This window comes from Amblyomma maculatum, chromosome 4, assembly GCF_055883805.1.
Source record: "Amblyomma maculatum isolate TAMU_Amacu chromosome 4, ASM5588380v1, whole genome shotgun sequence".
In the NCBI taxonomy this organism is placed as follows: Eukaryota; Metazoa; Arthropoda; class Arachnida; order Ixodida; family Ixodidae; genus Amblyomma; species Amblyomma maculatum.
In genome coordinates, this window is record NC_139347.1 from 162,527,924 (window position 1) to 162,600,012 (window position 72,089).

The 72,089-nt window shown below is 42.4% G+C and overlaps 2 protein-coding genes and 1 long non-coding RNA gene across 3 annotated transcripts; all 3 read right to left on the reverse strand.

Moving 5' to 3' along the window:
- Positions 1-5,569: 5,569 nt before the first annotated feature.
- LOC146193386 (uncharacterized) lies at positions 5,570-15,676 on the reverse strand. The gene is made up of 6 exons (XM_084600090.1): positions 15,509-15,676; positions 13,851-13,985; positions 10,871-11,014; positions 8,492-8,594; positions 6,039-6,094; positions 5,570-5,798 (listed from the first exon to the last, which is right to left on the reverse strand). Exons 2-6 carry the CDS (start codon positions 13,858-13,860, stop codon positions 5,785-5,787), a joined length of 327 nt encoding a protein of 108 aa, XP_084456216.1. The 5' UTR covers positions 13,861-13,985; positions 15,509-15,676; the 3' UTR covers positions 5,570-5,784.
- A 467-nt stretch (positions 15,677-16,143) lies between these two features.
- LOC146193387 (uncharacterized) lies at positions 16,144-17,988 on the reverse strand. The gene is made up of 3 exons (XR_014706449.1): positions 17,902-17,988; positions 16,658-16,741; positions 16,144-16,227 (listed from the first exon to the last, which is right to left on the reverse strand). It is a non-coding gene; the product is annotated as an uncharacterized LOC146193387 (long non-coding RNA).
- A 616-nt stretch (positions 17,989-18,604) lies between these two features.
- Positions 18,605-58,406, reverse strand: LOC146193388 (MAM domain-containing protein 2-like). Its single transcript, XM_084600536.1, has 14 exons — positions 58,278-58,406; positions 55,376-55,514; positions 47,034-47,142; positions 44,276-44,357; positions 39,129-39,254; positions 37,333-37,480; positions 33,388-33,499; positions 30,683-30,779; positions 30,448-30,498; positions 28,837-28,917; positions 24,932-25,137; positions 19,851-19,944; positions 19,177-19,260; positions 18,605-18,744 (listed from the first exon to the last, which is right to left on the reverse strand). Exons 1-14 carry the CDS (start codon positions 58,384-58,386, stop codon positions 18,605-18,607), a joined length of 1,578 nt encoding a protein of 525 aa, XP_084456662.1. The 5' UTR covers positions 58,387-58,406.
- Positions 58,407-72,089: the final 13,683 nt, after the last annotated feature.

Genomic DNA, 72,089 nt, shown 5'->3' on the forward strand with positions numbered 1-72,089 from the left:
CTCACTCATATATTTCGCCAATCCCTTTCAACAGGAGAGATACCATTTGAGTGGAAAATTGGAAAAGTTATTCCAATTTTCAAATCTGGTGACCGAACTAATGTTGCTAACTATCGCCCAATATCGCTGACATGTATATCTTGCAAACTTCTCGAGCACATTACTGCATCTAACACGGCACCACATTTAGAAGGCAACGGTTTCTTTTATTCACAACAACACGGGTTCAGAAAAGGGTTATCATGTGAGACACAACTACTCGAGTTTACTAATGAGCTGCTTCACGGTATGGACGAAAATCTTCAAATCGACTGCATATTCCTCGACAATGCTAAAGCCTTCGACCGCGTTCCACACTGTCGTTTAATCGCGAAACTCTCAACCTTGCACCTTGATTCATTAACAATTTCTTGGATAAGAAACTTTTTATCATTTCGTAAACAATTCACTTCTGTTGATAACAATTCGTCCCCTTTAATAGATGTAACATCAGGCGTACCGCAAGGTAGTGTAATAGGCCCTTTACTGTTTCTGATTTTCATCAATGACTTACCGTTAAGAATCACCTCAACACTCAGAATGTTTGCTGACGATTGCGTGATTTATCGCAAAATCCGCTCTGCTAATGACCACATCGTCCTTCAAGAAGATCTACACCGCATTCATAACTGGTGCGCATCATGGAAAATGTCCCTTAACACTGATAAATGCCAATTAATGACATTTAGCCGTAAACAGACTATTCACCGTTTCACTTACTTGCTTAATCACAGTCCAGTCACCCTTGCGTCCTCATACAAGTACCTTGGCGTGCACTTTTTACCAAATCTCTCATGGAAGACCCACATAGAAAACATTACTGCCAAAGCTAACCGTACATTAGGTTATTTAAACCGTAACCTCAGAGGTGCACCTTCTTCCACGCGGCAGTTGGCATATCAAACATTTGTTCGCCCACAACTTGAATAAGCGTCTTCCATTTGGTCACCCCACCAACATTACTTAATTCATTCCCTAGAGCGCGTACAAAATCGCGCCGCTCGTTTCATTTCTCGCAACTATTGCCGACATTCCAGCATAACTAACATTAAGGCGTCGTTATCCCTTCCATCCTTAAAATCTCGCAGAACAATAGCACTTATCTGTCTCTTCCATAAAATTGTTTATAGCCATCATTCCTTCACACTACCTCTCACAAAACCGGCCCGCACATCTCACCGATTGCATAATCACCTCAGTTTTAAACGCCTTTCGGGAAGAACCACTGCATTCAACTCATCAGCCCTGCCCCGTGCCATCATTTATTGGAATAGTCTTCCTGATAACATTGTTCACATTTCAGATTATGTTATTTTCAAAGAAAAAATAAGCAACATTTTGTTCTGAAGTGTGCTGTTACTGAAGTGTGTTCTATAGTGTGCTTTTCAAATTTTGTTCTCTTTTCTTGTGTTTGCCATTGTATAATGTTAACGTTTTGAACATAACGATGTTAAAATAACCATCTCCTACATGCTTCTGTTTCGCACCCCAGTTATGTAACCCCCCCCCCCCCTCTCATATAATACTCCAATCGGAGCCCGTGAGCTATTTGAATAAATAAATAAATAAAATAAAGACTGCAGTGTGGTGCCGACCTTCTCGCGGTGCTTTTGACCTGCTTTGCAGTGGCATCTTGGTCAATGCCCATTAAAATCATTGCTATAAACCAACCGTCTACGTAACACTGGTGGAGGTGCGGAGTTGAACACCATGTCATTGACATGTTCGTAATTTAATTCCTTGAGAGCTTTCTCACGTTTCGCCTGCTTGCACAGTTTCTGTAAAATGTACGCCACATTGCCAAATACTTCTACTGAAAATTTTCCAATTGATGCCAGGAACCGGCAGCCTTTGCTTTATGTCTTGGTGAGACAATAGCAGCATATATCATGCAAGAGGCCCGAAACAATTTTCCGCATCCGACGAGTCAGTAGGTTTGTTGAGCTCTTAGGTTTGGCATGCCATTTCACACAACTTAAAGTACAGATCCTGTATTTCAGCAGCGATATAACTGTTAATCAAGCTGAACATTGTACTAATAGGCACAAAATAAATGTTAGTGATTTGGCCTGAGAGACACTAATATCAATGCATATATTCACGTTCTTTCAGATTTACTACAGGAAAACATGTATGATACGCTTAGATCGTGTATATGGTTTAACATCCAGAAGAGATACAGGCTGTAAGCAGGCACATATTAGAGCAGCCTTTTTTACAATGGAACCAATCTGCATCTTGGCTATGAATGTTCAATTGAGTGCTAGGTAGATTTTCATCGTGAAATGAATGAATAGCAGTTTTTAAAATGAGTCGATGTTTTTGTTTAGTCCGAGTTTACAGCATATTTGTGTTAATAAACCAAATGTAATACTGAGGATCAAAGGCGGGACCTTCTGCTGTCATTTTGCTTGATATGCCGTACCCAAAATCTCGCGAGGTTTTGGGTATGGGGTGTACATATAAACTCAAAGCAAGTTTGTCCCCTGCGGAATAATATCCGGCCAAGACGACTTGCACATTATTTCGTTGATATGTGTGTTTAAAAGAAAGTACAGGATATTCTTTCTGAAGGAGCCGCGAGTGTGTTGTGAGCGCTGTAATGTATAATTTAGGTAAATCTGGTAAATCTGTCATGGTCCGTTTGTCTACCTATGTATAGTTTCTTGCCTTGGAAATATTGTTTTTATTTTTTTCACTTTTTTGTAAAGTACATGTCAGCTGATGTATCCTACGTGTCGTATGTCTTCCACGTTGCTTTTATGCACCAAATGGTGACAGAATTGTATCAGTGGTGTTTTTATGTGAAGCAAAATAAATGTTAATTTCACAAAGCACTGGCCGTCTTTTCCACAATACTGTTGCTACGCAAAGGCCATGACGCCGCTGCGTTGATAGCCAGTCAGCCGGAATCATAAGCTGATTTTATTTTACAATGCTGAAAAGAAATAGAAAAGCAATACATCATCTAATAGAACACAAAAATAATGCGCCGACAAGACGTAGCAGGACGGCAAGCTTGCTTGCTTTGAAACTGCACGTCAGGACGCAGCGCACACCGACATTCAAACCGTGCGCCTTTAACCGAAAACTGATATTACGTCAAAATCCGGCCGCTTGGCGCGTTGCAGTCATTTGAACTGTTGGGTCCTATAGAAGTGTCCGTACTTTACCCAGTCCTTTTTCTATGTACCTGGATTTAAAATTACTCGCCTCATAGCCACAAAACGTAGCATTGCTTCGTCCGAGTTCTTCCCAGCAGCTCGTCTGCGACGAAGTCCCGGTCTGCGTTATTCTGAGCAAACCTGGAAAACGACTATCCATGACCAATTTCTCCAAAAGAATAACGGACGCCATTCTCGTTCTCTGCAGCCTTCAGAGCCTCAATTCATCAGACAACAAAGGCGCTCCAGCGTTCCTTAATTACGGGTTACAAGTGAAGGTCTTGCTGAACTATTTTCTAAACAAGGAATGCTTATTCGACACGTGATCGCCAAGAAACTGAAACATCAGTTCTTTCACGCAAAGGTTCCATTGGAGCGACCACATTGCCCCGGAGTTTGTGGAAAAGATACCCTGCAATTATTGCAATGATTCGTACATACATTGGCGAATCCAATTAATTTAAACAAACAATAAGAGATCACCAGAATGACGTGAGCGAAGGTTGCGAGTCTTACAACGCCATTGCTGAGCACGCTCAAATGAGACAACACACCACTCATTTGAACCATGCCACAACCTTGGACACGGAGAAATCTTTATTTTCGCGCTTGCTTCAGGAATCGCTTTATATGCAGACCACGAAGAATATTATTAAAAAACCGAAGGGAAATCTCTTCGATACCTGCGCACACTTATTCTCCCTGTCTTGTGCGCATATAAGAATCGACCCATTTCATCAATTTTCAATATGGTCAAGAGACCCGTTGTGCACTCAATAGTTTGTTTTAAAAGCATTTTTCATCGTTTGGCGAGTGTAAATTTTCTTAGCCAACCTTGGTTACTCCCCGCCAGGCAAACTTCAGAATTAATATTGGTTGTAACATCTTAAGTAACAGTAGTAGCAGTGGAAAAAACAGAGACAAAATAGGAAAACGCAGACAACAGGACTGACATTGATAGCGCCAGCCTTGTTCTTTGCGTCTTCCTTTTCTGTCTCTATATTTGCTCTGCTTCTACTTTTACTTGAGAAGAATCACCGACTACCCCACACAAAGATTTTGATCGGTAGCGGCATTGTTTTGACAATGAAATTTGCGAAACTGTGTGTACAGATTCTTTTTTTAGGACGGTTTAGGGTTTTTAAATTTATTTCTCTTTCTATTTTATCAATTAGTTGTTCCTGTCTTTTCTTTTCGAAATAACTCGGCTGTTAAAGATAATATGCGGCTGCGAACCGAGCCGTTTCTCTAAATTTTCACCATATTTTAAGTGACATCATGTTCAAGCTCTATACAATATTCGTAAAATTTGATCTCACGCATACGAAAGCATTTATGAGGTCCATATTTAGGAGCCGTATTCCCATTAGAAATAATAATCGCCTGAGTAACGTTACCCTTCCAAAATTCTCTACTCGTTCTACGCTAGAATTTACCTATCTTTATCATACATAGAAGCGGTCTGATGTCGTCATTTCATCACATCTACTATGGTGAGTACTTGTATTGATGCAAGGTTCGTATAGAAAGTGTGTGCAAGTTAGTCATGTCGGCGTCATTAGCAGCTATATCAAAGAAGTGTACTTCTATTACTTTAGTCCTAATCTCCGTTTTGACTCTAACTATATACTCCAAAAATGGACGACCATAGGAGTACACGCTACGATTTAAAGTAATCCCACCGCCTTAGATGCAAAAGACAAATAAATTAATCAACAAAAGTTATACCGCAAGAAACTTACATCATTCCACGTTCTTACCATTGGCAGGTGCCTATACCAAAGACAGTGATAATTTCCGGTGCCTGTTGTAAAGTTTTAATTGAGACAGGTGGTTTTACTATCAAATTTGGTGCCATGAAATAATGGCACCGTTATTCACGCAGCAGATGAGTTATAATCAAAACCATATAATTTTCATATTTCGCATAATGCCCAATCATCAGCAGGGTGGAGGCTATTATACATTATTGCTCCTGAACATGCTTTCATAGATTGATACCATCCAAGATAGCTATTCCTTTGATAGCATCGTTTTTTGCAGCGAAGTTTGGCAGATCCGTTACATTGTTTCCGTCTCATGCGGCCATATGGCTGCGAACTGGCAAGGCAAGATGAACAGGATACATATCGGACTCTGTTTTTTGATACACCAATCGTGTTTAGTTTTCAACGTTACGGCCTTACGGCAGTCATGTCAGCTGAAGGCATAACCGATGCAAAAATTTGGTGGATTTTGTTTAGTCGGGTATGTGCGGAGCATAAAGTGAAAGAATAAATATTTTAGCCACTTAACAGTCTATAATTCTTCTATATTCATCTTTCAGAGCTCAGTACTTGAATAATCGAATTTTATTTACAATAAATTGGACCTTAGTTTTCATGCTGTTGCAAACAGGGGCCCAGGTGTAGGTCCATCAATGGAATGCACTTTCTCAAGTATTGACAAACATTTGACTCTGTCTGAATCAATGTGTTTTGAAAATAAATTAGACCTGCTTGGAGATTCATTCTTTCCTCTTGAAAGGCTACAGTAAAAGCATTTATTCAGCTGTAGCGAGGTGAAGCAAAGGAGTTGAACTTCACTTGGAAAGTCCTAAAAGAAAAAGAGGCGAGACGATTATAATAAATACGCAGATAAAACTGTGTACCTAACTTTGAATAGGCAGGAGAATATATTAGCATACATATTCCAGCTTATGGTTTAATAACCGCTTCATATATAAAATTCCAGCATCCAGAAACTCATGTTAAAATAGAAGAGCATAGAACTTCACTATATAAGAAACATATATCCTACAAATTATGCGAGGAAATCAAAACTATTTGTACTCACTTATCTCTTCGGTTGAAGCGTCATATATAGGATTCAGTAACGCCGCCGGTGAGTACCTGAAGAAAGTTGAAACGGTTTTAAATAGGGACAAAAACGCTTTGATGAACACTTAGAAATAACTACAGTAATGACATCATAATTTAATAAAAGAGAAATAAAGCCATAATATATATATATATATATATATATATATATATATATATATATATATATATATATATATATATATATATATAGACAGAATAAATCCATATTTGTATTTTTTTTTCTTCCCGTTACCGTTAGTTTAGCAAGGTGCAAGACGCATGCACCATAACCAAAACTGTAAACTTGAACAACAAAACTGAAATACCAACATGGGGGAAGAATACAAAACAGGTGTTTTACCACTTTTAGAGAACAGCCTTCTTTCTTTCGAAGCGCAGCTAACCTGGGCTAATACTGCGCTTCCTTCAGCTATGATCTTCTGATAGTTTGGTCGTGAACAAATTGTCTCGCAGTCGCTGAATTTGTTCACTAAAGTGAACGCCTCTCAGCCGGCGTATTGAGATCAAAACCACTGGGGCGTTCACGTACGGTAAGCGAAAAACAAAATAGCTGCTGTTTAGCTTGTGGTTAAACCTTGAGTCACGCGAAAGCAATCTGCATGGCTTCACTTAAGTTCGGCTTCGAAGTAAAGATATGGCTTTTGCGTATCGTAGTTTACTTTATGGTTTCAGCTTTATTTATGCCATAGGGGAATCACTCAACGTATGAGCACCACTTGCCTCTCGTAATTGAACATTCTCAGTCGGGCGTAGAAGACTTCTAGTTGTGTGCTATCGTCTCTACGTCGAACTCTGAGGCACATCGCCGTTACAGCTTTCAAAAGAACCTTTGGTTCTAGCAACTGGCTGTTGTCGTTAGCCTCTACCAGCTACTGAGTTATCTGTCTTCTTTTTTTTTTCTTGTTCCTGTTCTTCTTCTTCACCTTTTCCTTTCCCTTCTTCTTATTCTTTGTCCTTCACCTTTTTCTTCTTCTTTTCCTTCATATTCTATTCCTTCTCCTTTCCTTCTTTTCTTCTTCTTCTTTCCTTCTTCGTTTTTTTCTTCTTCTTTCTTTACCCTTCGGACAGGCACGGCGAAATAGCGAGACTGTGGCCAATGCTACAAAAAAGAGCAGTGTGGTATGTATCCACAGCTCTTTATTTTTTCTGATATAAGTTCCTGCCTATATGAGACGCAGGGAATATAAGGGCTAAGGTAGTACACGTCCATTACGTTTTGCTTCATTCCGAAGCCTAGATTATTGTTTCTTCCTTCCATCGCGGTTAACACATGGTTAGCTTTGACCGTTGCGATAATGCTAACTAATCGCCGCCCATGTTTATTGATACAGGGATTCGAATTGAACGAGCTGCGTATGAAGGCCGCCTTCTGCGGAAAATTCCGCGTTGGTGTTGCCCACGTTCGGAGGAAATCACGAGCATGCCACTGGTATGTGGTAGTTGGTGGATGACCTCGGTTTTCTTTAATAGGTCGGTGTAATGTGTGACCAGGAGACTACATAGGATGGCCAACTTGGCATGAGTAGGTAGAAAGCTAGGATTTGTAGGAGGTGGTCTTTAAACGCGGGGCCTTCGGATCCCTGGTCAAGTGAGCATATAACTAATTTTAACTAATCCGTTTCATTAACAAGGCATCTTCATATGACTTGGGTAAAGAGCGCGACTTTATATCTCTGCCGGGAAGTTTTCAACATAATTAGGTGCCGTAAGATTCGTATACTGTACTAGGGGCACAAATAAGAGATTATTGATTAGATTTGTTGTAATGTGCGTGTACGCGAGCTAGTATTCGCAAAAGGACTCGCAGAAAAATAAACTAAACAACTCTTTTTGCACACCCCCAAACACGGAGCTAAAGTATCCCCAAAATTAGTCGTTTTCAAAAGAGGTTAGCCCTTACCCAGCTGGATTCCGGGTTTTCGTCAAACCACGAGATGGTGTTTCGCTAGTTTACTTCGTCGTGGGGTCCACAAAAACTGTAAAGTCAATGGTAGGGAAGAGGTCTCTGCCTTCTACTTCCAGATGCGGTTTCTCTGTCTTTTGTTTTTATCGACTTTTAGTGTGACTTAGGATGTGCATTGTGCGTTTTCCTTTATAAGCGCCAAGAGATGGCATTAGAAGCTTAGTTAGAAGTCAGTGATCATCCCGTGTCCTTCTTGTTCTTGTCCACCGTGGTTCGCGCTGTTTTGCACTTATGAATGTTTACCAGCTAGCCCAAATGAACATTCTGCTTAACTATTATGAATGCGGGAGGAGATGTATTGCGCTCTGTTTGCTGAATTTAAGAGGTTTATGTATTCTAGCAGTAGCGTTTCCCCTCGGCAAGTTTTCATTTCAAATTTTTCCAGTTTTCTTCACGTACGGGTCCAGAATGGTAATGAAAAAATGGCCACAATGTTTACTCACTTAGCCGCTCTTCGCCGCTTGACTAAGACTATCGCGAACAGGATTACGAGCACGAGGACGACCAAAACGATAACGATGCCTGTCGCAGTATATCTAGTAGATGCTGTGAAAACAAAAAAGAGGAAGCGAATAAGAATTTCACAGTAATTCAGAACACCTACTGTCAATCCGGGAGCAGTGTATACAGAAAATAAATTGAGCAAAGTCAATATAAAGCGAGATATAAATTTGCCTTGAATAAAATATTCTGAAACAAATAGCATCAACTTGGTAATGGTCGAACCTTGATATGCGCAAAACAAACTGCGATATAAGCAGCAATGGGGGACGATGTCGTTGAAAATAAAGCAAAAGTGCCTGAAATATACCACAACTTGCTAACTGTTTTCATGTTTGAACTCCTGAACAAAAAAGAGGAGTTATTTACTTTTTTACCAATAGAAGTTTGACTTATATGGACCGGTTAACTTTATTACGTAACTTGTATCAAAGTTCGAGGACAATATTCGCAGCGAGCGGTGGCTTATATAAGAAGTATTGTTGCGTTATGTAATAATGCATATATTAGGATATCTATTCACAACAAATAATATGAAAACTTGTTTCAGGTTGATACTATTTACACAAGTCCTAATGAAGGCTAACTATACTTTTCAAATTCTCATGGTTATCAAAGCGTGAAAAGGGAACCTGAGCATGAGTGTTAATATTCTCGAAGGCAAATGATGTCGCGGTCCAGGTCTCTGACTAAAATGTGCGTGATGTGCTTTCCACGCATCTCAAACGCACATGCTGTATCAGAACTGTTGCAAAACCTACAAGTGAGCTTCTCTTTACGACACATATTCCTGCACAATAGCCGAAAGAACTTTGTGGTAATAGTTGGTAGCAGCGCTGACACATCGCTTGGCGGGCAGAGTAATTACCGCACCCCTCGCTCATTCGTCGCAGCATACCTCGCGTGCACATTGTCACCCCGCTATATACCCTATCCCTCGGATCGATTCGGTTCCCCTATTCTAAGACTCCTCATTTCTATATATACTTACTCAACTCCAAGGTGGCAGTGCCCCCCTTTTTCCCGAGTTCAGAATGCCCGAAAATCTGCTCTCGCACAATAGCCTGTGCCACGGGGGCTGAATCCGGAGCTGCATGGATTGCAGTAGATGCATACACTGCACATAACTATTGTCCCTGAGTCTGAGTCTGCCGCCATTGTGCATGAATGTCTGCCTCACAGGGAAGCTGGCTTGTAGGTTTTGCAACTGGTCTATAGCAAGAAAAATTTAGACTGAATTTTGTTCAGGTATCTGCAGGTGACCCCAGCAGAAGAACCATGTACATACGTTGAAACACGGCAAAAACGGCATTACAATGGGAACAACATAAATGATTACACTTGGCGTTTCAGGAGTGTTAAGGGAGGAAAACTAAAATTATAAGGAGGGAAATTGTAAGACGCAATCAGCTGCAAATAATTTTGACCGCGTAAGTCGTGAAATGCAAGTAATCATTTTGTGTAGAAGGAGAGTTTTACTATCAGAGTGTGCTTTTAATAGACATTTTTCTTCAGACTTAAATTATATGAAAGTCTTGTTGTGAACTCTATTCAAAGTCTATCAAGATTTTAAAATCAACGCGTATCACTGATCGACTTGAGCGCCTCGTTTTTCGTACACTTGGAACAGTGCGTATCGAATAAGGTGTACTACAAAGCATGCAATCAACGCTAACTTTTCTTATCTAGCTGGTCGTTGTCGCATATGTTTTTATAAAAATGTTAGGTGTTGCACACCAAATACACGTTAGCTCTATTAAAGAAACCTACCATAAATTCCAACAAAATGTGAGTAACTGCTCGTGCTCACAGTAGGCATTATTGAGACAGTGGAAAGTGTAATTTTCTTGACGCTTACAGTGAGAACAGTGTTAATATAATAAAGAAGGCTGTTTGCACAAAGGCCCCAAAGTCTCTTGGCGAGTTTCCTATTTATAATCAGAGAAAGATATACATAGAGAACAGTACTTTTCAAATAGAGTAACCGAAAGGACAACTTTATGAATTTTTGTTTAACTTTGGATTGTATAAACAAAACAGAAGTGTATACGCGTGTGTTTTGTTGATACTTTCCAGTACGTTAATGAGTGAAGAACAGAAAGGTCGCAGTTGATGTCTAGTGGCAGGCACTATTGTCCGAAAAGTTCAAATATACTTATATTTAAGCAGGTAGTGCAGAGTATATCGCGGAAAAGCGCACATTTTTTTTTTTCTGAGCCACATAAAATTACATTCTTCCTGCAATTCGTGCTTCATATAATGGCACATTTTCGCGAAATTTATAAAACTAAATATTAGCTACATAAGTGACGAAACCTTACCCATTGCAACCTTCTCGTGTTTCCCTTTATCCTGCATCTCGCAGCGACGGCCTTTGTTGCCCAGTTTGCAGTCGCAGGAGGGGTAAGATGCTACGGACGTCCAGTTGCAAATGGCATCGTTGAGACACAAGAAGCTTGGACACACTACAAAAGAGGAGACCGTAAAAGGAAGTTTATTTCTAATTTGGTGGTCTTTGCCTAACCGTATACGCTCGGCGTGAATTGCGAAGTGAAAAACTACTGCGTAAAATCAGATGTTTCTATGTGTAGTTTCTAACTAATTTAAATGGGAACCGTGATTGCAAATCCCAACATATTTTCAACAGCATATTTGTTTTTTAAGGAAAGCCTTTACAGAATTGAGAACGTGGCATACGTTTCGGTTATAGACCTAATATATAAACTGGTGCATTGAGATATGCCGATACTCGACTAGTTGTACCGTTATACGCTTCATAAACTTGTTTTATCAAGAATAATAACATTAGTATTAGTATAACTTGAGGCAGTATTCTTACTTCTACTGGCGTCTTAATTACGGAACGATAAAAGTGTGGATGCAGCATAAGATTAGTCGTCACTAACAAATCAACAATATCTGAGCATCCTGTAGTACGCACAAAGGAGACAAGAAACTATTAATTGTGCTCAAAAGTTTGCTTATCAAACCAAAGGAATGTAGGACTGCTTAGAACCTCATACCATACGTCTTGAAATAAAGGAATGCAAAATGGTAACCTATGCTTAAAATGCATTATTCCCACAGCCGATAGATATTTCAGCGTCACTGAATGCCACACCGCTTTCGGGGATTGTCACAACTGCAAAGGACCTTACGCGCCTCCATCTAACGCAGAGGCCAACAGCACTTTAGAAATAAATGGGCTTATCATTGCAAGCATGAGAACCCGGCATGAAGAATAACATGCTATGAAGCTTTGCTGGAAAAACTAGCTGCAGATCAGATAGATAAGTCAGGCTATATCTCTTGGTTATAACAATAGTTCACAGTTGCTTTACCTTGTCGCATTAGTCGCTCCTATTTGATACTGATTTCGCATACCTTTCTTGCACTATACCTTTCTTTAAAGCTCGGTGCCTTTAGTGTCATCTTGTGGCTTGCGTCATTACAAGAAGTACTTTGCTTTGGGCTAGTTGGTTCATGGTTGAAGTGGATTATGAAGACGGCGCGAAAGCGACGAGGACAAGGAAGGAACACCAAACGGCTGAAGGAACACCAAACGGAACACCAAAATAACAGGAACGCCTGTCCTGTTACTTTGGTGTTCCTTCCTTGTCCTCGTCGTTTTCGCGCTGTCTTCATAATCCACTTCAGTCATTACAAACTATGGGCTATGGGCCTGCATACTTGGCATATTCTCTAAACTATATGCTCTTTAAAATCGCAATAATATTGCATTTCTTCTTAATCAGGATCACGTAGCACAATAAACTATGTCTGAACGTTGCGGTTGTCTCAGATACGTTATTTGAAAATTTGAAACTTACTGCGCATTTTAAATGTTTTGCAGCAAGCTGTCGTCTCGCATTTTCGAACAATCCTTATACTAAGGACTTCGTTTTTCACACTCGATATTTGAGACAAGCGTATCTCCGTGTCAAACGATTCAAAGTGTAACATTATTTCGAAGCGAAAGCTTTACTACCCGTGTCAGACCGCAGCTTCGCGTGCCTCCGCATAGCCTAGTTTTGCGCATACGCCTGACGTCACAGCCAAGGCAAGCTGCGCAGCCCCCTCGCCAAGCTCTGCCAGCGTTGCCTAGCGACGCTGGAGAGGTGTGCGACTCCTCCTCATTAAAAAAAAAGAAAAGCCTTCACCGGGAATCGAACCTCCACCCCTCTGATCCCCAGCCTAGCGCTTTAACTAAATGCGACACGCCCGTTTTTTTTTTCTTCATTTCCTGTTAGCAATTAGGGAGTACTTCATTGAAAGTATCAGCAGCCTGTAACTTTTTCGCCCTATTTGAAAATTGCCCAATGTCAGTATATTTCTCTTTTCATCCAAATATCAATCTCCAGACTTATTTTTTCAATATACAGTAGTCGTAAATCACAATTTTATATGATCGGCAAAACATTCCACACAGCATATTTTCAACTTAAAGCAGCAGACATACTAGTCTAGAACAAATTCACTTGCGATCACTTCGGTAAGTGTGGAGGGGAATGTGTCCTATGTCGGCTTCGATTTAATCAGCGCTTTGAGAAGAATCCAGAGAATTCAATCACCTCAATTAAAAGTTTTGTTGTTTTGTATCCCGGTGCTATGCCTGCAGTCACCCGAATTTCCATCTGGCTTGCCAACATGTCCGTCGGACGACAACCCTTGCACTTGCAAGAGGTCGAAATAAGCCAGCCGTGTTTTCTAAGAACGTTGGTTCGACATTGAGCCAGTAATTACAAATGTGGTGGCGTGCTTTACCATTTCACCCCAGCACAGGTGGCAATACGCAAACAATACGCCATAAAAAGCGCAGCACTAGAAGCTGGCAGTATAACACGCGAACTGGAAGGCTGCGGAGACATCTGAGTCATCTAGCAGCAGCAAGCACAACTGGCCTGTTTGCCCTGGTTTGGACTTCATTTGAAGGTCATTATTTTTTTCTTTCTCTAAAATGTGTCTTCTAGGAAATAGTGCCATTGGGTATTTATTTGAGAAAGAAATCCTATGCTAAGAAATTAATCATTAGCAGTTGCGTCTGGATAGACGTTCTTGCTTTTCTCGCTCTGTCGCGCTGTCTTTTCGTATGACCGTGCCGGCAAAATACGTTGGCATACAGTGTGCGAAGAACAGACGTTGAAGACAAATTCTCAATTCTCGAAATTCTGCGGAATTTCAACACATTGTGCATGTGGATAGTCTCACTCATCTTTATAACCATTTGCCCTTCAGTCGTTCAGCCTTCGACTAAAGTACGACTGTTATATTCGCACAGCAATTATGGAACAGATTACTTACCGTTGCACATGGCCTCATCTGAGCCATCGGAGCAGTCTTCGCGTCCATCGCAGAGCAAAGAACGAGGAAGACAGGCACTCGGGGAGCGACTGGCACAGAAGAATTCGTTTTCCTCGCAGGCAAACGAGTTGTTATCTGAAATGTGAGCACAAGTCAGCTTTATTGCCTTGACAAAATTTGAAAGTAATGTGAAGGATGAAACTCGGTAATGACTCGCTAAACTTTCCCAGGTACAGAATGTAAGGAGCGTTTGAAAAACTACGGGCAGTTTTATTGTAAATTGTGAACAGCAAATTAAGAAAATATAGATTGTATATTGGTTCCACCATGATGTATAATTTTTGAGATGTGGTATTCATGATTGTTACGAAACCATACAAAGTTTTCTGTTTCAAGCACCTTTTTTGATCCCATTAAGGGGGACAAATACATTCATCTCAATGGCATTCATCTAACCATACTGGGCACTTTACCGCCTTTTGTTATATTTCGCTCCCTAGAAGGTATTTGTGCTGGCACATGGCATCCATTTATAGTTCTTTCATTTCTATACGCACTACAAAACAGATTAAAACTAGACCTAAGTTTTTTCTATTCTTGAACAGAAACAGAAACTTAATGTTGACCTTTTTTTTTGTTATTGGTAACCGTGCCACATCTACAAAATCCTTACTACGTAAGCGGGGTCAAATAAGCTAAACCAACCATTGCTCGTCGCAACAATGTCACTAAGGATTGTTGCACATAAAAATAACACGTGAATATTCTTTTTATCTTAACGTGGGAGCAAATTCCTAAAACATAACACCTATTTTCAAAAGTTACTAGCTACATTGGTACGTTATTGTAGTACGTAACATCTCTCTTTTCGAACCTTGGGAAAGACAACCATAGCTTGAGAAAAGCTGCCGCTGCTCGATCAAGGGCAATGCAGCTTTTTATAAACTCTGCCAGCAGTGTTCCGTCGACATGGACACTATAGACATAAATAAGAGACCATTGCAGGGCCAGTGGTGATGTCTTAGAAGGTTTGCGATAAGTTTCTTTTAAACATCTTATTTTTAATAAGTAGCAAACGTGCCTTCATATTGCTGTCTTAATTTTCTTGAGGTTGTCAGCTTCTCTTCTTAACGTTGACACGAAAATGGGGAATAATTCCTGAAACCAGCATAAATTTTCTTGGACAAGCGCAAACAATTCGCAAAACAATCCCTCAGGCGATTAAAATATGGATGAAATAAGGATGCTGTATTGGAGCTTGTGGGAAGGTGTTTGAACCTTGGGTCCAGTTAACGATAGAAACTCCTCTAGAAGATTATATTTAGGCGTCATTTTACACAAAATCTATTGGGAAAAGTAATTTCCCTCTTTATATTAAATGTCTCTCTATCCAACCTTAACCAAAGTCTAATTTGCGTCTAGTAAATGCCGGAAACGACTATCTACATACCATTTTCTGTCGTTGTCTTGCTAATACCCATCAGAGCCTATGCCGATATTATCATGAGAGAGCATTGTTCCCATGTGACTATATTTTAAATGTTTTGCTGTAGTGTTAAGCATGTGCTTTTTTCAAATCAGTATTAAAAAAGTGCTGACGAATATAGGTATTTTAATCCTAATTATATATTCTCGGCCAGCTGCAGAGTGTCTAGTACCGCAGGTTTCGTCCAATCCATCGGGACAATCAGGTACGCCATCACAGAGCAGCACTGCCGGTATGCAGGTTCTGCCATCCTGGCATTCGAAGTAGCCTCGATTGCACTGGGGTGTAGGCAATGTGGATGGGGCGCCTTTGCTCGCTTCCGAGGTTAGTCGAGTCGTTGTCGAAGCTTCTTCTGAAATATTATATAAATTGTTAAATATAAGTCATCAAGGAGAAACCAGCCATGCATAGCTTATTCTTATTCGCATTAGTTTAAGCATTTGGATTTCTCGAAGGCATATTTAGCAGCTTATATCTTATTATTAATTTAGCAACTACGCAATAAAATGGCGGCTGGAACAGACATATTCTAATGTGTTATTAATTTACAGTAGCTGTCTAGGGTGGCCTAAAATATACTGCATCATTTTGATAACTCTCCTGGGTCTTCACTCTTCCACTGGTGCTCACTATTTCAAGGTTCCGCTTACCCACAGAAAAGCTATCATATCAAGTGTATAGAAAGGATTCTTTTTAGCCTGTGCGTTTACTGCAGACTTCCTGCCTTTAACCGATTATGAAAAACTGTACATCACAAATCTTCAAGGCAATAATAGAAGTATCGCTGGAATTGCAAAGCTGGCTTGCCTGTCGTCGAAGTCATCGGAGATTTCTGTGCCTTAGTTCCTTCAGAACCTGTCGGAGTTGTTGAGGGTGAAGTCGTCGTGGTGGCTGCGCGGAGATTTTCTAAGATAAATGTCCAAAGAATGTTAATGTGGTAATGTGGCAATGTTGTTCCTTGAAGCAGCTTTGCAATATGTTTCCCATATTATCACGAACAGTTTACTTGTGAGAGAGAAAGAGGAACACACAGCGTGAGAAAATGATACGACTGGGCACAACACGACCGTTGAAAATTTCTTCTTGACTCAGAGGCCAATGCCGTTTCTTTATGACCCTCATTTGCGACCAACTTTACCAGAAAGTTCGATGAAAAAAGACAAGAAAAATATACGTTTGAGAGATTCTCGTAATATGATCCTTTGTCTAGTTTTTTTCTCTTATAGTCAACTGGCTTCATTACCCGCAACAACAAAAAATACGCGGGACTGATAAGAAAGGCACGGTTTGAAGTATGGCTGGAATTGCAAAGCCGGCTTACCTATTGTCGAAGTTATCGGCGTTTTATGTGTTTTAGGTTCCTCAGAAACTGTCACAGTTTTGGAAGGTGCGGATGTGGTGATTGCTGCGCATAAAATGCCTAACATAAATAACCAAGCAATCTTCGAACGGTAATGCGCCACTGTGATTTCATGAGCAGAATTGCAATATAAATGCCTTGTACACCCCCTCTATCGAACCACTGTGTCAACCGCAATGCGAACTGGTTATTCAGAAAGAGAGGATATTCTTGTAAACGTAGAGGGGCAACATAGAAGAGCACGCTTTTTCGTTTAAATTAAATTCACGCCTTCTGTAGTGTAGATAAGAAAACATTAACTATCAAGTGAAAACTCACGGGCGTGTACTAATAGTCTGCACATACCAAGGCTTCCAGTTTCAATTATCCAACTTCGTGAAAATATTTAGAAAGAAATAGCGTGTTCTATTTACGTTTGTCCACACTGGTACGTCAGAATACTTACTAGGTATTTTATGTCGCTAGTAAAAGTTGTAAATACGTTAGTGGATTCAGTTGAAGGGATGACACTTATAATTAACAGCACGCAGGTACAAAGACAGTACAGGAGCATCCATATATGCCCGTGCTGCCCGTATTGCCTGTGCGTTTACTGCAGACTTCCTGCCTTTAACCGATTATGAAAAACTGTACATCACAAATCTTCAAGGCAATAATAGAAGTATCGCTGGAATTGCAAAGCTGGCTTGCCTGTCGTCGAAGTCATCGGAGATTTCTGTGCCTTAGTTCCTTCAGAACCTGTCGGAGTTGTTGAGGGTGAAGTCGTCGTGGTGGCTGCGCGGAGATTTTCTAAGATAAATGTCCAAAGAATGTTAATGTGGTAATGTGGCAATGTGGTTCCTTGAAGCAGCTTTGCAATATGTTTCCCATATTATCACGAACAGTTTACTTGTGAGAGAGAAAGAGGAACACACAGCGTGAGAAAATGATACGGCTGGGCACAACACGACCGTTGAAAATTTCTTCTTGACTCGGAGGCCAATGCCGCTTCTTTAGGCCCCTCATTTGCGACCAACTTTATCAGAAAGTTTGATGGAGAAAGACAATAAAAATATACGTTTGAGAGATTCTCGTAATATGATCCTTTGTCTAGATTTTTTCTCTTATAGTCAACTGGCTTCATTACCCGCAACATCAAAAAATTACGCGGGACTGATAAGAAAGGCATGGTTTGAAGTATGGCTGGAATTGCAAAGCCGGCTTACCTATTGTCGAAGTTATCGGCGTTTTATGTGTTTTAGGTTCCTCAGAAACTGTCACAGTTTTGGAAGGTGCGGATGTGGTGATTGCTGCGCATAAAATGCCTAACATAAATAACCAAGCAATCTTCGAACTGTAATGCGCCACTGTGATTTCATGAGCAGAATTGCAATATAAATGCCCTGTACACCCCCTCTATCGAACCACTGTGTCAACCGCAATGCGAACTGGTTATTCAGAAAGAGAGGATATGCGAACTGGTTATTCAGAAAGAGAGGATATTCTTGTAAACGTAGAGGGGCAACATAGAAGAGCACGCTTTTTCGTTCAAATTAAATTCACGCTTTCTGTAGTGTAGATAAGAAAACTTTAACTATCAAGTGAAAGCTCACGGGCGTGTACTAATAGTCTGCACATACCAAGGCTTCCAGTTTCAATTATTCAACTTCGTGAAAATATTTAGAAAGAAATAGCGTGTTCTATTTACGTTTGTCCACACTGTTACGTCAGAATACTTACTAGGTATTTTATGTCGCTAGTAAAAGTTGTAAATACGTTAGTGGATTCAGTTGAAGGGATGACACTTATAATTAACAGCACGCAGGTACAAAGACAGTACAGGAGCATCCATATATGCCCGTGCTGCCCGTATTGCCTGTGCGTTTACTGCAGACTTTCTGCATTTAACCGATTATGAAAAACTGTACATCACAAATCTTCAAGGCAATAATAGAAGTATCGCTGGAATTGCAAAGCTGGCTTGCCTGTCGTCGAAGTCATCGGAGGTTTCTGTGTCTCAGTTCCTTCAGAAGCTGTCGGAGTTGTTGAGGGTGAAGTCGTCGTGGTGGCTGCGCGGAGATTTTCTAAGATAAATGTCCAAAGAATGTTCATGTGGTAATGTGGCAATGTGGTTCCTTGAAGCAGCTTTGCAACATGTTTCCCATATTATCACGAACAGTTTACTTGTGAGAGAGAAAGAGGAACACACAGCGTGAGAAAATGATACGGCTGGGCACAACACGACCGTTGAAAATTCCTTCTTGACTCGGAGGCCAATGCCTCTTCTTTATGACCCTCATTTGCGACCAACTTTATCAGAAAGTTCAATGGAAAAACACAAGAAAAATATACGTTAGAGAGATTCTCGTAGTATGATCCTTTGTCTAGTTTTTTTTCTCTTATAGTCAACTGCTTCATTACCCGCAACAACAAAAAATACGCGGGACTGATAAGAAAGGCACGGTTTGAAGTATGGCTATAGAATTGCACAGCCGGCTTACCTATTGTCGAAGTTATCGGCGTTTTATGTGTTTTAGGTTCCTCAGAAACTGTCACAGTTTTGGAAGGTGCGGATGTAGTGGTTGCTGCGCATAAAATGCCTAACATAAGTAACCAAGCAATCTTCGAACGAATCTTCGAGAATCGCAATTTTAATGCCCTGGACACCCCCTCTATCGAACCACTGTGTCAACCGCAATGCGAACTGGTTATTCAGAAAGAGAGGATATTCTTGTAAACGTAGAGGGAAAATATAGAAGAGCACGCTTTTTCGTTCAAACTTAATTCACGCCTTCTGTATTGTAGCTAAGAAAACATTAACTATCTAAGTGAAAGCTCACGGGCGTGTACTAATAGCCTGCACATACCAAGGCTTCCAGTTTCAATTATCCACCTTCGTGAAAATATTTAAAAAGAAATAGCATGTTTATTTACGTTTGTCCACACTGGTACGTCAGAATACTTACCGGGTATTTTATGTCGCTAGTAAATGTTGTAAATACGTTAGTGGATTCAGTTGAAGGGATGACACTTATAATTAACAGCACGCAGGTACAAAGACTGGACAGGAGCATCCATATATGCCCGTGCTACCCGTATTGGCACAATATCCATTAAAGTGAACATCTAGCAACTAAACCCCCCAGCAAATATTATTAAGTTACGAGGCACTCACGGATGTTGGAGCAAGGTTCTTCGTTCAGCAGCACGTCGTCGATTGCGACGAAACCGTTTCTGTTGGTTCCCGATATAGCAACGACTTGCTTGTCCTGAACGAAAAGGAAGAACGCTGTAAATTTAGGACTTGTGGTGCCTTAAAACGAAGAGCGGTGGTTCGCTGTCGCTAAGGAGAAACTACTAAAGACGTCATCACCGTTTCGGGTGCCTTTCGCAAGAAGAAAAAATCTTTGTAGCTTTTGTGGACTAATATTTAGTTTCTCTAAACTTCGTTGTGAAATATTACAAAAACGAGTCGTCATGGTTGTAAGCCTGAATATATATGTGGTGCTCAAAGGCCATGCCTCAAAATTTAAGCTGTTGTGAATAATGAAGTTTTGCGATTTAGGAAAATTCATTCCGAGCTGCAAAGAGGGGGGGGGGGGGGGGGGGTGTTAAGTAGATGTATGTAATTCAGAGCTTCAAAAGGTTTCGATTCGTCTTGGATGCAAGGTAGTCTATTGGGACCGAAACTCGTTGCTGATTCCAATAGAATAAAAACGGTGGCCGCTTTGATTTGATTGTCAATATAGATGGGGAACTTAGTGAGCTTTGGTAATCCTCACCAGTTGCATGCGAAGCGACGTTTCTAACGGCACGTGTAGCATACTGAAACCAACCTTCACCGGCACTGATAAATGCATTTACCACACTGTCGGCAATACAGTTCAGTTCAGTCATTCAGTCGTGTCCGACTCTTCGTGACCCTATGGACCATGTCACGCCACGCTTTCCGGTATCTCACTATTTATTTATTTATTTATTTATTTATTTATTTATTTATTTATTTATTTATTTATTTATTTATTTATTTATTTATATGATACTGCAGGCGAAAGGCCCAGGCAGGAGGGGCATACAAGATGTAGAGAACAATGAAATACAAGCACAAGATACATAAACTGAAGCAATGGTACGTGATCAGGGCACACAAAAAAGCAAAAACGAACAAACAAATTGATGAATTGATGCGGTGCTACAAAAACAATACATAAGGATAATATCAATCATTTGATTGCAGCACACTGTCAATGGAGTCAAGCGAGTGAAGGCAATACGCAGGTAAATCATTCCAGTCATGAACAGTCCGGGGAAAGAGCGAAAATTTGAATAAGTTTGTCCTAGCAAAATATGGTGTAAGAGAAAGGGGATGGGTATGGCGGGTTATGCGCGTTGCAAGAGGGGATAGATACGGTTGAGGATCAAGAGCAAGTTTGCGGTTTATTAATAAAAATAAAAATTTCAGACGCAAAAACTTGCGTCTGGACTGCAGAGTTCTGATACCATCACCATGCATAAGTTTAGAAACAGAGTCAGTGCAACTGTACTTTGAGAAGATAAAACGAACTGATCTTCGCAGAATTTTTTCAAGCGCATCTATGTTTAACTTTGTATGTGGGTCCCAGATGACGCATGCGTACTCGAGTTTGGATCTTATTAAGGCTGTATAAGCTAGTTTTTTTCATCTGTGAAGGGGCATCTTTAAGCTTATGTCGCAGTAAACAAAGCCTGCGAAACGCGGATGAGCAGATGTCGCTAATATGGGAATTCCACTTCCAGTTGTTCGTTAGCGTCACACCCAGATACTTAAATTTAGTGACCTCAGTTAACAGCATGCCCTCTATAGAATAAGAAAATATAAACGGTTTTTCTTGTTGGTAACGCGAAGTAGGACAGATTTTTCGGTGTTAATTTTCATTCCCCACTCCTTACACCAGGTTACAATATTGGTAAGATTAGAGCTTAGGACATGTTGGTCAGAGATACTTTGTACCTTGTTGAAAAGGATGCAATCGTCTGCAAATAAGCGGATTTTAGTAGGCTCATTATTGACATTTACAATATCATTACAAAAAATCAGGAAAGGGGGCAAAGCACACTACCTTGGGGTACACCGGAAGTAACTGGTAGGACGTTAGAAGTGTGGCTTTTTATCTCGACATATTGATTACGGCCAGCCAGATATTCAGATACCCAAGCAATTATGAAACTAGGAAGATCAATGATTTGTAATTTATAGATTAATTTGTCATGCGGAACGCGGTCAAATGCCTTACTAAAATCTAGAAAAATCATGTCAACTTGACCACCTTTATCGAGAATTGAAGCAATATGATGAGTTACAGTAGCTAATTGAGTAACAGTGGAATACCCTTTCCGGAAGCCATGCTGGAATGGGGATAAAATGTGGTGTCTTTCCAGAAAGTCATTAATGTAATTGGTCAATATGTGCTCAATATGTACTTCATCAATTGGTCAATATGTACTATCTTCCTAACATCACGTAACTTCATCTGCAGCGCCTCGAGGATGCCATCTAACCGTCGCGTTCGCTGCCTACCCCTTCTCCGGTGACCCTCAACCTTTCCAAACATCAAATATTTCTCCAGCAACTCCTCTCTTCTCATCAGATGACCAAAGTAGCCGAGCTTCACCCTGAAATGAGCAGTGAGGGTTTATGGTCGACAATATCGACTGATTTGAGCTTCTGGCAGTCCAAGGAACTCTCAAGAGTCTCCGCCAGCACCACAATTCAAACGCGTCAATTCTTCGGCGGTCAGCTTTCTTCACAGTCCAACTTTCGTATCCATACATCACAACTGGAAAGACCATAGCACGAGTTATACGGATTTTGGTTGGCAGACTAATGTATCTGCTCTTTACTATGCGGTCAAGTCTAACCATGGCTCTCTTTCCCAGAAGCAGTTGTCTCCTAATTTCATGGCTGCAGTCTCCTTCCGGGGTATTCTTGTAGCCCAAGAAGAGGAAATCTATCAGAGTTTCCACTTCTTGTCCCTTGATGCTCAAGGACTTGATAGGGCAATACGCCATGATCTTTGTCTTTTTAACGTTCAGGTTAAGCCCAAACTTCTAACTCTCTTCTTGTACGCGCATCAGAAGTCTCTTGAGTTCCACTTCACTTTCTGCCATTAAAGTGGTATCATCCGCATAGCTAAGATTGTTGATATCTTTTCCAGCAATCTTTACTCCAGCTGAAGACTCGTCCAGACCGGCCTTCCTCATGATGTACTCTGCATTTAGATTAAATAGGTGGGGCACAGTATGCAGCCTTGTCTCACTCCTTTCTCAATCGGAAACCAATCAGTCGCATATACACCGCCTCATAAAATAATGCGAAATACTTGATTTCCGACAGTTATAGATGACAAATGTGGATGGGAGTCTTAAGCACACGCACACTGGTACAGTGATGCAAAGAACTGGCCGATGCGTCATTTTGTGCACATATAGTAGAAATTCTACTATCTTTTTCTCAAAGGGGTCAGTAGGTATTCAGCATAAATAAAATAAGCGCCAAAGAAATTTGATTTTCTATTCCACTTTCAAAGTGCTATCAGCATTGGCAGATAACTTTGAATCACTGAGATTGTGTTTAACCTAAAATATATCTTAAGATATATTACGTGTGCGCTAACGTTGCCCTGTGTGTGACGTAACCTAATATATACACCGAGGGGTCCCCAGTCGGTGTATACGGTACATGGGTACAGTAAGTGCTCCTTTGCAGAGTTCGCACAGTTTCGTTCAAGCCAAAATCAGGGCTAAGTGTTCATGGTGGTTTGTGGTTTGTGGGGGTTAACGTCCCAAGCCGATCATGTTATGGGAGACGCCGTAGTAGAGGGCTCCGGAAATTCCGACCAGCTGGAGTTTTACGGGCACTGACATTAAAACTTACGAATTGTGCTTCAACAGGACGCATTTCTACTAGACTTTACTGTGTAATCGAGAGTTGGTGACTGATGCTGCAAGTTAAAGGCCGAATTTATTGGATTGTAAGCTCTCTGATGCCATCGGCCCTAATGTCATTTACTGCCATCTCCCTAACCTTGAGCTCGCGTGAGCCTTGAGCCATAGCATTGCCTTAGCTTGCATGGCTTGGACACCGGTATATCTATTTTATTGCGTAAAGCCTAGAATGCTATGCTTCCCAAGGCCATTCATTTACGTCGCCGTGACCGAGACCTCGCTGGAAACGTCTAAGAAATGTGAGCGTCGTAACCTTGTTCGGTTTCATTTCGTCTGTAGTCTTCAACAACCGGAACCAACTGAGGTTAGGACAGATGCCGTAGTGAAGGGCTCCAAAAATTTCGACCCCCTGGGGTTCGGTAATGCGCATTTACATCGCAGAGCGCAAAAGCGGTTTGTTTTTCACCCCCATCAAAAATCTGCTGAGGCGGCCGTTATGGCTGTCTGTGAATTCGCTTTAGCACAAGCGTAAAGTCTGGTCCGGTCACCCGACTGATGAAGCTTGGCGGTAAGCCACTCTCACTAACGACAGGGAACTAAGCCTTGCAAAGCAGGCTGCTGAGAGCCCCTGACAACGGGAAGCCAGATCAGCCATTTCCGAAAGTCTTACCAAGCGCGGAAGCGAGGCAAGAGGAACGAGACAGAAATGAGTGCGACTGTCGTCGATGGGTTACGCTCCTGAAGCTTGGTTCGAGGAAATTTGAACCAATAAAGTTTTTAGTAGCGTTGTCTGTGCTTTATTCTTGCGATCTCAATGTCTTGCAAAGCAAAATCAGGGCTAAGGGTTTCTGTTGGTTTGTGGCTTGGGGTATTTAACATCCCAAAGTGATCAGGCTATGAGAGACGCCGTAGTGGAGGACTCCGGAAATTTCGACCACCTGGGGTTCTTTAACGTGCACTGACATCCACACGGGCGCCTTGCTTTTCGCCGTAATGGAAAAGCGGCCGCCGAGGCCGGGATTCGATCTCGCATCTTTGAGCCCAGTAGTCGAGCGCCCTAACCACTGTGCCACCCCTGCGGAGTACAAAGTGTTCGGTTCATATGCGAACTCTGCTTTGTGCAAATCAGATATGACAGCAAGAGAGCCTTGAAGCAACGATTATATGACAGGAATGCAATTTTCATTCAGGTGAAGCGAGCCTGAATGCGTAAAAGTGTTTACGCTTTCAGTTTCAGCGGTGTGGCTACGTACACAACGTCTGTAAATCGGACTGAACAGCAGCGTTCAATTTTTTTTAAATGGAGCACTACATATTGCAGCCTATCCTCACCCTATTGGAAGAGCACTGTATGTGTTGACGTTTCCAGATTCCTTCCCCCTCTGTGATGTTATTGCCTTGTAGTTGAAGCTGCACACCTTTGGAGAGGGCAGGCAGGTAGTACCACAGGGAAAGGCATTCATAGCGCTCAGGCTCAAGGAGAACCAGCGAGCTCTGTTTGCCTCGGATTCCAGGACTCTTGAATAGGAGGTAGTAACCTGTGGGTAGGTTACAGGGAACCATGAGTTTTTACGTGCTCGTTTTTTTTTTCTTTATTGCCTTATTTCGGCAGGAACCACAATACACAAAACCACTTACAGGGCACAATGAGCAATCAATAATACAACAATCAGCCCGATGGATTGTGGCGTCGTCACGCTAAAAATTCTCTTAGTGTCACTAATGGCTCCAATCTGCCCAGCCACTCGAGAGCTTCAGGAGCAAGTTTCTGAATTTCAATATACCTATTCATGCCTTCTCGAAAATAGATCCGTGCTGGCCGTGCATCGTTAAGGTGTCATTGAAAGCGTGGGGAGCAAAAGGTGCCTGTTTTGTTTGCTACTTTTTTTCCAGACTGGCAACTTCAGAGATGCTGAAGGTTGAGTGATACGAGAAAACGATTTCTCGGTCATTACGGTGCCACGTATTTATTTGCAGCACACGCTAACATTGCCCTGCGTGTGACGTAGCCTACTAATTTCTCCTCTTTTCATTCTTTCCGCGCTCAATTTCAAATTGGAATTTTCTCCCGGATGAGGTCGTATATGCGCCCAATTTTTCACTAGCCATCGAGAACATTACACGAATTTGTGTTACATTATAGGCAGTGTACTTAATCGTGAAACTGAGTCACAATTTTTTCATGGGTGTGTCTTTTACACTTGGCACTGAATGTGCTTCCAATCTTTTTGTTAAAGTTTTTTCTTTTTTTTCTCTCTCTTTTTTTTTTAAGATTGATTGTACGCTTTCGCTTCAGCTTTTCTGTTTGCTGTATATTTGCAACTAAGCCCCCTTCGATAATGTTCAATGGGCGCTATAGGAATTCGTAATAAATAAATAAATAAAATACACCTAGAGGTCCACAATCAGTGTATACGGTACATAGGTAAAGTAAGTGCTGCTTCGTAGAGTTCGCTTAGAGGCAAAAAATGATGGCGCAGTAAAAGACGAGCAATACAAGACAGGGCGCTCCTATCGCGCCTTCCATGTTCTTAAGTGTGTCGTGTTTTTGTTCTAAAAGCAGGATAGGCGCACAACGCATGCTGCTACAAGTTACTAGCTGTACGCATTGCACCTTATGATCCTAACCACTGCCCATGCCCTCAAGTCATTTGCCCTCCTTCCCTCTATCCCGCAGTACACAGTGCATTTCGACTCACATGCTAATCTACGCCGCATACAGAATCACATGTTACCCCCTTTCCTTCAACAAGACGCCGAACGAACGGTGTCCACATACAGCGTTCTACCATTCTCCTAAGTTGGGCCTCTAGCATTCAGGGACTGAAGGCAATGTGTTCAGGCTACAAACCTCCCGTTACACTCTTAACCAGGAATCGTTTCTTCTTGCCCAAGCACTGAGATGACGGTGCGAGACTCTCCTTGAGCTGTACCACCAAAAAGGTAAACATCCAGCTTCGTCTCAACAAGTGCTTATACCGACCCTCTCATCTATCACTCACCGTGACAGAGGTATTGTCTTCTAAGGCACATCCGAATGGATGCATTCATTACCCCCTCCCACCTGCTCAACTGTCGATATACAGATCCTGCCCCTCCACCAATGCTAACCTCTCCTATTACATTTTTCACTGCCTAGCTGCGCAGCAGTATACAAGGTTCACATCTTTTCGCTTCCATCCCAACTTGGCTTGTCTGGATTAGGGCCGAAAGATAAGAGCAGCGTCGATTGGCCGACAGATAGTCGACATGCTCGGTCTGTAGTCTTTGTGCAAATAAAAATCTTAGGCTGATACTGCCCTTACTACTACACAAAGTCCATTGCCGATTAGAGAGTTTAGTCTAGCTCGTGATCATTTCCCGTTGGCTCGCCTAAGAGGAGAAAAAGCGAAGCTTTTAATAACAAAAGCAGCATTACACCCGCGTTTTAAACCTGCAGTATGGCTACCCATCACAATATGAGAATTGTCGTGAGAAGAGGTAAAGTGGCAGCTGTACGGAACGCACTGAAAAAGAAACGGAAAAACGTTATCATGGAGTTTAGACAATGCGCCAAATTGGTGGGCTGTAAACAAGTAAAGGGGTGAGCAGTATCTTGCCGTTGAGCGAAAGTGTGCTCTGCTTTGAGATAGCGCAACCTGTGGGAATATGAAGGTTTTAATGTTTGTGATCAAGTCAAATATCCTCCTGGAAGCAGTACTAGGCATTTCTAAAAATATCTTCTATTCTAAAATACTCATTCTTGTTGTGTACAATAATTGAATGGAATATGCTACCTAATGAAGCATTTGGAAGGCTCAGCTTCCAAGTTGCTTAGGAAAATATGGTGCACATACGATATTTATCGTCCTCGTGGTTGGTTTCATGGGCCTAAAATGTTGCCTATACCTCTGTGTGTGCCACTAAAGCAGTTATTACCTTTTTACTAGGTTTGTCTTATTGCTGCATATTTTGTTTTCGTATAATATTGCCCCTACAATAACGCTCCCAGTTTGATCGTGTAGATACTTCGCAGAAAATTATATATATATATTCTTTATCTTTAGGGAATGCATTAACTTAGCGCAGGCAATCGCTGGCAGATACCATTCAGTGAAATAAGTGTAGAATATACAGCAGAAGCGCATAACACCTGCCACTTAGAGGTACTTATTTATGGTGCAGAATTGGGGAGGGCAGCAAGAGGGTTATATTTAAATTATCGAGGATTATCGAGCTATTGAAAAGGCACCGATTAGTGTAACAGTGATATTTCAGTCGCAGTCAAGAAACATGTGCAATACCTGTACATGTAATACGAAATAAGGCAACCGGTGATCGCTAGATGCAACCGACTGGTTGCATCTAGCAAAACGAGTAAGGCTGCAGGAAATTGGTTGAACGAATTAGATGGCAATGTTTTCGAGGATTTGGCGGAGAGAATGAGTTTAGTGATTGCATATGAAAGAGGCTTCTTTGCACTGCAGTGGTTGTAGTCAGGCTGCTACTGCCGCTACTACTTTTGATGATGAATATATTTATCTTCGCTTCAAGCAGTGATGCAGAACGCCAGCAATCTACTTTCTCACGCTGACGCTCTGAATATTCATGGCTCTCTTCTCCCGATTTCACTAGTTAAAAACAATTCGCCAGCCCTAAATGCTCATGTGCAGTTGAAGAAAGTGAAAAGCACATCAGAAAGATCGAGCCAGGCTGCAAACACACTCTTGAATGATGCACCTGTTGCAAAACCGATCGCGTGTACGTTTCCGTTTCATTGCTAGTCTCGAAGGAAGCGCACTGGCTTCTTGATCACCCGTCGAGAATAATCCAAATCCAACTCCTTTATTCAGTATTTTGTACAAAAAATACTAGGGCAGGAACAAAAAGCTACTGTACTGGTAGCTTGACAGGGTTCCTGCCCCTGTCATGGCATGAGGGGAAGACAACGACAAAAAAGCACTAATGCACAGAACAGAAATCCCAACGCGTTCAGATTACACGCACTCAAACACAACGTCGCGTAATTATCGTGTCAAATGAGTTCGTTTTCAAGCATAGGCAAATTCTGGCATTTTCCAGAGGGAACACATGTTTTGTAGAATGTCAATGGCGAAAGCAGCGAGCCGAATTACCATCCTACACACTTCCTGAAAAATGCGTCGAGTCCCATGTTTAACGAACTTCTTCAGACATTCAACTCGCCATCTATACCAAGCAGATGAAGCTCGCGCTTGAATTATAACTTTTTAACTTACCGTCCTCTGTCTGCGTCGTGTGATCGCGAGGCAGCCTATTGAATGATCCGGCTCGCTCCACTTCAAACGCTGCTTGTTGTCCTGGTCACAGTAGAGTGGTATTAGAACACAAGGTCACAAAGGTAGAATATATATATATATAGAGAGAGAGAGAGAAAGAAGAAAGAAAGAAAGAAAGAAAAGAGGATTCTTTGGGCTTGGTTGAGAACACGTTCAAAAAAATTCAGACGTGCTGAAGAAAAAGAGAATGTATATGACGTTTCGGCCATATCGCATCAATGAGCGGTACCTTGAAAAAATTCTGCGCCGCTTGTCCAAACTTTTTAAGTTATAAAAGCGCGATTCAATGCAATACTTGTTTTCTCATTGGCTTTTGCGAAACACAATGACATTAGCAATATCTGAAAAGGAACTAACCATTGGTGACGACGGCCTTCCAAAACTTGCAAAGTTGAGCAATGTTTTCATTTTATTTATTTACTTGCGTCAGAAAGGTATATCACAGTTTCGCAAATTTCAAGAGACAATCTTGCATATAGCCATTATAGTACGGGCTGCCGCTACACCATAAGTAAGCCTCCGTCAATATGCAACGATATTTCCTTCCGTTCAATACGGAATGTATCGCCCTTTTCCGGCGTGGCAGGTGACGTAGTTCAGGCCCTTTGCCAAAAGCCCTGTCAGCGACACAAATTTAAAGGAGAGCTTTATTGGTTAATTTGCATTCTCGGCGTGCGACGATAGAAAATTTTCGGGAATCGTAAAATGGGGGGGGGGGGGGGGCATTAAGCTTACACACACACGGGAAATGACTCGCATTTTGCCCATCATGTTACTTCGCATGCAGGGCGCCAGCTAACGCGCCATCAAAGGACACAAAATTCTAGAACGGCACCTGTACACTCAAGGGCACAACTTCCGAGTTACCACGGTGTCTTCTAATGACCTTGAGCTGTTCCCAAGACCCCATCAAATTCTCCTGCTTAGGTCTATCAATTGGGATAATGATATATAATGATAGGAGTCTGCGGGCTGCTAATTCCAATTTCACCGGATGGATATGAACGACATTAAATGCCTCGTGAGCTTTAACTACGGCTTGGTTGTTTTCGTGGTGATTTAAAAAATGCGCGTTCATCGCTTTTAGAACTAAAAAAAACCCCGTCGCACAGCACATCAAACCGCTTGAGTTCGAATCCATGTAACAAGGTTCACTAGTTGAGCGTCTTAACCACCGATCCACCGCGGCGAGTGCTTTCGATTGTTATAATAGGTTTAAGGAGGGCTAAACCTCCGCAATTTTTTCGCCTCCTTTTTCGAGGGTGTCTTTCGTTTCTCCTCACTCAGGATGTTACGTTCTTTATAGTCTTACCCTTTCTCTCTCTTTTGCCTCGCTTTTGTTCTGTAAAGCACAGTACTTGTGTGTTCAATTATTAGCCTCTCTCCTGCGTTCGCCTGTCATATACGAGCGGAAAAAAGTCTTGCCACCTCTTTTTTTATTCCAGAATTTTGCAACATTTAACAGTGAAGGTCAATAGCGAAAAATATTTCAGATGGCGCCAGATGTGATAAGCAATTAAAACATCAGCAAGTTTGTGACGCAACTCTTACCATTTTCAGGTATTCTCCAGGGCAGGCATTCCTCCTCGAACGTGCACAGATCTAGCATAACGGGAGGAAGAATAAATTTTGGGGCGCCTTTAGTAATATTCAAGGAAAATATGATGAATGATAAACTTCACAAAAGTGCTTTGAATAATATTTAGTACATCCAGAAAGCAGGAGATGATAGCTTTATACTAATTTATACATATTAAATCTTCCACCAGAGTAAAATGACACTTACTGTAAGGTGGGCATTTACCGTCGGTGTATTCTACGTCGTCGATCATTATTCCAGAGTCATCCTGCACTCCGATGGGGGCAACTCCTTCGAACACAAGCTGCGAAAAATAAATAGAAGATTTGATAGCGTTATCTCGGCATTTCATAGCATATTAGTAGATATTCCAAGAAACACTATAGATGAAAAATATTGACCTATATCTGCCTTTCCCTCCTGTCCCACCACCTTGAGCATTCTGGACCACCTCCCTCAAACTATTAATGTGAGCGATTTCTGTCATACTTGAGGAACGCAGAGCGGTAGTTGCAATTACGAGCTCACCACTGCGAAAGAAACGACAGTTCTCATCATGGTCATATAGTGTGAAGCGTTTGTTCAAACGTTCTGCCGGCGAAGGCGTTAATTTGGTTAGTAGGACATTTTTACTGCAATCCGTGCACATATTATAATTTTTTATTACCTAATCGCAATATCGTAAATGTTGGCGCATCTTTTGGTGCTGAAGATGAGAGACGCTGCTTAGATACCATTTCTGCTTGACATATTTGCGGCCCTTTGCTACAAAATGTATCCTACTGCGCGTTTCTAAACAGGGTGGTGCAAAACATGGCAAATTAATGGCCTGCCTTCTTGGATTCACGTGTGTCAATGATTTCGTTTCTCTTTTTTCACGCAGACTTCTCTCATAGAATCTTGTGTCCAAGCTGCGTTGGAATATTTCTCGTTCCGGCAAGCCTTCAGCATTCACGGCATATTATGTCCTAGAAATGCGAGACATTGCGCTTTGGAGAGAACATATTTGCTGTAAAAGCATTGTTGTGTGCCACAACTCCTCTTCTAAGAGCAAGAAAAGGTACTCAGTGTCACTCGCATTATTTTTATTGGTTTTCCAACACTCTTGACCGGTAGAGGTCCTTACGGAGGGGGGGGGGTGACAGATAATGCACTCTTCTTTAACAAAAAACAGCATTTATGGTATGAAAAACAACGAGCAAACAACAATAAACAATGCACAAAAATTAAACCGCATGCAAGGGACAGCTTTCATACGTTCTCGTTAAATAATGTTTCAAAGGAAGGTAACGTGCCCGACTCTGGATCAGCAACTGTCAAATAATTCCACTCAGTAGAGTATTAAATAAGCAGGCGTATGTAATATGCGATCGTGGAGTTTGGTAAATATAGTATGCCTTCTTTCTAGATTCCTTGTTTCGCATAAAGATAAATACCTTGTTGTGTTAATGTTGAAGAATCTCTTAGATATGAAAATAATGTTTCAGCCGGCACGCTTTCCGGTGATCTGCTGAAGACGGTGACTATAGTGAGTGGAGCACTTGTGTGACCAAATCCTTGTGTGAAAAATTTCGATTTCGATAAACCTGGCTGCTCTGTGCTGCACATTCTCAAGTATTTGAATTATGCCGACTTGGAAGGAGTCCCACAGAGAACTGGCATTTTCTAACTTGGCTTTATGGAGTCTAAGTAGGCTGTAAGCGTAAGAGATTTGCTCGCGAGTTTGAATTTTCCATGTAATAACCACTTTTTTTTCGGCAGTTGAAGAAATCTAGTTATCTTTCGCATTTCAACTGAAATGCCTTGCTATTGTTAATCATATATATTTTGCTGTAGTAATGTTTTAGTTCTGTTATGCCCATCATTAACTTTGTAACAAGAATGTAAAATGTTCACTTTTGTTATTTACTTTGAAATCAGAGTTAGAGTGGAATAGTTGCATTCTTTCTACCACTGAACCATCGACGCCAACATTTACGTTCCTTCACTTTCGTGCAAATATAACTGTCTTGTGAAAACGCGATGTTAAAACGTTTTCCTTAGCTCAAAATACAAGAACTATAGCGTCTAAGCAATGAATATAAGGCATATATTTATTGAAAGCATTTGCTTTTGATAGCTCCTTAGCATCAGGTAGAAATTTATATGACTTGATTTTAAAAGCTCCTTGTCTCTGACATATAAGTTGTTAATTTAACTTTTGATTTCTAGGGACATAATTTTTGCGAAATGTGGAAAATCCATCGAAGCACAAATTCAGAGAAAATGGCAGTGGTTTAGGTTGGCTTAGGTTATACCAATGAAAGCTTTAGCAGCCAATCGACTCTCCCGTTCTTCGTCGTCTCAGCTGCTAGCTTGGAACGTTTACGTTCGCTACCTGTAGCTAAATCATTAGAATATATTGAAACGTGGCCTTTAAGAGCATTCCAACGACGAAGATGGTTTCGGCCGACTTGTCCCTTGCAGGCGAGCGGCGAGTGCCATGGCTCGTCACGTGGCCACAGCTGAGAGGAGCGTAATCACCAAGAAACTGCCAAGGAAGGTGCATCACCTTCTTTCCCAGCAGCGAATGTCACTACTGCCGGATTAACGAACAACGGTCAGAAGATGCTTGTGCGTGCCAGCGCATGAGTAAAATGGCGAAGGAAACCCCGCGACTCGACTCAGATCTGCGCTGGCAGTTTCATTTGCAGGCACTTTATCGCCATCCGTATACGTGACTTAGGCTGCTGCGGCGCGCAGGCCTTGTCAAGTTCTCGGTGGTGACTACAGGAGGCGGCAGCTGCGGCTAATCACGACGTTTTTGTGTAAGTTGATAACACAAACCCCCCTCCACCTCGCTCCTCCTCTACAAGGTCCCAGCTAGCCCAGTAAACCTTGCGCTTTAGAAAATAAAGCAGGACGTTACTAACAGTCCAATTGGTACTAGAAGAGATGTTCACTGTTCGAGCCACCCAAAGGCCGTCTTCTTCAGGTGTGGCCACGGAAACAAGCGGATCTTGCAGTATGGTTTTGTCCGTGAACCTGGGGAAGAATCCAAAATTAGAGAAACAACAATTTATAGCAATAATCAACAATAGATGCTTTACACTTTCGGTTGAATGGCACTTGCACTGTGACAAAAGTGCGAATGTGCGAATGACGTAACTAGAGAACCGTAGTGACACCTAGTGCTTCTTTGAACTAGGAGGCGCATGCAATGATTCTTTATTTTCGACTCCGTTGATATAAAAATTATTAGTTCGATTTTAAAGCTCGACTTCAGGGCTGAGTAGAGTAGACAGTCAAAAGCTCAGACAGAAGAAACAGTCTTTGAGAACTAAGTTGTTATTTTAGAAGCAGATAACATTTTTTTTTAGTTTCCACTTAGTGCGTCGAGCCGCAGACGAATCGCTTCGCAGAGCACGCTACGTAATAGCGATAGCGGGAGAGTTTATGCAGGCGCTCCATGTCTAGTTACGGGGCCTTAACATCGAATTGGGTAGACATTTCACTGAGCTAAAATTTGATGAATATTTCGCAACATTAGCTTGTTCATGTCAGGTAGTAAGCATTATAGCGCCTTGTGTAGTGCTGCTAATTGCGCAAAAATGCCCCGTTATTTTATGTCGTCCACGCCGCTGTTTACAAGGTCCATCATAACTGAATAATACCTACATCTGCACGGTGTTGCCTAAACGGAAACCTCAGCCCTAATGTTCAGTGTTGTATTTACTCTTCTGTAACCGATCCTCGGTGCTGCGCGATACTTTGATCATACCAGGAATAAGCAATCATAGTTGTGTTGGTGCCAATGTCCAGCACTTTCCTTGTTTATTTCCAAACGGTCGTCCTAGAAAAGTTTTCTTTTTACCAAGGGTGACTATACATCAATGAATAACCAACTTTCCCCCTTTCCTGATTTTATTATTCTAAGCCGGAGTTTAGACAGCAGTTCACTCTGGGAGGTATTCAAGAATACATTGAACAGCCTAAATGGTAAATACATCCCAACTAAACTTCTTTCTGGGAAGCGGCGCCGCAGCAAACCGTGGATCACGCGACAAATCAGACGGCTTGTCAGGAAAAGACATTTTCTACAATTGTGTAAAATAGAATCAATACACTTTTGTATTGCACTTGATTCGTGCCCTTGGCGGTACACTAAATATTGAAAGTAAAGCCCTTTGGCGGTACACTAAATACTGAAATTAAAGCTCTTAGGGATACCTTCTTTAATAATCTGTGTGCTAAACTATGTAGTAACCCCAAGAAATTGGATGGTTCTGAAACACAACGGACGGGAACCGGTGAGAATCGCACATTTAGACGTCGATGGCGACTTTATTACTAGTGATGGAGATAAGGCAAAGCTGCTTTTTTGTATATTTTCAGTGTGCCTTTGCGCCAGGCTCCATCGGAGAACTTCCGAAAACTCGCGAATCTGTTACTGAAACCATGGCTGAATTGATTTGTATTCACCAAAATTAGGTAAAACTGCTTAGTAACATCAGTCCACCTCTTCTGGTGGCCCCAATGGTGTACCTACCTTTGTTTTAAAATCTTGCGGAAATATAACAGCTTACTATTTAGACGCATTGTTTCAAACATCTCTTAACTCGGCATGTTTGCCAAATAACTGAAAAAATGCTAATGTTGTCCTTGTGCATAAAAGCGGTTCAGAAAGATCTCTTGCTAAATACCGACCCATTTCTCTGACTAGTGTGTGTTGTAAAATAATGAAACATATAATTTACAGCCCACTCTTAAACCACCTTGATTCTCATGAATACTTTACCGCATTCCAGCATGGCTTTAGAATAGGTTTTCCTTATACCACCCATTTGCATGAGTTCAGTAATAATCTGTTTTTCTCTTTTGACCATAGCTATCAAATATATTGTGTATTTCTGGGTTTCAAAAAAGCCTTTGATTCTGTACCTCATGTGCTATTACTATATAAGTTATGTTATCTGGGTCTGCATCCCACCGTTATTGGCTGGCTCCATTCATATCTCCAGGACCGCATGCAGCCTGTTGTGACTAATGGTTGTCAGTCGGATTATGTGAATGTCTCCTCAGGTGTGCCTCAGGGGTCTGTCCTTGTACCCCTTTTTCTCAATATTAATAATGACATTGTTCTTGACCTTACCTGACAAGTTCGACTATATGCTGACAAATATGTCACGTACCATGTTGTGGAAAGTTCTTCCGATGCATTCAAACTTCAGCGATACTTAGATTCTATCCAGTGCTGGTGCTTAAAATGGAAAATGTCTTTGAACACTCCAAAATGCCAATTTATATTGTTCACTCGAAAGCGTTCCCCTATACAGACTTGTTATTCAATAAATAATGTTCCCCTTCAAAACGTTTCTGAATATAACTATCTCGGAGTATATTATAAATCTAACCTTGAAAAGACGAGGCAAGTTAAGCATATTATATCCAAATCCTGCAAAATCCTTAATTATAAACCGTAATTTCAACAAAGCACAATCGAATGCCAAGCAGCTCCTGTATTTCACTTACAGATACGACCAATTCTTGAATATGCATGCCCTGTATGGGATGCCAAGTTTACTTACTTGACTGATATGCTTCAACGCGTCCAAAATAACGTGTCAAAATTTGTGTCTAGCAAATATAACTTTTCCTCTAGCGTCACGTCTCTTCAAGACTATCTCAGTTGGAAATCTTTAGTTCACTGCAGAAAACATTTAAGATTACAGGTCATGTATCGCATCTATTTTGGAAGCTGAGTTTTAACAAAGACTGGTACCTGCTTCAACCTCACTTTTTTTCTAGACGACTTGATAATCAGTGGATGATCCGAGAAATAAAATGCCGGACAGAAGTATATAAAACCTCATTCGTTCCAATAACGATCAATAATTGGAGCAGACTGCTAGCTGGCATTACTGAGTGCTGCCCGGAAAATGTACTTCAGGCTTTTTATCAAATTTTTGATGCGGTGAGGAGTTCTTATACGCGGGTTTTCTTCATGACTTTGTCGTTTTCTTTTTCACCTCTTTATGAGGCGCGCAGTTGCCCCATTTGTTGCAAGTTTTTCAGTTTGCATTATACGTTGCGTCATGATATTTTGTTTATTTTATGCATTTTTATTGTACTTTCGTCCTTCCCAGAGATGTTATTTGTCATCCCCGCCCCCCCTCCTCCTCCTGTGCAATAATGCCTTCGGAAGGTGCAGGACTGTAAGAAATAAATACAAAAAGCCGTTCCGACTTTCTGCTGTCTTAAACTGCGGCTTCAAGAATTCTTTCCACATCCTGCTGCGAATTGACCATAAAAGCTGAAGTTAGCTTGAAGTGTGAAAAAAAAAAGTTAAGACTTTTAACTCAAAATTAGTGAAAAAACATACATGGTGATGGCCAGTTTGCATGAAGAAATGGTATCATCAAGCAAGACTTCAGAAAGCTCGCTAACATGTACTACTTGAGCCATCACTTATTCGAACTGCCCGATCTGTATGGCCTATGAACTTTCAATGCGACGGTTTCGATCGAATTCGATTAGACAGAATTTGCCAAATTAACATTCTTTAGTTACGGTAATATGATTTAACTAAACACTGCGCTCTGAAATAACTCTTTAGCGCTTCTTTACGTCAGCATAAGTAAATGAGATTAAAGCTGGCAAGATGCTTCCCAGTGCAGTGCTTACTCATCTCCTCCTGGTAAAAAGGAGGTTAGTGCTGAACAAAAATGGCTGGTATCCGAACGTGATTGTTCTTTTTTGGCATATAGATATTCTGCATATTACTAATGCTTTGCCCGAATTTCGCATTATATTTTATTTTCTGGCCTACTAAAAAATAATGCTCTATACAATGAAACACTGAACATTATTCAACTCACATGTACGCATTCAGCTGGCTTTTAACGCCACGTCCACTCCACCAAAAAGTGACGCATGTTGCTTCGGTGGGAGGTCTTGTTTGCATAAACACCCTGGAAACGGGATTATGGGAGTCCGCTCCAGTTGTATTGAGGTACAGGTAGCGGCCTGAGTAGGAGTAAAGCGAACATGAGAAATGTCGCTCAGCGTGTTCACTTGTGCCATTTAATTCGCGCTTACCAATGCAGGTCCTGCGATCTGATGAATTTCAGCTCCACAGCTTTATAAAGAGAACGGAGAAAAGTTGGAACAAAAGTGCTGACCTCCTAACTGCGATTGATTAGATGGAAATCTAGGGAAACGATGTTGCACGGTGCATCACCTCGTCAAAGGGCGAAACGCTACTGCAACCATTTCGAAAAATTCTCTCGCCTCAACCGGAGGCGGCTCGCTTGAGCGACACCTTGCAAAAAGTTTGCACGTTGACGATCATTTTGTCGCGTAGCATGCTTGACAACGGTGCCTACCTGGGTTGTCGGCGCATTGTGAAAAATCGGAATCGTCTGGAACAAGAGGTGAGGTAGTGCAAGGTGCCAACTCCGGCTCTCTTGCGAATGGCATGAACAGCGCCGTCTAACATTGCTGGAAGAAAACTCCACAACAGCAAACCGCCGAAGCGAGCATGGTAATGCCTAAGGCTTTTCAAATGGCTCTACCACTGCCATTTGCCGGAAATTCGGCGTTGGCATCTTTCCCTTCTTCAATGTCATCCCAGACTTTTCTGCTATCTGATAGGCGTGGCCAGGGGTAAGAGGCATTGTAAAACGTACTAAACAACAAAAGGATCAGCCGCGCACAATTTTTCTGCTTTGTTTTACCACAAGCGAGCGTCCGGTTGAGGCGGGAGGAGTTTTAAAAACGTTTCAGATAAAATCTTACAGCACTGTAAGTCGCTCAGAAATTCCTACCTCTTCTGTTTAAAAGACTATTTGTTTAGAAATAATAATTTTCATCATTCATTTCGTGTCCCGTCAATTTGTGAGTGGTGATGCGTATTACTCAAAATGTTTTAACCTTGATCAAAGGCAGTAGTTTTGCACACGTTGTGTGGTTAATGTGCCTGCATGTATGTTCATAACGCGGCAGAGCTAAATATATGCGAAAAAACGCGGCGTCGTCACTGTGAACAAAATATCGCGAGCATGCCTTTAGCAGGTAGAGCTGGGAAATAACAAGCCCGAGCGAGTCGCTGCTGAGCGCATTGTGTGACGTAACGAGATCACGGGACATGACCGACTTGAAGGGAGCTTTACGAATGAAGAAAGCGGAGAGAATCTGCTACCGTAAAGCCACAATTAGACACGCTACCTTTGGCCACGCAGGCACGTTCGTTGGGTAGGTTAAAAGCTGGGCGTTCTGTCACTCCGGAGGGGCATCTGTAAGCTTTGGTAGCCTAATAATGCAAGCTAATGACAATGTGCGATATATAAAACAGAAAGTAATGGATCAGTGGAAAGGTTAGCAGCAATTGTGTGCACGCGGACGCTGATCCTTGAGGGGTGTAGCAGACGGGAGCCATTAACGCTTCACGTCATGTCTTAGAGGCGAAGCTTAAGGGTCACGAAATTTTTACATTATTTATTATTTCTTCATTGTGCACATGTAGTTTTAAGAGGTTTCCCACTGAGCAATGCCATGGAGGCGATGTAAGTAAAAAATATTTTGAATAAAGTTGCCAAAAATTAAGCAGCTGTTTTTTTCTATCTGAAAACCTTCAGTACCCTGCCATGCTCGCAGACTTACCAACAGTTCTCACCTTTCAGACTCTTGAGCGTGTGATCCGGAAGCCCAAAAAGTGCCGCATCTCTGGGCTTCCAAGCGCTGAAACTATCATGATCTGGTAACGTCGAGCATGGAGAGCCCTTCTCCCAGGAGCAGAAGTCTGATTATCGGGAAAAGGTGCAAAATATATCCGTTATTAATTTTATGACATCAGACTATTTCTGTACGCATTAGTGGTGCAAGTGCCACGAGAATGATGTGAAATCATATTGATTGGAAAAGTGCACCGTGGCTGTTGCGGTAAATGCAAAATTAATCAAAAATATACTACTACGCAGGACTGCAAGATCAGAAAAAAAAGGAAGCCCTAAGCTGGGGCGATGTTTGCCGTCCTCTAAGTATACCAACCTCAGTATCACAACTCAGAACACATTATCTGATGGTGGGGATACCACGAGACACGGTCCTTATACCCAAACATAAACGCGTCGCTTAAGCAGTATGGAAGTGCTCTAAGCTGCGGACCAATGCAGCACGGTTGCGCTTCATATGCCTACAGCAGGTTTTGCATCCATCTTCGAAGTGCTTCAAGGAAGAAGAAGGACCAGGCCATTACTTCGCGGAGCCGACCTCGGGACGACCCAACCTCGAGGAAGAAGTGGACACCGGTCCCTCATATCTATCCCACCCTTCACCCCCACCCCCACCCATACCCTCACCCCCACCCTTAACCGCTCCCCCACCCCTACATCCATGAAGCAACTTAGTTCTGCCGCAAGGTAAATGCCTACCGTAAGCAGAAATAAAGACGTAATAAAAAAAAAGTGCTGAACAGCATGCGGTATTTTATCGGCGTCACATCAAAAGATAGACGAACTAAGGAAAAAGTGAATACCTCCTACAATTTTGAAGAGCAGGGTGCACTTCCGACTTTCAGTGTAAGCACATTTTGCATAGAACCCAGCCTAAAAGGACGCGTTGAAGCTACCCTCATTCGTTACGGCGCAGCCTTGTTCTTGCTTTCCTCTAAGAATCCTAATCGGTGTTCTGAACCTAAACTGTCGATGTAGGCAAGACGTATAACCTATCGCCACCTGGAAGCTCACTGATCATATGGCATGCTGCTGGTACTCAGTACTTTAGAAATTAATCGATACAATGGCTGAGTGAAATGAAGGGCTTCACGTGGCTTGTTTTTGTTATCCAAACATAGCAATTGGAAGGAGAGATTAAGAGGTACGCTGTACAAAACTCCGTTTAAAAACCTATTCCGATGCGTTTTTTTGATACGAAGGTCAAAAGAGTGAATAATTATCAAGGATTATCTAAGAAATGTAGACAGTAAATTAGTTTTGCCGTGTTGTTATGATCAGACGTGTATTTGCGACATAAGAAACAAATACTAGATGTCAAGGAACACGATTAAGAGCCCTGACCAGCAACATCGCACGGTTGCCTTGTTTCGAGCTGGCAAAAATGCGAAATTAGCGGCATCTGTGATGCCTCAGGGAGCACCTGAGAGCACCAACAACGCTTCTTCACCTCGGTCGCCTGCAATCTAGTGCTCATCTCTTCTAATTGACTGTGATGCGGTAGATAGTACATAGGGCAGATTAGACACACGTCTATAAAGGCGTAATACCTGGCCATGGCCGATCTCGCTGGAGAGTGCGCTTCTCTTGTCTTACGGCCTTTCCAATCGGGTCTGTTTCCACCGCCCGCCGCGCCTCGGTGGAGTCGCCACCGCCCCACTGCTGCGCCTCTGCTACCGCCGTTCATCCGCAAGGGAAACGCGCTCGCTCTTCGCTCCGCCCGCATCGGTTGCAACCGGCAGGTCCTGACATTTCACCCCTTATGGCTTATACAATGAAGCCGTAATCAGCGTCTTTGATTTCTCGTGTATGAACAATAAAATAGTCAATAATCCGCGCGCGCGCGCCTTTGTCAGTGCGGTCGCGCACGGTCGAATGAAGTTTCGGGTACACTTACATTAATACTTTTTGCCCCTACATTTTTCACAAAATATATATGTACCATTTTATGCAGTGTGCCTTCGAAAGCTGTAAGCAGGTATAGCGCAACCTGGCGCTAGTGCATGGCAAACTGTTCGGTGTATATTCTGTTAACCGCTGCCGTTTTCGTTTACAGCAAAAGAGGCACTGACGAAAATTCATAGCACGTCCCAGATTTGGAGTAAGGAACAAAAATTTACGCATACATTTAAAATTTCAAATGTCGAGTGAAGTGGGCTGTTCTAGCTTCGTTTAAAACAAATCAGTCGGTTGGAAGACAGCAGATGTATACGTAGTCTCGCGACTGACGCACACGTAGGCGGTCGTAGTCAGTTTAATACAGTGGTAAAAAACAACGTTCATTTAATCCGGGAAATGGGCATAAATAGATGTGCATAATTGAAAAGAGCGGCAAGCAATAAAAAAATATCTTTCAAAGTTAACACATTGAACTTATTCATCAAAACGTCACATGCGGCTAGGAAATTAGTCTTTCGTCTCAAAATTTTTCTGGACGGTTTGTGTATGTTCATAAGGAGCTGGCCTTTCATTCCTCTCTGTCACATTCATAGCATAATTGGCAAGAAGGATTCTGAGAAATTTCTCACATATTAAAGAAGCAGACCAATTATAGCATGGCTATTGTCAATGCCTTCCGGGCAATTCAGCAAAAGTGAGTTCTGAAGTGCTGGATGGATTAAGATTTGAAGGACTTTGAGGACATTTGTGTGGGCAAGGTGCACGACGAATTTTTCAAAAAAAAAAAAAAAAGATACAACCTTGTCCAAGAGGTCTACAAACTCTGGTTTTGGATAATGCAGCCCACTGTAGGATCTTGTCCTCGTAGAATAGTGTACATGGGGCTGCTTCTTTCGCTGGTTTCAAGGATAGCACAAGCGTCACACCCGAAGTCACTGATTGACTTAACAATGTATTCAGCGACGTAAGCTAAACCCGAATACGTGACAGTGGGTGATGGGATGACAGGAAATACCATAACGTCTTTCAGTTCCTCGGTTACTGAATTGCGGCAGAGCAAAAACTATTTTTTTTGGCATCGACGCAAGATCCCTTGATTTTGCTCTCAGATGAAACATCCGTCTTGACAATGTAGTCAAGTGCCGCTAGCTTTACAGCCCTCGCATCGTTTTCCGTATGTCGTTTCCTTCCGCACATTACCTTTACTTTCCTGAAGAGAGCCTCAATGGTGTCGCTATAGGGCTAGAAATATTTCTTTAGTGAGAGTGTCCTTCTTTAACGCTTTAGAAGTTTCTTGCATACTTTCGATGTAGCAGGTGAATTCATCTGTAAACCACTGCATCGAGTATCACCTGCGTTATTTATTGGCCTCTTTTTACCACTCCCAGCACAAGTGGTGTCATAAATATCGAAACATTTTTTATTGTTTTCATAACAAGCTTAATATGTAAAAATTTCATTAAAATAACGTTTATTTGCAAAATTAAAATAATGTTTATAATGCAACATATTTGCTAATAAAAAATTATAATAAGGTTTAAAGCAACCCTACAACGTTTACTTTGTTATACTAACACTTTATATCATGCACGCATTTTGAAACTTACATTACATTTTTATGAAATTATGTTCATATTTGGTGCTACTTGGATGGTTTCGCATGTAGCGCAGAAAGACGGTTTTGCTGTTGCAGACGAGATGCTGACATGTTAGCCTTGAAGAAGCTTGGATGTGATCACTGCTCATTCATTTTTTTTTATTCCTTTTCTTCTACAGGCTTGGGAAAAAATCGCATTAAAATGGACTATAGTGGCTACCATGCCGAAATGTATGTCATACGCTTGTCGAACGTTTGCTGAGCGACAGTGCTTTTTATATAAATACTCCGTTCACGTGTGTAGTACGTTGACGGCATGCCGCTGCAGCATCTACCTTCTGCGTATCTTTAATTTCGGGGCTGCACTCACCACGGAATCCGCGAGCGAAAGCGCGACACCAGGCAAAAGCCACCCGGCGCCACTGAAGCAGACGCGGAGCGAACAGTGAAGAGGTCGCGCCCCTTGCGGTGGCGGAGAGCGTAACTCAAGGAGAAAAGTTCCCATTGTTCCCGCGGCGATTGAGAAGGCCGTAAAAAAGAGCGCGCGCTCTCCCTCGAGACCGGCCGTGACCTGGCATACTAATATAATCAGGTGCAGAGCCTGTGACTAAATAAAGAAAACGTTCGCTTTGATTTACTGCTACGACGGCAGGCGCCAAAAGTAGTGCAATAAATTATTGCAGGATGTAAAATAAGAGAACGCAGAAAAACCGTTTGCTTTATCAATATTTCTAGTGAACTACCATGACACGAGCTTTCATTTCACGGGGAAGCTATACATTGTCTCCTTTTATGAACAATTTGTTCGTGTATGTTTTGTCTTGTTTACCTTTATATTTTAAGAAAGGAAATCATCGGTCCATACATGCGCTGACTCAGAACAGTGTCAGATGTTATTGAGTGTCCTGTATTGTCTGGCTTTCTTCGTGCTTCTCTACACATTTGCTGTCGCATTGGATGACACTGCGAGAACAGCCAGGACACATTGAGTGTTTAAAGGGCGTGCAGGGGCTTCTGAGCGATCGAGGGTGAATTTTCGCCTGTTACTCTGAAGTAATTGCACACAAAGGTGTAGCTAATGAGGTCATAGCGTATACGGCGCAAGTTCATCCATGCCGAAATTTTTGCGTAATTTTGCAGCAGATCCCAAGAGTAAGAGAAGCTATCGGTCTCTTGCTCTGCAGACATTCCAACAAGAAGTGTTCGGAGATCATTGCCACCTACCAATTCTGTGTCCGCTCCTTTTGGAGAGCGTGATAATGAACGAGCTTCACGTGCCGACTGCATGATTAGTTACCTGGCTAATGTTTATAGGCTACCGTATCATTCTCCACTGTATTCAGGAGACCTTAAGACACTAATAAAATCCAAAACGTCTCTTAATGGGAGCACGAATGTTATTTTGCCTTAATAGGATTTCGAACATAAGGGTTGCCATAGGTCGTCTGCCACGCATGTCGAGCACTTCATAAAAAATCTTCGAACTTGCTGCCTTTAGCTTTATTCCAAGATTCACGTATTAAAGTTCTCATACACGTTTAAACGCCTTGCTGTTCACTGTAGCTTCGAATTTCTTCACGAAATGTTTCTTACCTCTCGGTGGGCAACGTCCTGAATCCAGTACTATGTCATCCAGCGCTACCAGTCCAGTCGTGAAGTAAGCTTGTATGTGTATCTAAAATATGTAAATTAGAGACATGTAAGAATATTTTCCGGTGCCCTGAGAAATAGTTGCGCATAATAATGAGAGTTTTTTGGTGGTTGAGCTTTTTCGTATTAACGCCTTCTTTTTATTTAAGTTCTATAAATCATCTTTTTTTGGCGAGGTGAAGGCAATTATGGTTGGAGGTTTTTACGCAACATTACAACGTTGCACACACCTATCGAACGACACCGTCTCCTGCAGCAGAACAGTTGCATGGGAACGAAATTTGCGGCCATAATATTATAGGACTCAAATGAATATATTGTAAAGACACGCGGTGTGGAGTGTGTCATTCCCACAGTCTAAGTAGCATTGCTTAGAGTTCCAATTTGATCGATAAGAATGTCAGAATTGGGTGTCAAGCACCCGCCTACACTAATTCCGGAGTTGGGGGGTCGTTGGGTGTTTATTATTAAACACCCCAAATCGACTCAGCTGTCGAAGTATAGAAGGGTTGCGAAACTTCGGACAACCTGGGATGAAAGTCTTAACGCATTCTAATATTGCAGATTGCACGGGTGCCTTGCTTGTCGCCTCAATCAAAACGCAGCCGCCGCGGGTTGTGCTAAGGAACCGAGAACAATGATTTGATAAGCGTATAGAAGAGGAATAACATAAACTTGAATGAGCGCATATGGCTATAATAAACATTCTATACCATTGTGCTCTTACACTAGTTCAGCGCGTCACTTTTTCATAAAGTTACCAAAAAATAGTATGATAACAGAGTATAGTTAATACTGAAGTAAACAGTTAAAACATTTCTCGTTATTGCAGGAAAGCAGTGCCCAGCTTTAGCGCGGAGCTTTAATGCTAGGACAGAAAGGTACGCTGAACTCACGCAAAAATTGGCATCAAATTAAAAGCAAAAAACGGAAGCGCCATTTGAGTGTCTTTTCAAGGGAACAGGAGCGGACGAACCAATCATCGACTTGAAAAGAGGGCGAGAAACATGCTTCACATGGAAGTGTGCGCAAGAAGGTCACGGGGCAGCATAAGACTAAGCCCAGCGTAGTTAATTCCTAATTATTTCACTCATGCAAGCATCCTGTGCACTCGGAGGAGCAATAAAGTTTTGATTCAGAATCCGCACTTCTGTGGGCCGTTGTCAATAATATAGTTTCGATTTTCTTTACGAAAGGCGGTTATGCGCTGCATCAATGCATTTTACTCCCCACTAACGCGTTGCATTTATCATCTACTTAGACGGATAACCCTATGCAGCTTTACAAATACGAGGCATTCATGCACAAAGAAACAGCTCAGACGATTTTTATCGCCAAAACAAATACGCAAGAAGGCTCAACAAATGAAACGCCCATTTAAAAGCGTCAATTACCGAAATATTTTCAGTGCTGTCGTAGTTCATGAGCACGAGGCATTGATCACGCGTTTCTGTATATTTTGTCATCTATTTGCCATCTATGTGTGTTTCGTACTTTGGTTTTCAGAAGCTTTTGTTTTCCTGTACGTTCAAATGCGATAAAAATGTGGACGGAGCGCCAAAACGCTTTGAAACGTATCTGTTTGCCAGAAGAGATGTCCTCAATGGGCGCTTTCTGCCAATTCTCAATGTGGTGGTGCAGTCACGTCACCTTGGCATATTTTTTATTTATTTATTTACACAAATATTTATTTCTTTATTTATTATTCTAGAAGTAATTTTTGCAGGGGGAAAAGAATTCAATAGATATATTCAGAAAAAAAAATGAAAGTATAAAGGCCAAATAAACAACAACAACATCAAAGCACTATAACAATAATGAAAGGGTTTAATAAAGCAGTACAACAATAGACCAGTTAAAGAATGCACTAAGATTCAGGGCATATTAACAATCACACATCAAACAAAAAAATTTAATACTTAATACAAACACACCAAGGCGATAAACATTAATTTAGTTACGAAAGGGAGAACCAGGACTGCGACACAATGGAAGCTCAGTGAACACTGAGGCTGCCGATGCATTTTGTCAGAATTTGGTGCAGGACATCGTCCTTAGTGAGTTGATTCGATTCATTTAGGGACCTACGAGAAATGAATATTTGAAGCAGCTATTACGCTGGATAATAGGGGTGATTGCAAAATGTTATCGTTGCCTTATAGCATAAACTGAATAGAAATATATTAGTCAGTCCAGATTCATTTCAAAATTACCCGTGAATAATAGGTATAAAAGCCTAAGTCCAGAAACGTGATTTCTTTCTGTTATAGATACCAGGCCAGCCCTATTTAAAATGCATTGATTAAGAGTATTCTAATGCTTGGAAGTAGCAGGCTCCCGCTGAGAGAAACTAAAGCTACTTCGCGCGATCTTCTCGAGATGAATAGTAATATTGCGTACGACATGTTGTCACTTAAAAAGTTGCCGCCCCATTCAAGTCCGCAATGCGAGGCTTCAATGAAGTGAAAATCACCAAATTTTCTTGCGCCTGTGTCCTCTTTAATATTTAATACTGGAATCAGTGTAGGACATTGCGTGCTGGTTACCACAGATGGCTACTACCAGCAGTCGTTAATCATAAAGCCGAAGAAGCAATAGATCCTCCAACAAATTAAAAAAAAAGAACCGTCTCCCGGGCTAGACTTTCTGTGTCGAAGAATGCTAGAGCACGAACAGTGACGCATCTTGACGTAAGACGCACCTTGAACTTTCCTGCGGGCCTCTTGAAATCGATCAAAACATGTTCCCAGCGGTGGCTGGGTCGAGCGTTGGTGTCGAAGATGGCCTTCTCCTTTACGAACACGGCGAAGCTGTCGCAAACAAAAAGTTACTAATATAAATATCAAGGTAATGAACACAGCCATTACACTTAGCGCATGTATTCTCTTTAATTTTGCGCTTTCGGCTCCACAGCCAAATGTATCACGGCAAAAAGTTCTATGTGGCCGATTACTCTAAAGCGTGGCGTCCGGTGGCATCCAACACATGAAAACAACGAACATGCATACCTCTTGCAGATGGTAATACATTTTCGTGTACTCAGTGGTAGCTTTAGCCGGATATGAAGCCTAGGAGCTTTAACATCGGGAGCCAGAACGGAGAATACAGCATAAGCGGCACAGGAATCTAGTATTTATTCATTGTGCCATAGAAGTGACGGGAAGGAACACCTTTCTATGTCTTCTTATCGCTTTCATAAATTTTCTGCTGTTTTTCGCTAGGTGACGGCGCTCAGAAGAACCTGCCTTTGAGAAATCAGAATCAAGCTTCAGTGGATCCTCTGTGGTGCGTCTTCTTCTACCGGTCAACTATGAACCACTTAGCAATGCTACATTGCATTATTCCCCCTTTCCAAAAAAGAATTACCCAAGGCCACATCAACATCAAAAGACTAGAAAAAAGTAACAGTGCAGCTGTTAACAGCGTATACTGTCACCTAAACCACACAAAATACTCATGTCGGAGCTAGGGTGTCGACGTTTAGGTGGCGTGGAGCGTCTGCTATGGCTTCTTAGTTAACGCCACTCACAAGCTAGCGCTTTGTAAAGGCCGAAACCTTGCCTTGGATCCTTACGAAAACTAAGCGGAGAAAGGCGACAGACTGGTGTCCACATCGAGACTAGGCCATCGGGTTGGTAGCCAACATGTTGATGGCGTAGGCTGCAGCGGCTGCTCTGCTGCTGTCCAAAGTGCAGGTGGTTGAGCTGATGGGCTTTTTCAACGCATAAGGCCAACTGGTTGGCGTTTTGTGCGAGCTCGTCATCATCTGGATACGGGAGCATGACATCAAGCATGCTTTCGGGCCACATATAATTCGATATGGCTTCAAGCGCGTGGTTTTGTGCAGGGTGGTATTATAAGCAAATGTGACATACAGAAGCACCTCGTCCCAAATCTTGTGCTAAACGCTTACATTCCCACACGTCAATATCCGCCGTCTTCTTCAAGCATTAGGTAATTCCTTTGCTCTGCAGATGGTCCGTGTGGCCTTGCGGTGGATCGTCAGGTCACCTGAAACATCTGGTCATGGTCCTGCATCCCCCCCCCCCCAATATCACCCTCCACCATCAAGCACTCCCAAACCGATAATATCATAGAAACTGACTCCATACCGCAAGATGAGGTTGTGCAATAAATCCCCAGCGACTTCGAAATCTGTGCGGCGATGAAATAACTTTGTCCTCTCAGTGTAGCGAGTAAAATAGAACGTATCGAGTTCTATCCACGCATTGCCCGCAGGGGAGAAAGGCAAAGCACCAGAGATCCAGTCCTATTTGGTCAAACGAAGTGGACAGATATTGTGACTGGCTTGAGAAATCCGGGAGACTAAATATGAGGAGTTTCCGCAGAGGGCTCTCATGGCAGCCTCTTACATACTGTTCCAGAGCAGCAGAGAGTCCTGGCTAGTAATAGTGGTATTCACACGAGCGAGCTTCAATGATGTTGTCAAATCGCGAGACGTGGGGTTCTCAGGACGGAAATCACATGGGAGTGCCAGAATGTAAGCTCTTTCTTGGACAATAGAGTGCTTCTTGCACAAGATATCTTCACGCATACAAAAGAGCTCAGATGTCGAGAGAAGGGGCCAGGTAGAGTCGTATTGCAATTTCAGATATGATCAATGGGAGAGCAGATCTTTGGGTCAGTTCTCTGGTATTCCCAGAAATCAAATGCCCTTGTAGTGCATGGTAAATCAATGTCGACATCGATTGTTTGTGGCATCACTAGCATCAACATGTGCTTGCGACACTTGTGAAAGTCTTAGTGCTCGCGGCCAATTTAAAAGTAGTTATGTCGAAGTCCTGAAGGTGTGGACACCGGACTGTTAGTCGTCCAGGTGGGTTCTGTGGATCTGCCAACCCGCGGTAAGAATGATGGCCGATGGCGGCTTTAATTGGGCAGCCGGAGATGTGGGCAAATGTTCATGGTGGCCCAAACCACTGCAAGATATACTGATGCGATGTGGATCCAGTTAGAACGAAACGAAGATAGCGATGTGGAGCAATTCCTTGTGGTATGAGAGAGTGTGTGGCTAGAATAGAATATTACCCTCTCCCTCCCATCTTGACAGTGCGCGAGTTGACGATGTTGCAGGCGCCAGTGTGAAGCTGTGACCTACCTGTCCCAGTCCCATCAGGGCTAGGTTCAGCAACCCTTCACCACCTTCTGCTCTCCCTCGCGGCGCGCGCTACCGCGCATGTGTGAGGTGATAGCGTCGCGCGTATAAACGAGGGGCCGCAAACGCAGCCAGCGCTGCGGTTGTAAGCCGTCATTGCACACGGTGCCATTTTGGTGGTGGACGACAGCTTTTGCCAACGCGCGGCTTTCTATCTCACTTCTTTTTATTCTCTATTTTTTATTCTGTCCGCACGACGCAGAGGAGGTGGCTGTAACTCGGTTTTGGCCTCTTTCATCGCACCTTAGTCGAAGTACGCCAAAATCGCTCGTGAATCTAACCGAAAGCCATCTTCTGCTCAGCATCCCACACAAAAGACGCATGCTTCCTTGTAACGTGCATCAACGGTTCCACAATCAGAAAAAAAGTCAGCAGTAAACCGCGATAGCATGTACAGGGACGCCAGAAGCTTTAAACAGGTTTCTTATCGGCAGCAACGGGAAACCAAATCTTGCGGCGGCGTCAGTGATATCGAGGTCCGAGCTCACGCAGTCATCGCTCATAACAGTACCCAGAATGTAAGAACGTTTTGTTGGCCTAGTTGGTCACACTTCATGAGGAGCTAGACTTTTATGTATTGGAAGCTGCATTTCTGGGGTTTGGGCCTAAAGTCGCTGAGCCGAACTCGGAGTGCTTCGCTTTCAATACAGCTCGAAGTCAGCTGATATATCGGTTAAATGTCGGAAACAACAACGTCGTCAAGGTAGTTACGACAACTCTGCCACTTGAGGCCTCGTAGGGCGGTGTCCAGCACCCGATGTAATATAGCTAGAGAGACCACAAGCCGAAAGGGCGAACTTTGACTTTATAAAACTGTCTGGAGTGTTTAACCTGGAAAGCGCATAAAAAACAACGGACAACAGCAAGAGACAGACACACGAGCGCTTTCTTGCTGTTGTCCGTTGTTTTTTATGCGCTTTCCAGGTTTAGCATGTCTAATCAACTCGCCCAAACGCTGCCATTATTGTCTGGAGTGGCAAAAGCTGTTCCGCGGTCTCTCTCGCCCACGACTTGTGGCACTACTTGGGGTTCCATAAACTGAAAGCAGTTTATGCCTGAGCCTTCTATAGTCCACCACTGTTAGCGCACGCATTCAGCCATTTCGGAACGCAAGATATACTCTGTAGAAGGCACATGTAGGATCTGTACAATGGAGGTATGTTATGCGTCCTGCATGAATGAAAATAAAACTGTGCAGCGAGCATTCTGAAGAAGACTGCTTCGTATTGGATCGATAAAATCACTATTACCGATGTTTTTCGATAACCAGGAATAAAACGTCGCATAATGGGAATAGATGCCAGCGATAATTTATATCCTCACATTGCGAGGTCTAAAACTACAGGTTGTAAGGAATAAGAATCCCATAAAAAAGGAAGGGTTAAGTGGAGAAATATGGGAGAGGCCTTCGCCCTGCAGTGGGTATAATCAGGCTAGTGATGATGATGATGATGAAAAAAGGAAGCCTGTGACAGGTGTTATTTTAGATGAGGTGCAGTTAGTCTAAATTCCGTTTTACTGCGATAGCAATACCGCGCCAGGTTTGGAGCCGTCGTGTATCCCCGGATGGACGCCGTGTTTGACCGCTTCAGCCGAACTCCAACAGATGGCGGCACTGCCGACGCGCAGCAGCGGCGCCGCTACCGCGCCGAACAGATGGATCGCAGCTGCTTCGGCCTCGCCGTGTTTGTTTTTCTGTGCAGGCTGCTAAAGAAAGGTGTCAGCGACACGCTGCGGTAAGGAAGCGACACCGTGCACAAGAGACAGTGGAAGAACGTGAAGAACACCGTCCTAAGCGTTGTGCACAAGATGAAACTCGACAACTGCGTTCTAGCTCCCCGAATGCTTCCGCCTTGTCGGCGACTGATGAACACATGACTGCTTAGGAACACCGCAATGCCACCAAGCGAATACAGCGCGCTGAAGAATCAGCGGAAGAACAGTCGTAACCACTGTGTGTCATGTGTTCCCCTATAGCCAAATTATCGATTGGTTAGTTGGTTACACAACTTTTATTTCCATCGGAAATGGGCGTCCTCTTCCCCGCCCCCGGCCTCGTGCCGGGGAAGACTGGGAGTCGTGCGCCCGAGGATTAGAGGCTGGCAGGTAGCCTTCGGCTTGCTGCGGCTTCTTCCGCCAGATGGACGGTGCGGTGCTGGATCCCAGGGTCCGCGCTTCGCAGCAGGGTATCCCAGGCAACTCTACTTGTAATATTTTGTTCTATCCCTGGAGATTGTGGGCACTCCCAAATGATGCGGTAGAGGGTCCCTCTCGTCCCACAGTGTTTGCACAGATCATTGTCCCTAAGGTCTGGTAGCGCGTGAAACGCCCAGACCGGGTTCATGCACGTATTAGTTTGTAGCCGCCCTCCACGGTCGCTTCTCTATTATTTAGGCTAACATCTGGCGGGGGTATCAGTCTCGTCCCAATTTATAATGGTCGATGATTTCCCGTAATTTTGCGGACACTCGTCGTGTGCCTAGTGTTCGGGGGGCTCGACGGCTACCCGGAAGTAGAGAGCTCGGGCTAGCTCGTGAGCTGCCTCGTTACCAAGGACGCAGTGTGAGCGGGTGTTCTAAATTAACTGAATTTTCCTAGTCACCGTTCCTTGGGTGCGGATTTTGGCCGCCTCCGGCGATATCCTCTCCTATCCAAAATTTTGAATGGCAGTTTTTCTGTCGCTAATTATGAACTTGGCTTTCGTTCCTACGCAAGCTAGCGCTATCGCAACTTCCTCCACAGTCTCTATGTTGCGGCCTCTGATGGCTGCCCCGGATGCCGGCGCCCCTCGGCCATCGACTACCGAAGCTACCACCGCACCTGTTCTGCCACTTGCCGTATCAACATAGACTACTTCCTTCGCTCCCATGTTCTTGAACCGTCGCTCGAGAGCTTCAGCTCATTTGGCCCTTCTTTCGACATTAAATTCTGGATGCATGTTTCTAGGGAAGGGGGAGACTACCAAGTCGTTCCTGCTTTTCCTACTAATTTTGACTTTTTTTGAACTCCTCTGTCTGGGTTAAGGCCTACTTTTGCAAGGATTACCCTGCCCGTCTCAGTTGTGCGTAGTCTCTCTAATTGGGAGACTTGCTCTGCCTCCGCCAATTCTGCCCACGTGTCATGCACCCCGAGTTCGAGAAGTCGTTCGCTCGAGGTATCCATCGGCAGTCCTAGCGCCTTCTTAACGCATATTGGGATCAGGCAGTCTAATTTATGTTTTTCGCCGGCCTTGATGTCCAGGTGGCGTCAATGATTCTGCTTATTACGTACGCCTGGGTTAGGTTAAGTAAATTTCTCTCTTTGAGGCCACTTCCTTTAGTGGCCACCCTCCTCAAGAGCCCAAAGGTCTGCATCGCGTAACTTTCTAATTTTTTTTCAGGAGCTCTCCGTTATGGCCGTGAGATTGGATGACCATACCCAAAATCTTGATCTGACCTACTTTTGGTACCGGTTTGCCCTCTACCGGAATATAAAACTCTCCGCTATTCTTGCAGCGGAGGTACTTTGGGTTATATACAAACAACTTAGATTTTTGCGGGGAGCACGGAAGTCCCCTTTCAGCCACGTAATCGACATTGATGTCGGTGGCTGCCTGCAGGCGTTCCTGCGTACTCGCATCGCTCCCCTGGTTAATCCAGAGGTTGATATCGTCCGCATACATGCTAAAATTTAGCCCTGTGATCTGATTAAGTTTACCCGGGAGGCCTCTCATCGCCACGTTGAATAGAAAAGGCGATAGCACTTGCAGGACACACACGAGCTAGGTCTCACCCTCCATACGGACCAACCAAATTATCTAACAACACAAGCTGCGCCACATGAGCCAACACACAAGCGTAGCCATGCGGCCATTGCTAACGAATTTTACCAGGCTTAACCAGAGCTAAGCCACTGCCATTTTTGTTCGACTCTGAAGACCTCTGGCGCTGCATAGTTATATAACACAACACACACACAAGAGAGAGGTAGTGAGTGCATCATCGGTGTGAACGTCTTGCTTTAACCTTTTGTGTGCGTATGCGTTGTGTTAGTGTATAACTATGTAGCGCCAGAGGTCTTCGGAGTCGTCTAGCCAACTAGCCAGCTCGCGAGTACTACTGAAGTTTTTTTTTCGATTCCTGCGTGCGTGGCATAGGACGCATACAATGAACTTATTCTCGAAAAGGATGCGCTTTAGTGCCTCAATCTTAGGTGGATTAGTCATGCTGAATTTGTACTGTCTCTAACGCATGATAAAACAATGGCATGAAATTTATTCCGCGATGCACACTTTAAACAACGTGCCAGTTTGGGTGATTCTTATGTATGGCATAATGACTTGCTGTTATCTTGGAATTCATAGATGGTCCCCAACCTAATGTTCGCAATATTTGCACCATTTCAATTTTTCGATGAGTTATAGGTCTAATACAGGGCGGCCGAATAGGAGCCTGTCCCCATGCACATTCTTCCTTTCATATCCACCCTATTAAACGAAAGCCTTTATTGGCCCATGCGGCGTCCGGGGTCCTGTCCGGTCCCACTATAGGTATCAATCATCCTGACAGCCACGCCAGACTGGCCAGTGCCAGCACTGTGGGGAGGTGGCTGACACATGCCACATGGTATGGGCCTGCCAACAGAACCCATTCCTATCCACCATTCCTAACCCTTCCTGGGAGGACTTGGAGGCTACCCTGCTCCACTACCACGATTTACCGGCCCAAAGGTCCTTAACGCGGCATGCACGGGCAGCAGCAACCGCCAATGGGGTCATTGACAAGGGATTCCACCTAGTATTTGTAAGGCAGAGGCCCTTGATTCTCCGCGCCGAACATATCTCCTTGTAAATATAGAATAAATGTTTTTACACCACCACTTGGCAGTTCGTCATGCCAGCGTGGTTGCCATAGAGAGTAATTAGTTATTTAGCAAAAATGAATTATGTAATTAGTTAATTAGCAATTGGTTATAAGTTAAAGGTAATTGGCATATAGTTGAATAGTTAATTACTAAATATTTATATATAATATTTAGTAATAGTGCGAGCGATGACACTAATGACAGAGATGACTAACTATGACAGCACCACGTAGTGATGTCATGACCGGACCTGATGCCACGACTGGTCATGACCTTACCAGGCCATCCACGCATATACGAAGCTGACCCCACCGGGCGTGCCATTCAGGCATCCGTGCGGCGTCTTTCCTTAGGCGCTTCCTCGAACGCCGCACCTCACAGCATACAGAAGCAGATGCAGTACAGCAGGCATCAGCGGCGTTTCAAATTGGTTTACAGGTGAGAAGAACGCAGTATCTGTCACAATTCCCCGCGGAACCGAGCCGTAAAAAAAATGAAGAAGGTGGGAGTGAAAAGTGCCGTAGTGGAAGGCTTCGGAGCACCGCGCAAAAGAGGCTTTCGCCCCATCGCACTTTAGTGGTCCAAAGTGCCCCCTAGAATTTTTACATCAATTGTGCGCGAAAGTTACGCCTTGCTAAACATTGCCCGCTGAGAAAATATTTGCACCAAACCATCTTTTGAGCAGGGAGATTCTTCATCACTGCGTCACTGTTGACTCTTCATGTTGCTCTCGAAAAAAAGGAAACACTAGCAAATGCCAGTGGATGGGCATTGTTTTCGGTGCACCGGGCTGTTTGGTGCTTAATGCATTTGTAAATTTACCTGCCCACGTCTGCTAAATCTATCCAAGTAGGACATCTGTATAAAACATTTGCATGCAAAAATTGTAACCATGATTTGCTTAAAATATAATAAACCTCCTAATACTGATTTCATACTTTGTAATGGCAGTGTGCATACAAGTCTATTCCACGTGCATAATTCAATTTCCTCGCCTTGGCTGCTTGCATGTTTTCTATACTCACTTGTTATGCTCTGCGTGAAACGTGAACAGCCAGAAGCTCAGACAGGCATCATTTGCTGCATCAATGCCTATTTCGGGACTTTGAAGGATAGCTGTTTCATAACTATCTTTTTTCTTGTTCGTCGCAAACACGAAGCGCCCTGAAAGAGCGTGGAAAGCAAACAAACTGCCGTAAATATTTATTCGCGCACATAAAGACACTTGAAGCAAGATTATAAACACAATGGAAGAATGAAAATCTGCGAAAATGCGAACTCAATCATTCGGTCTAATCTTGGCGTGCCGCTTACAAAATGTCCACATATCAGAATTGTGCCCCTAAAGGAGAGCGAGCAGTTGTTAGAAGGGATAAGTGACGTTGTTATTGCTTCATCATCATCATCATCATCATCATCATCATCATCATCAGCCTGATTATACCCACTGCAGGGCGAAGGCCTCTCCCATATTACTCCACTTAGCCCGATTCTGTGCTAGCTGCATCCACTTGACCCCTACGAACTTCTTTATCTCATCCGCCCACCTAACTTTCTGCCGCCCCCTGCTACGCTTTCCCTTCCTTGGAATCCAGTTTGTTACCCTCACCGACCATCGGTTATCCTCACTTCGCACTCCATGTCCTGCCCATGCCCATTCCTTCTTAATTTCCACTAGAATGTTGGTAACCTGAGTTATTTCTCTGACCCACTCTGCACGCTTCCTATCTCTTAATGTTACCCCTAGCATTTTTCGTTCCATAGCCCTCTGGGTTGTCCTCAAGTAGAATTCCATTGGTTAGCCTCCACGTTTCAGCCCCATAGATGAGTACAGGCAAGATGCAACTGTTGTATACTTTTCTCTTGAGCGATACCGTTAAGCTGCTAGTCATAATCTGCGAGTGCTTGCCAAATGCGCTCCATCCCAATCTTATTCTTCTTGTTATTTCCTTTTCATGGTCCGGATCTGCGGTTACTACCTCGTCCTAAGTAGACATATTCGCCTACTACTTTCAGTATTTCGCTACCTAATGTAAACTGCTGTTCCTTCCCGAGGCTGTTGAACATTACCTTAGCCTTCTGCATATTGATTTTCAAGCCTACATTTCTACTTTTCCTGTCTAGGTCATCAATCATTATTTGTAGTTCATTCCCCGATTTGCTTAGTAAGGCAATGTCATCAGCAAATCGCAGATTACTGAGGTATTCTCCATCTACCCTTATCCCTAACTGATCCCATTCCAAGTCTCTGAATACTTCCTCTAAACAAGCTGTGAATACTACTGGGGAGATTGTGTCTCCTTGCCTAACACGTTTCTTTATGGGAATTTTGTTACTTTCTTTATGCAGAACTATGGTTGCTGTGCAGCCACCATATATATCTTCCAGCACTTTCACGTACGGCTCGTCTACCCCCTGATTTCGCAATGCCTGCATCACCGCCGAGGTTTCAACTGAGTCAAATGCTCTTTCGTAATCAATGGATGCTATGTATAAGGGCTGGTTATATTCCGAGCATTTTTCTATCACCTGATTGATGGTATGGATATGATCGATAGCAGAGTGCCATTTCCGAAACCCTGCTTGATACTTTGCTTGTTTGCAGTCTAAGGTTTTCCTGATTCTATTAGCGTTTACCTTAGTAAATACGTTATACGTAACAGACAGTAAGCTGATTGGTCTGTTATTGCTTCAAATAATCGCAAATATCCCAATTCTTGTTGAATTCACATAGTCGCACAGGGTCATAGTTTTATCGACGACTTGTTGCCAACATTTTGGGAGGGACGAAATGTAAAGAAGTTCGTAAACAAATACTCCTGCGTACGTTACAGAATCAACCTTGAATAAATTGATCTTGCACGCATTGTTATTGTTCAAAGAAGCAAATGGGCTTGTTAGTGCGTTTGAGTAAATGAATGCAACATTGCAAATAGCATTCAAAACGACAATGGACAGCGAAAGAAGGCAACCTATGGGACACGACGCTAGTTATTGTCTTTTGCCACTGAAGAAACCAACTGCGCAGCATGCTAGCATGTTGTCTCGTAGGTTGCCTTCTGTTTCCTTTTGTCGCTGTTCATTGTCTTTTCCACAGCAGTCACAACGTTGCATTCATTTATTGAATTGCAGTGCAGAACACACTATGATGCCGCCATGGTTGGGAAACTCACTAATAAATCAGTTATGTAAAAAATGATCTTGTTTTTTTTTTGCAATTCCTTATCTCTTAATGGTGTACTAAGTAACCGAATCCACTCGGATCTGCGATAAAACGAACACTGCTCGCACCAGCGCAGAATGTTCCAGACAGGTGTCGACCTGAACCCCTAAGCAGTTTCTCGCACTGGTCGACGAAACATTTTATAGGAGGTATCTAACCAGTAGAGTATAACGGCTCTCTGCTAATTCAGCTAGCCAACAGCGCTGGAAAAGTTTCATGAAGTAATCACACTTCTGACTTATAACTCCCATCTGCAAGCAGTAGAAAACAAAATAAAAACAACAAATGTTGACATATAGAAATCATCTTCAGTGCTTCAGGTGACGGCAACAGAAAATCTATGAGACTTCTTGCTAAGAAATTGGCCTGGCTTATTTATTTATGAACTTCGAATAATTTTCTGAACAATCCAGCATGAAATATTTGATCAGACAACTCGAAGGCCAAATCGTGCTCAGTTCTAGACCAAGCAACCTCTTCAGTTAAAAGAAGCCCCTGGTGAAGCTGAAGTTTCTTCTACATACTATTTTTTTTTCATCACCTGAAATCCAAATCGAGGCTATCCATTTTAGTCTAACAGCTACATCTTTGCATTCTTTGTACACTGCGATAGCAAACTTCCCCTCTGCGCCGTTTATAGCTGATTTTTGTGGGGTGCTTAAAGGTGCATAGCAGGAGTTTTATAAATACTCGTGTATGCTCACCTCTGTATGTTTTCACCGTGTGATCGAAACGTGGAAAATCGGGGATCTTCTGAGAAGGATCATTAAGCACCCACTCAGTTGATGTCTTCGTCCGCTGCCATCCGCACATAGTGCCTCCTTCGAATGTGCACCGAGCTGAAATTCAATGATGCAGGAGGACTGTATGAATGTGGAACAAAGTTCGGGTTGCTGTCTAAACCCCGGCGCTAATGATTTGCAGAAAAGGCCTCGGTTATTGGTTGTATTAGAGCCACCATTCCTCTTACAGAAAGGAAATAACTATTCCTGATATCGATACTAGTGCTGGGAATGAAACATTTTGTTCTAAATCGTTCTATGCCTAAATTATACTACTGCAGGGATGCATGCGTGCTGGCACATGTACGTTGTTACATACAGATTACAGATAGTGTAGAGCACAGAGGACAGGTATACAGAGTACAAATGGCGAAGAAACCTAATTTTAGTCACGCGTGCTCTCCTGGCCTGTCACGCAGGACAGCGAGTAGTGGCATATGGTAACTGCGGTAGCACACATAGTTGTTTTTGACATGTCCGACATGTTGTGCAACGATGTAAACAATACAAGGTGCACTTGTGGTAATCGCTTAGAGTTGCTTATAACCAAAAACCATACTTCATAGCGTCTGAGCAACATATGTGGAAGTTTACGAGAAGGGTAGTCAAAAAGGCGAAATAGTGGTCGCTCAAGCACGAGAACGTGGTTAGTGGTGTATAAGGCTACTTTTTAGACAAATGCCCTCATCTCGCATCATTGACGCGATTCAAATAAAATTGCTGCACCAGACCACACCCCTGGTCCAGCAGCAACACTTCTATGCTCCGGGCTAGAAGGTTTCGCAGACTATCAATATTGTACCTTTCCAATATTGTTATTGAGGTTGTAAATAATTAAACTCATCATAATTAGTATTCATTCACCTGACAATACTTTGAGTAAACTTACGACACCAATACACAAGAATTTCTCAAAGACATGATAATAACCATTCCATGTCAATATGTCCATCTGCACTGATGGAGGAAACCGTGACTGAGAACCATAGCTGAAAATGTAGCCGTTAAGTGCATTCCTGCATTAAAATGTGTCCTCGTAACGAACAAAGCAAGCGATAATTCCCTCTCTAGGCAGTCACATCCTAACGTCCTCGCATTCACAATGCCGACATGCTCTCGCCGACAGCTTTTTTACTAAAAGGAAAGCTGCGCAATGAGCAAACGCCCCATACATGTAGTACTCACTGGGCGAATCCAATGAAGGCGGAGAATCTGTGACAGAAAAAGAGGAAGGCGATATAAATCCCAACAGTGCAAGTCAAAAAGATAATTCTGCAGAGCCAATCATTATTTTATTGCGTAAGCAATACTATGCCAGGTTTCAGCCCGTTGCATAAACTCGGCCGGTAGCCACGTTTCACCTTTAGAGCGAGCGCAGATGGGGCCCCTCTTCAAGCCGTCGGGTGAACCCGGTCTGTAGCCACGCCGCGCCGCAGAAGAAGGAAAAGAAGAAGAAAAAAGAAGGAGAAGAAGAAAAAGAAGATGAAGAAGAAGAAGATGGAAAAGAGGAAGAAGAAGAGGAAGAAGAGGGAGAAGAGGGGGAAGCAGAAGAGGAAGAAGAAGAAGAGGAAAAGAAGAGGAAGAAGTAGAGGAATAAGAAGAAGAAGAAGAAAGAGAAGCTACGTCGGCTTTGCTTTCGTAACCTATGGAATTTAACTAAAGCTAAACCCCAGAATTTTTTTTAAATTATTACACAATCTCCTCTCGCTGTTAGAGAGGTTTCAGCTCTTTCCCGTAGGTCAGTAAAGAATTTTTTTCACGGGGAGGTCTGTAACACCGATGAGCTAACAAAAAATACACCTCTTTGCTGATACCATGGCATGTTTACAATTTAGAAAGAAAGCAGGAAGAGTAGATAAGTTGCGATAATGCATTTTCATTTCATTTCACTTATTTTACCCTCAAGGCCAGAGGGCATTTAAGAGCGGAGTGGTAGAATACAATAGATATATATATACAGTGCAGTAGATATGCAGTTATGTACAGGGTGTTACAATTCTAATCATACAATATTAGCAAACGCGGAACAAAAGCGCTCATGATCAATGATGGAAGCAGTAGTTCCGGGAAGGCGGTTCCAGTTCTTTGCTGTTCGCGTGAGGAAAGACTCGGCTGCATGTTTAGTTTTAAAAAAAGGAATACTGATTTTATGTGAATAATCAACTCGTGACGAAACATATGATGGCAGAGGTATAAGATCGCTGCGCAGACTGGGGTTATGAAACATTATTTTATGAAGTAAACAAAGACGGAGCGCACGTTCGACGGCTAGCAAGAGGTGTTAACTGTAATGTACTCTTCATAGATGTTGCGCTGGCGGTGCGGTTATAGCTCCGAAGAATGAAACGTGCCGAGTTATTCTGAATTAGTTCGAGGGTGCTGATTAGGTTTTCAGTAAAGGGATCCCAAATGGATGCAGCATATTGCATCTTACTGCTAACTAAAAATTTGTAGAGCAGAAGTTTGAGTGAGATGGGAGAAAAAAAGTTACGACAAAGGTAGCCGAGAGCGCGGTTGGCATTGTTAATTACGGAGGTGATGTGAAAAGACCAAGTTAGATCCCTTGTTATGTGAACGCCTAAATAGCGGTATGAAGACACTTGTTCAAGTTCAATATTAATAAGATGATAAGAAGTGGGCTGGGTCCAAATGCGCGACCCACGTAGTACATTACATTTGGTTATATTTAGTTGCATCGACCATGTGGTACACCATTCACAGATTCCGTCAAGGTCCTTTTGCAAAAGAAAAGTGTCGTTAGAGTCCTTAATTTCACTAAATATTACGCAGTCATTTGCAAATAAATGAATGTTAGAAGAAACGCAAAAAGGGAGGTCATTAATATAAATTAGAAACAGAAGGGGCCCTAGAACTAAGTCCTGTGGAACCCCAGAGAGCACGGAAGACAATGAAGAAGGAATGTTATTAGCTAGTAAAAACTGTGTTCGGTTACAAAGAAAGTGGTCTAACCATGTTAAAACATTGGGGTGAAGATTAAGCTTGCTCAGTTTAAAAAAGTAGTAGTTTGTAACTGCCCTTCTCGAAAGCCTTCGAAAAATCTAAAAAATACAGTCCGCACAGGAACGACGATCAAGAATAGCGTGAAGTTTGTGCGTGAAGGTAAGTATTTGTGTCTCGCTTGAAAATGATTTGCGAAAGCCGTGTTGAGCGTTAGTGAAGAAGGAGTTAGATTCAAGAATGTTATCTACGCTAGTGTATAAGATGTGCTCAAAAATCTTACATGGAATACTGGTTAGCGATATTGGGCGGTAATTAGGAGGGGAATTTGTACTACCTGACTTGTGCAGCGGAACCACCTTCTCGATCGCCCAGTTCGCTGGAAACTCAGATGCATCGAGTGACTGATGAAATATTTTGGAGACGCATAACTGCAATGCTTGTGCGATAAGGGCGACACTCGGAATTATATTAACTCGGTATGTGCTTTAGGGTAAATAGAGATGACATGAAAAATGGGGAGAGAAATAAAAAAAGAACAAATCGTTTGGAAGATACATCAACAGGCGAGCAGTCTTAGTTGATCAAAGTTGCGGCACAGAAGGCGCAACACAATATTTAGGACGACTTAAGACACATAGTTTGGTGACGCCAGATTGAAGAGCTTCACATCCTAGCCCAATCATCACTTGAAGAAGCAAGGAAGAGCAATGAACGTCTCTGTTTTACTAAAGATTCGAACGGTGCACTCCAGTGTGGTTAGGTGCAGTAATCCAAAAACATTTCTCTTACTATCACCGCTGTCACTAGCACCTCATTGTTTCCATAAAAAACGTATACCCCATTTGAACTGGGCCTTGTTACCTAGGCTAAAGGATGGATCGGCCCAGATAGAACTTCAAGAAGACGGTAATATCCACTGCAGAGCCCGAAAGTACACTACAGTTGGAACTTCAAGAAGACGAAAATGTGTACTGCACAGCGCAAGAGTATGTTTCCGTTTCCCATTAGGCATGACCGACTACGACGATAGCATAACCAATATTAACAATTTAATAGTGCTCCAGAAAGCGCATTAAGAGCATCCTAGCCCAACGATCACTTGAGGAAGCAAGGAAGAGTAACGGACGTTTTTGTTTTACTAAAAATTCTAACGGTGCACTCCAGTGTGCTTAGGTGCAGTAATTAAAAAGCATTTCTCTTAATATCACGGTATCACTAGCACTCCATTCTTTCCATTAAAAACGTTTACCAGTTTGGGACTGGGCACTTTTACCTAGGTTAAGCAACTGTTTCATATTTATCGTCCTAAGCACCGTTATTTTCTAGATACCGTGTCCTGAACGTTCGTAGGCATTATGAACACCAATTATTAACAGGTTATTGAATCAAATTCACCAAAACGTTAATTCAATTACGTGCATCTAACCTTACCTAAAATCTCGTACCTCAGGAAACACGCCGCCATGGGTATTGGTACATACCGCGATCACGAACCAACTATGGCCTTCAAGCTCTTAGATATAGACTACCTTCTGCTTTGAATGAGTTTGGTTTCACCAAAGAAGCAATATAATCCTCATCATATCCCCAAAGACACTGTTTGAAACGTTTCTGTGGTATTTACGTTATTTGCATGCTTATTTACTGTGTTTAATTTGTTTTTATGTTCTTTACTCAGTTTCCTCGGTCTTGAGAAATGCAAAAAAAATTCATGACGCATCTGTTTTTGCATCTTTGATACTGATTAAAAAGCCCTTCGTTTCTTGGATCCATGCTGTTTTATTAATAATATTGTTACGGGGCAGCAAGCCGATGAAGACAGGAGACAGAACGTGATCGATGGCGATGGTAGATGACGTTTAATGAATGATGGCGGACCTAGCACGAGCGCGCCTGCCCACGCCATTGTCCGCTTCTTCTTCGCCCGTAACAATATTACTAATATTGAATGTCAGTGCTACGTGACACACTCATGGTAGAAGAACCGAACACACCAAGGTAATGGTGAGCATCGTCAAGCCGCCGTCACGCGGCTTTTTCTTCCTTCATCTCAGACATGTACATGGTATAACGATTGTAATAAAATTGTATTGTATTGTGTTTAATAAACAAAAAAATGCGATGGTATATTGCTCACGCACTTGGCAAAGGAAGCCGATCTGTTCGGATGAGGGTTCAGTTCATGACAGTGACAATTTTTTTCTTATTTGTCACTGAGAAGGACGAAGCATAAGGCGTGAAACGCTTTTGTTGGTGACTGATTTGGTGATGAGATGCAGGAACAGTTGAAAACCGGCTTTCGTAATTGATAGCACCTCCTGCTAGGGTGCAGCTGACACTATTCAGCGTCTCTGAGTTCGAGAGCCCCTTGCCATTTCTCCTTTCTTAAAACGAACGAGCACTAGCCTACGTGCACATGCGCAAGCACAAGCAAGGCAAGAAGTTCAAAGATGCAGTTTTGGGCTACCGTGCAAAGTAACCTCCATGAGAAGCAGATCGATGATCTGTGAAGGGTCATCCAAAGATCCTTCTACTCCGGCCTTGCTTGATGCCACTGATGCACTCTATAATTTTATAGGGCCCTAGATAGCGGCCAATAAGCTTTTACGACCTGCCTTGGCGTTCAGCAGGAGTCAATACACAAGCATGGTCATCGAGGTATTACGGGGCTCGTCTCCAGCGAAGACTACCTGTGTGAATCTTTCGCTTATTGCTAGACGGTGTGGACACATACGAATTGACGTGCTTGCCCCGCATAATGAGAAGACTGTTGGATGTGATACGAAGGGCCGATATCTGTTTCGCAATGGGCCATTGGATTGAGCAATCTGAACTTTTGTGACGTAAAGGAGGCAAAACGGCATGAAACGAGTAGTCGCTTGGACTGCGGTACTATGCGCAAGTGTCATGTATACTAACATCACCTGCCAAGGCCTCTGTTTTACATCTACATACATCGCTAGCATGTCCGTACTGGTCTTATTAAGCATCTCTGTCACCGAATTGGTCTGGGGAGGGTAAGAAGTAGCTTTGCGAACGATCTTACCACTGAGTTGAAACATTTACACCAGTATTTCCGAAGTAATGACAGACAATCTATAAGTAAGAAGTAGATGCCAGATGCTTACGCACTTAACTTCACGTTTTAAAATTAAAAGGTAGTAAGGAAAATTACGTTTTAGGCACAGATTGAAGAAATATAGGCGCTAAACCTCACTAAACATCGGGGTGCAAAATAGGTGCCGCAAAAAAAAAATGACATGGACGGTCTCCTATTCTATAGTAAAGGCGAGGTGCTGACGAGGATTGAAGGCTGAACTTAACTGAGCTGGAATAAAGCTGAGTGGCAGTCAGCATGGTGTACGACTCTTCTTCTCTGTGCGATGTGTATTTGTCGCGTGGACTTCCCATGCATGAAGAACCTTGGAAAAAGTTTTTCAAAGACAAGCCCAACAGGGAAGTTCACATGCTTCAGCCAGAAAGGGAGCGATTAGCGCCGCGAGAACTATTGGCGAGTAGTGTTACCAACCCTTTTCAAACACACCTGACGCACCTGGAAGAAAGTAATAACTGCTCATACGAGTGATGAAAATCCTGCAGATGCTTAATACAATACGAGGCATTTTATGTTTAGCGCTATAATCAACCTTCACTGCTACAAAGGTGAAAGCAAACAATAAACGCTTCAATTGATTGCCCTAGATTCGGAAATGATAATATCGCTCATTTATAGCACAGAAACACGATGACGCATAATTAATAAATGTATTTCTCCTTTTTTAAACACTAATTTGAAGTTAGTGGCGTAAAGTGTCTGGATCCATGCTACATTCTAAAGGCTCCTGCTGTTTGAATGTGGCATGCATCCAGACACTTGAAGACACAAACTAGAAATGATAAACGATTAATGGCTCCTGACGTTAAAATGGTCAGCACACTGAAAATCCTCGTAAGAGAAACTCTAGCCGTACAATACTGCTTGACGCTAAATATACTGGTAAAAACAAGTAGTTCGGCGGGAGCCTGCGTAAAACCACGTAGGATGCATGATAAAAAATAACCGTCCAGCTAGAAATTGCTGTTAGCGATAATAATGGGCTAGTAAACCAGCACCAAGGTTAATGGGCCACTATTTATAGCTGTCTTATGAGAGAAAGGTTGTAAGATGCAAAGAAACGTTCGGCTTCAACAGCGACTGAAAAAATGATCTTGTTCTTCGAAACATTTAATAGCTTCATAATCTTCGGCATTCCTAAATGTTCACCGGCGAGCACTCCTGAAAGCTGATTGAGGATTGAAAACATTTCAGTGAGGAAGAAAGCAATTAATTGCTGTTGGTCTCGGTTATTCCAAGATTGGTAAACAGGATTGCACCTTAATATTCCAGGTTTTATGCAGTTCTCGAGAGAAACATGAAATGTTTTGCACAAGGATGTCAGGCCACCTGGGAGGTTGTACATATATAGGGCAGCATGGGCTTTCCTGATCGAACAACGGTTTTCTCCTGAAAGACGGTACGCCTAACATTCAACAGCTTCGAGCTGCATTCTCCAACACGTGAAGAGAGGATTTGTCTGGAGAGGCACTTCAGATTACAACTAATTTAAGGAGCAAACACGTGAAGGCAATTTCCGAATCACACCTTCGACTGTAGCAATAGGTTAGTTATCGTCCTTGAGATCATTTTTGAATGCTTCGGAGAAATTGTAAAACAATGAATATCTACGGGTGGTAACGCCTGAAGTATAAGTTCACCCTTATCCTTATAACTGGCTACATCTAAGTAAAATAAGTGTTAACCTTGCTTCCTTCCATACATTTTGAATATAGTGCATGCAAATAATAGTTAAAAAATGTGCAACAATAAAGCCATTTGTACTCTATAATAGCGTAGAACTTAACAACAAATGCCTTGCATTCTTATCGGCTTAAAGATTTCCTGCAAGGGATTGTCCAACAAAGCATTCCTTCACAGCCGTTGTTTCACCGACCACGACAGAAATGCAAATATCTCCCAGCTCGCCTCATATTTTTTTCAAACGTTTCTTCATACAGAGAATGGGGTCGTTCGTTCTCAACACAGATTCAGCTGGTACGTTCTGTTGCAATACATTTATGGGAACTGTTTAAAACTAGTTTTGAATTTTTGGTCCTTTGAACGAATTCTCTTAGCCATTAAGACCTGCAGTAAATCAGCGTATAAACGTCCTTCCTATCTTTTCTAATGCCTCCGAAAATGATAACTGCGGTAATATGCCGCTGCAATATACCCATAGCGGCAGTCTTGAGTATTCAAGTCGAAGTTAAAAGCTTTCCGCGGAGCCTATAATTCACAAATTTTTTTTAGCAAGTGGTCTTAGCAATAACTCGCAACCAATTAGGGCTACATCTACCAGCGTGAGCTCCCTTCCATTGATGTAAACAGGCTTTATGGATGAGCCCGTTTATTGGCTTCGGAGCACGGTGGGGCGCCGTAAAAGCTACTTTCTTCGACTCTTCTTCTAACGCTGCTGCATGCGCTTAGTTGAGGGGATAGAGATAGAATGCCAATTCCAATCGCCGATAAGTTCAGTTTTAGTGAAGCTAGCGCAATTATTTTTGCATTGCATAGAGAACTTATGTACTCTTTTATGCTCCTGTGCGTTATCTGGTTTATGTTTCCATCTTTCTTTTAAGCAACAATTGCTTTGAGTTTGAGGGCGTGTGGCGCTGTCAATTTCCTTTGTGTTCTGACGCTTCTTAGCGCTAGTCGAGATAATACTTGTTTTCGCATGGAAAGTGCGGTAGTGGCACTTGTATCTATTACATTAAGAAATGCAGTTACAAGGCAGAATAATCTAAGGAGCGAGGAGTTGGCGAATAATACAGTGCGAGGGTAATACGCAGGTTTTCTAGTAACGTGGGTAGTCCCCTTGAATTAGCGGCACGCTTTGAAATAAACAATACAGAAGGGCTGCGTTGGAATTCTTCACAAATTAGCTTAGCGAAAGCTAATATAACGGCTTGAGTATGTATTTCACAGCTAAAACTGATAAGCCGAATACGCATTTTAGACCAGAGTGAATAATTAAGTGCACAAGCGATAAATTCCTTGTAGATACTTATGACCTTTCAATAGTTAAGAACTCAAAAAAGGTGGTGATTTTATGGGTGCAACATTTTCTTTGGATATGCGTTGTTCGTTGATGTAAAAGGCTTGCTTTATACTGTGCCATGCGATGAATTACTCCTTGTTGTTAGGAATGATACAGAATTAAGTGGGTGTGCAGATTGCCAGAATTCCCAGGGGCGCACAGCGGACTCTAAAACACCAAGGTCTGGCGTCTAAGAAGTTGAGTGACCTAAGAATTAAGCAATTACGCTGGGACATACAAATTTTGAACTGCACAAAATATTAGATATGGGGTGATAGAATCCCTACAAGTTATATTAACACAGAAAAACTCAGGCCTTCCTTATAATGATGATTTTATATATGGCCCATTACCATTTTGCTTTACAACTCCATCCTGTAGTTTTTAGGTAATGTTGGAGGGCATCATTCATGGACTGAAACATGTTACAATTTGCTTCGGAAGCCGAGTTCGAGCGGAAGCGTTTTGAGGAGCTTGTATGATGAAAGGTTTATCTACTTTTAAAAAGCCCAAACTAATTCAGTGTTGTCGTGTTGTCTTACTACAAATATATGAAACTAATTAAAAACACGTACACTATATGAATATTTTAGTGTTCTATATATGTTGCCTTTAGATATTTACTTTCTCACAACTGTTGTGATTACTAAGCACACGGTACTCAGTAGCTCATATCATGCCAGAACTCAACTGCAGTAAATGTTTACACGAGAGAAAGAAGAAGCACTCCCTCAGTATGCGCTGCCTTTTATCATGACCCCTTTCAAAGCAATACGATAAAACTTAGAGTCTCTTACCTGCCACAATGAGCGCTTTCACGAAGAGAAGAACTAATAATATTACGAAGAGACATTGATTAAAGGAAGTTGTCATCTTGAAGCGGTGAATTTCTCGGTCTGGCTGTAATGTGGATGAGTGGAAGCAGGCTTCGGCGACGCAGAGACAGCAGGTGTGCGCAGACTGACGCCCTAAAGGTGTAGTGCGTGAGCTGCTGGTATTCCACTGGACGCCTACTGCTGGCGGATCTCAAATTAATTATTCCATCTGTTTATATAAGCGGTCAATGATATCTAGCGGAAAAGCGATAACAATGAGCAACTTTGCCAGACCTCTTCGAAATAATAGGACATGCTTTCTGTATATCAAACAACGGGCTACTCTTTCGTATCAGGACTTGTTTGTTGGTCACGAAGGGCGAACTTATTGTTCTTGCTCATTTATTAGCTAGATGTGCGGTGGTTGTCCAACGAAATTAAATGGGGCAGTGTTAATAACTGGGGGCCGCTAGGCTAGCGCTAGAAGCGTACTGACGTTTGTTCTTTTAAGAGTCAAATCAGGTCTATATTAAGAATTGTCGGTCATATTTAAAGCGTTGATCAATATTGAAAAATCCTACGGTATTTAGCGGTACTCATTTCGAATTCTTGGTGGCTTTTCCAATACAAGGCTTTCAGGCATGAATTTTTACTAGAATGCTGTTTCTTGAGCCAGTTCATTGCTTTCCTTGACCTAAATTTAAAAAGACGAAAAGACGGGGACGTGAAAAGGAAATGATACAATGCTAACTTGTAACAAAATTTATTGGCGCTGTGGCTTTACTTTCTCACGACCACGTCTTTTCGTGGTTACATTTGTTGGAATAATTGCTACCAAATGAAGTTCGACTGAAAGTTAAGTGAAGAAACTTTATCAACTGGCAAAACATGCGACACTGATATATATTTGCCCAAATCAATCCTTATTCGAATATCTTGAAGCAAAAACGGCGATGACACTTAGTACACAAAACAGCGTCTGTGTTATCGAGCGTTAATAAGTATTTTTAGATTTCGCGTGTTTATTTGTCGTGGCGTAAACGATCAGTGTGCGGCTTAATCTCTTGTCGTGATTTCAAGCGATCATAGGTGACTAATTGACATTTTGTTCTCCCAATTCAATCTTCGCCAAATAATTGCAGCAACGTTAGCACCGGTCATGCTAGCGGCGTATTTCTTAAGTGTGGATAACTTTCCGGGAGCACATGCATGAGGACCGCGACGTTATGTCCTGGCATTTTCTTGGAAAAGTAAGCATGCATGGGCAAGTATGACCATGCAAAGTTTTTATTGAGTTAAGGGCTTCGTATACTCTCTCTCCACAATGATTTTGTATGGGTTTTAACTAAAGTTTGTATGCTTCTTCCAACTTGGGTCTTTTAAAATACCTGATTGGATATACCTTACGTTTTGAGAGGCACGAATCACCAAGCAATTTTTTTGACAGCATACAAATGCACGGAATCACTAAAACGTTCCACGCAGAACAATAAAGGAAGGAGAGGAGCACACATTGAAGAGCACAGCTTAGGGACTTTACCAGATTTTCAGGCATTCGCCATTAGGAAAATAAGAAAAAGCAGCTTAACAACTGATGTTAGATGCGACTCAGTTATGTATACCGAACAGCCATGAACTCTTTACTGTTATTTTTCATAGTAAATGTGCCCCCCCCCCTACACACACACACCCCCACACTCACACACACACACGCACACACGCACGCGCGCGCACGCACACGCACATACACGTATATATATATATATATATATATATATATATATATATATATATATATATATATATATATATATATATATATATATATATATATATATATATATATATATATGTGTCCATTTTGGCGTCTCTCATTATTATGTATTACAGTTATGATAGCCTCAGGATCTTTGGGACGTTAAACTACACTAACCAAACCAAACCGGCCCAAGAAAGTGCTTTTTTTTTTTCAGTGATACTCTAATACCTATATATATAAAAAATCCAAAACTTCCAATTTCAACTTGAACTCTAAAGAAAAAAGCACGCAACCAGAAAATATTTTCTAATTCGAATGAACCTGAATACGTGGTCCTCAATTTTCATTTCTAAATCAAAGGACGTAGCTAATAACGCTAACATACGACTTCTCTTGGAGAGCATAATTTATGAAGTTTTAAATGTCACAACCATTAATGAATGTTTTGCAGTTGTAGGCTCTGCTCACGGCTGTAAAGCTTTTTTAACGATACTGTCGGTCAAATGCATGCCGCTATACGTTGTTTGAGAAGTTGAACCTTTAGAATCACGCATTAAGGTTTGTCCGAGTTAGAAAATAATTTCAGGTTGCTTGCTTTCTCCTTTATACTTCAAGTTAAAATTGGAAGTTTGAGATTTATTACAATTCTAGTCCATTAAACCTTGCATTGAATAATATTCCTGAAGAGACACATTCATCAGTTCGTGCCGAATTACTCGACTTAATGTCGGGCAAGGCCGCCGGGAAATATTGCTTGATAGCACTTCCAAGGTGCAGTATGCAAATATATGCAAGAGCAACACTATCGCTTCTACACTGTTCTACTCCCAAATTAAATACTTCGTTGTCTTATCTTTGTAGCGCCACTGACTTTGTAAGACAAACAGCCTTCAGAAAAAGAGCTGGATAATTGAAGAAATGATTCTTTTGCCTTCCTTTGCCAACAAATCAATTGAATTCGCTTCTCCTGTTTGTTTACTTTAGAAGCGCTTCTAAAGTAAAACACAGCTGAAGCGAATTCAGAGTCAAATAATCAGTGATGGTGCCGCTACACGATGTTTGAAAGGACGCAACATTTGAGAGTAGCGGCACCAAGACAAAAAGACGGCATGCGATAAAAACGTCTAGCATAACTACGGCGATACGGTTTACTCAAGGCTGACAACTGGGTTCAAACGGAAGCGCACCACCTTCATTACGTGGAGGGTGACTTCATACGCACTGAAAAAAGGCTTGATATTCGGGGCTGCTCTGAGATTTATCACGTCGATCTATATGAAATCCTCTGGACTGTATTTCTAACCAGGTTCCGTTTGCTGCCAAATTCTCGGTTGCATGTTCTCCAGACTTTTGGTTGTACTTCCTTGCTATTCAAAATATCGCTCTATATCAAACCTTCATTGCTATATATTCAATTATTTGTAACATGAGACCCGTACGTTGGTTTCAGGTCTCATTGAAGCCATTTTTTGCTTAAAAGGTTCCAACAGAAAGAAATTCGCAAGTTCAGCGCCATTTTGAAACTGAGATACTAATTTAAAGATGTTTGGTTTGCAGGATTTTACACGTTATAGTGATTCGTGACATCAGATACCATATAATAGGGAGGTGCGGAAACATTGACCACCTGGAATTATTTTACATGCACTTACATAGCACAAAACACGAATGCCTTGCTTTGTGCGTCCCCCAAAGTGTTACCGCCACAGCCGTGATTCGATTACGGGTCCTTCAATTGGTTCAGGAGTCGAACGCTGTAACCACTATGCCAACACAGCGAGGCCGTTTAAATATTTTGAATGTGCACACTTAACGTGGTCGGCAAATGCGTTCTATGCCAGCACATTTCTACACCGTACGTAGCCCTCCAATGAGAAAAGCATTGGCTGCAGACATCAATTACTGGCCCCTTGTCGCATTCCTTGAAAGACCCAGACAAGGAAACGTATAGATTTCAGTCGCAATTCTTGCTCCCAGGTATTCCTCTGGAGCCCGTAAAAAAGAACTGTCGCTCTGTTATTTCCCTTCGGGACATTAAGGACGGGTCGCACGAAGCAGTACTCGC

Excerpts from the sequence above, each read along its gene's own strand:
- LOC146193386 (XM_084600090.1), bottom strand. Across the intron at positions 8,595-10,870 it reads ACACGAGAAGGTTGCAATGG|CATCTACTAGATATACTGCG; the intron begins GTAAGGTTTCGT and ends TTGTTTTCACAG. Across the intron at positions 6,095-8,491 it reads AAGCGGCGAAGAGCGGCTAA|GTACTCACCGGCGGCGTTAC; the intron begins GTGAGTAAACAT and ends AACTTTCTTCAG.
- LOC146193388 (XM_084600536.1), bottom strand. The coding sequence starts at position 58,386 with ATGTGCGGATGGCAGCGGACGAAGACATCAACTGAGTGGGTGCTTAAT. Across the intron at positions 39,255-44,275 it reads AGGACGTTGCCCACCGAGAG|ACTTCTGCTCCTGGGAGAAG; the intron begins GTAAGAAACATT and ends CCCGATAATCAG. Across the intron at positions 28,918-30,447 it reads CTGGAGAATACCTGAAAATG|GACAACAAGCAGCGTTTGAA; the intron begins GTAAGAGTTGCG and ends TACTGTGACCAG.